This window comes from Ceratotherium simum, chromosome 8 (genome assembly GCF_057802395.1).
Source record: "Ceratotherium simum simum isolate JZ-2026a chromosome 8, ASM5780239v1, whole genome shotgun sequence".
NCBI lineage: Eukaryota > Metazoa > Chordata > Mammalia > Perissodactyla > Rhinocerotidae > Ceratotherium > Ceratotherium simum.
In genome coordinates this window covers 81,892,474-81,964,562 of record NC_141907.1, presented here as the reverse complement: position 1 = coordinate 81,964,562, position 72,089 = coordinate 81,892,474, and the positions used below count along the sequence as shown (strand labels likewise).

At 36.8% G+C, this 72,089-nt stretch overlaps 1 protein-coding gene across 2 annotated transcripts; it reads left to right on the top strand.

Moving 5' to 3' along the window:
* Window positions 1-18,408: 18,408 nt before the first annotated feature.
* EIF4E (eukaryotic translation initiation factor 4E) lies at window positions 18,409-58,329 on the top strand. 2 transcript variants are annotated; one of them, XM_004430985.3, is made up of 7 exons: window positions 18,409-18,463; window positions 42,684-42,790; window positions 50,151-50,246; window positions 53,069-53,132; window positions 53,836-53,949; window positions 55,171-55,310; window positions 57,230-58,329. In XM_004430985.3, the coding sequence occupies exons 1-7, from the start codon at window positions 18,446-18,448 to the stop codon at window positions 57,342-57,344; spliced, it is 654 nt and encodes a 217-aa protein (XP_004431042.1). In that variant the 5' UTR covers window positions 18,409-18,445; the 3' UTR covers window positions 57,345-58,329. The 2 variants fall into 2 exon arrangements, with proteins under 2 accessions (XP_004431042.1, XP_087290752.1); XM_087434626.1 differs by lacking the exon at window positions 18,409-18,463 and adding an exon at window positions 19,197-19,444.
* The last annotated feature ends 13,760 nt before the right edge of the window (window positions 58,330-72,089 follow it).

The following is a 72,089-nucleotide window of genomic DNA, read 5'->3' as shown; positions in this document are numbered from 1 at the left end:
AGATTTACATGTAAAACACAAAAACTACACAAAAGAGAGATTTTTTAAAAAATACACTCAGAGTAGGATAGAGCTTCATACGTATGAAATAAACCCAGAAGCCATAAAAGATAAGACTGATAAAATGAATCACATAAAGATTTTTAAAACTTCTTGAATAGAAAAACCATCAAAACTTAAGAAAAATGACAAACTATAAACAGGGAAAAAATATTTGCAATCCATGTCACAAAGGGAAATTTTCCTTAATACATAACTTCTAAAGTCAATAATAAAATGACCTAACAACCCAACAGAAAAATGGGCAAAGATATGAATACATTTCATAAAACTAGAATTTACACATAGTTCTTAAATATAGGAAGAAGCATTCAACTTCCTTCATTAGAAGAGCTATACAAACTAAAACATAACAATACCATATTTCATGAAATTACTAAAGCACAGAAAAGTTTGATAACTTACTTTATTCATGATGGTATAAAGCAGTGGGCACTATCATATGTTGCTAATGAGTGTTATTTAGTTTATCTGCTGCCCAGGACATTTTAAAACATCTATCAAAATCATGTATGCACATACACTTTACCTAACATTTCCTCCTTTGAAATTTATTTCATACACATACTCATACATGAAATGACTTATGTATATGGATGTTTGTTGAATCATTCTTTGCATCAGAAAAATGTTTTTCAAAAAACATGTAAAAGCCTCCAGGATACTGGTTAAATAAATTATGCTTCACCTATAAAATGGAATAATTTTCAGTCAAGGAAAAGAATAAAGCAGTTCTGTATATAATTATATGGAGGCATCTCCTACAAATATTATGTGAAAAAAGTATGTATATATGTATATAGATGTGTACATTCAAAAATATACACACACCCCAATGGAAGTATACTGCATATACTGCTGTTTATGATATACTACACATACACGTATGCAGTAGTCCAGAGATAAGATTGCTGTAGGTGCACAAGGGGAAATCACCAGCTCAGTACTTAAGGATGCAAGTTTCTTGCATTTCTCTACATTTCTCCAATTCTCCCTCCATATTGGCTTTATTCTAAAGCTTGTTCCCTTACGGGGAACACGAGATAGCTGCAGCAGTTTAAGTACTTATATGCAGACACAACTTCCAGCAAGAAAAAGACTGTCTCTTTTCCAAAGAAAAAGACTGTCTCTTTTTGGGTTCACTTCGCTAGGAGTGAGGAAATCTTCCTAGAAGCCCTCTAGTGGACATCTCCTTAATGGCACATTGGCCAAGTTCAGGAGATCTGTTCAGTTCTAAACCTACCACTTGAAAAAGTAATAGAATTACTATAACTAGCTGAGATCAGTGGTTCTGAACCTGGCGTGATTTTGCCTCCAGGGGGCATTTGGCAATATCTGGAAACTTTCTGGTCACAACTTGGGGGAAGGGTGCTGCCGACATCTAGTGGGTAGATACTGCTAAATATCCTACAACACACTGAATAGCCCCCTACAACCAAGAGATATCTGACCCCAAATGTCAACAGCGTGGAGACTTACTGACAGACTAATCATTTGGGGAGGGACCAGTGTTGGGGAGTCATCTACCATGACCACTACAGCAACCTTGACTTGCAGAAGGTTAAGTTTGTGAGCACATCCTTTCAGTTATGCCTCCTCTGCTAACTTCCCACCCTGGGTCATGTGCCTCCACTTGTGGCTGGAGTAAGGGGATCTATGAGAGGGTCTCCAGGAGGACCACATGGTTAGAGTCGGAGAGGAACAGCTCACCAAAAGAAGAGAACTGCTATTATCAGAAGAAGGAGAAAGCTGAGCTGTAGATCTAAAGATGTCCACTACTCTATCATAGTGAGAATGAAGAGGAGAGGAAATATTTGAGAATATTAAAAGAATTGTTAATTCCTGATAATTTACTAGAAATAGAGGATGAGAGAGAGAGACAGTCATTGGAGGGATGATGACAGGATTTGTAGAAAAACAGTGACTGGAAGATGATTTTATCACTGACCAGGATAAAGAATTTAGGAAAAGAAACATGTTTGGTGAGGCAGAAGGGAGATTAGTACTGTTCTGGACTCCACTTACCTTCATCAGCATTTGTCTGGAAGCAATCATCAGGATTAATTTTATAGGGCTGTTTTTGAGTTTTATAACCAATTCAATATTGACATGTCACCAACTTTGTTAGTCTGATATAGGGAGATTCTTGGTCCACAGGTCAGCTACCATATTCGTGTTCCAGGGCCCTGAACATTCAGGCAACACAGCCCAATTTATCTTTCTGAACTTTCCTTTTAAAGATGACAAGGAGACCACCACCAACCCCCTCTCCTTTGTTAAAGCACAATTGTTGTTCGGGCAAATATATTGCAACCATTTAGTTTTCAGTTTCTTGGTTAAAATCACAATCCAGGGGGCTGGCCCCACGAGTAAGTGGTTAAAGCTCCGTGTGCTCTGCTTTGGGGGCCCAGGTTTGCAGGTTCAGATCCCGGGTGCAGACCTACACCACTCGTCAAGCCATGCTGTGATGGTAACCCACATACAAAATACAGGAAGATTGGCACAGATGTTAACACAGGGCTAATCTTCCTCAAGCAAAAAAGGAGGAAGACTGGCAACAGATGTTAGCTCAGGGGGAATCTTTCTCAGCAAAAAAAAAAAAATCACAATCCAATTGTGCATCCCTAAATTTACACCGTCATCTTTACTGAATTTTGTTAATTTCTATTCATTATTGGGAGAGTATGCTCTGTTTGGGCATTTCCCTCTGAATTATTAAAAAGCTAGAAACTTACTCAGTCCAATGAGGCCTGTTCTAATTCCAAACTGCTGAGCTGCAGGAGAATTAGGAAAGTGGACCAGTTCACTGACAGCCCTAGCTTGGGGTTATGATTTATCTACTGGTACAACGGTGATAGCCATGCTGGTCCAAATGGGGCACAGGTCACTATAGGTTTGGGCCCCCAAAGCTGTAGGATTTTAACTTATATTTGGGAACACACCCTCCAAGACAAGTAAGATGTGAGGCGGGGAGGGGAAAAGCTTCCTTGTGAGCCACGTGCTATGCCACATAGGGCTTGGTCCCTATTCCCAGATGCCCTCTTTCTTCATGGCTAATCTCTGATGCCTTTGGTGTCCTTTACTGCCAGAGGGCATCAATTGGGACCATCTCAATCTATTAAATGGATTGTAATAAATTGGAATATCAGAAGAGAAGAGGTCAAGGTCGGGGTTCCTTTCCAGCCTAAAGGCTTCTTGCTTTCTATGAAAATTTGCATATCAAGAGGCATTAGGAAGGGGAGCCTTTGTCGAGCCACAAAATAAAGGATAAGGGGTGCCTGTGTTCTTACATTTACATGACTAAAAGCAGCCAATTCAGTGATTCTTCTCAGAAAAAAGATCTGCTCTAAAGTGAAATTCTGTCTCCACTTAGAGTAGCAGCTGGCAATTTTTTTTTTTTTTTAAAGATTTTATTTATTTTATTTTTTCCCCCCAAAGCCCCAGTGGATAGTTGTGTGTCGTAGCTGCACATCCTTCTAGTTGCTGTATGTGGGACTCGGCCTCAGGATGAACGGAGAAGTGGTGCCTCGATGCGCACCCGGGATCCGAACCCAGGCCGCCAGCATCGCAGCGCGTGCACTTAACCGCCAAGCCACAGGGCCGGCCCCTGGCAATTTTTAAATTTGTTAAAACTAATGGTCAAGTTCTACCTAACCAGGCAACACATTACACTTCCTCATTCCATTCTCACTGGGGAAGCGTTCTCCTCAGTTTGTATCATGCCTTGCTTTTAGCTCCTTGAACCACCTAAATTTATCCCCTGTCCCATTTTTGTAAATATTTTTAAAAATTATTGGTTACAGGTATATCTCAACAACCTAGGTCGTAGAAATATTTGAACTATCCCCAGCCCACTTCCTCTGGCCTCTGATTCCTCTAATCACTTATTTTTCGTTCTTATCTATCTAGACTCCAATGCGCTTTGTGACCTCGGATCAGTACCTTACCAATTTCATCAGCTTGGATGTTATTTCTCTTGCAGATACTCTTCTCCCAGAGAGTAGAAGAGCTGTTCTTCATGTCAAATCTGCAGAATCAGTGACTGTTACATTCTATAGATTCTGGTGTGCTTTCCATCACACACGACACATCTGCTAGTTTCCCAGTATATAATATTCCCCTATTACTATTGCTTAAAAGACTTTTAAGGGATCTTGGACCTTCTATCTTTGTTTGCTATTTCTTCACTAGCTTTGATATACTACAAATGTACATATATTCACAACAATTTCAAACACTATAGAAGTGTGAAAAGTGAAAGCCTCCCATGACCTCTTCCCCTGCACACTTCCCAGAGAAAACCATTGCTAATACATTGATATGTATTCTTCTGGATATTTTCATATTATTGTTCTTTCAAAATATGCTTTAGCTTTTACTCTATTGTTGTTAGAGTTTGAATTCATCTTATAATGTCTAGGTTGGTTGATCTGGTTAATTACTCATCTGTGGATGATCTTAAGCTCTTGTGTTGGTTTTTCTTCTATACTAAACACTCCTTTTTTGGCAGCACACCACTCTTTCCCCCTTACTCTAACCTGCTCTTCCCTCCCCTCCAACTCTCTGACTCACACAGAAGCTATTACTTGTTACAAATGCCACCCCTCCCCCAGGCAGAGTTGACTGGTCCAAGAGTGAGCATATAACCCAAATTAGGCCAATCATAACACTCTAGCCCTGCTGGACTTCATTGATTGGCCCAGAAGTGGGCACTTATTTAGAAGTCTTCTGTCCCTGGGATTACCCGAACACAGGACCACAGGAGTCAGTACCATTGTGGTGTCAAAGCCTGTGTAGGATGTCAGGGAGGTTTAGAGTTTGTGGCAGCCATGTCTCCTACAATTTGCAGAAAGCCAGTTTGCAGTGAGAGAGAATGAAGACACATGCATAGCGCAAATAAGAGACAGAGGAAGTTTTAATGTCATTCATGTTTCCTGTTCCTGAGCCCTACTTGTGTTCTTGTCTTTTCCAAGTTCTTCTAATTAAAAGAGATTCACAAGTAATTCCCCTCTTTTTGCCTATGCTAGTTCTCTAAATAACATATTCTCTTTAGTTTAAGGAGACTTCCATTTCATTCCCCCATCTCTGAAGCATTACTTTGTTTAGGTGCTAACAAAACATTTTGGGGTATGTCATTAAGGTTATACATGCTGTTCTGAAACTTGATTTTCACTCATAGGATCCTCAAAAGTTGTAAATACAGGATGCTGTTTCTTCAGGAAATACCCATGTAGTATAAGCTGGATCAGACTACCAACACTTTTTCTTTGTTACCAGTGCATGGATGATAACATGCAGCGAGCAGATTCACAATCAAGATCATATCACGTTCTTTGGGCGAGAAATCACCAAGACTGATTTAAGTAAGAGTCATGCAAATGTATTCCCTCTTCTTATACAACAGTAATTTTCATACCTTAAAGCACATTTTTCATCAGTTATATTCACAATCTCTTGATGAATTACGTGTCATATTAATTACTAATATTCAAACTAGTAATTCCATTTGGCAGGTTCTGACAAAGTTCCTTAACATTAATTTCTTGAAAATTTTCTTGAAGCTGGCAAACCGCAATAATTTTAAATCAGAAAAGATTACTGACTGTTATAAGTTACATATAACCAACAATATACAAAAAGATTTTTAAAGGTTCAGTTTTTAGGAAGGATGCTTTAGGGCTATGGGGGAGAGTTGGAGAGAAGTGTGATCTAGGAGGAATACAAAAGGGGTTGCAACAATATCTGCAACATTATTTAAAAAATAAAACATATGGTTAACATTGGAGAAGGCTGGGTGAGTTAAGAGTCCAACTCTACTTTAAGCTGGTGAGACCCAGATATTATTTTTAGATGGCTATTCTAATGTCACTATGATGATTAATTTTATGTCAACTTGACCAGGCTAAGGGCTACCCAGATAGCTGGTAAAACATTATCTCTGGGTGTGTCTGTGAGGGTGTTTCTGGAAGAGATTCACATTTGAATGGTAGACTGAGTAAGATCACCCTCACCAATGTTGGTGGGCGTCATCCAATCCCTTGAAGGTCTGAATGGAACAAAAAGGCAGAGGAAGGGTGAATTCGCTCTCCACTTGTACTGGGACATCCATCTTATCCTACGTTTGGACATCAGTGTTCCTGGTTCTCTGGCCTTTGGACTAGAACCAGCACTTACACCATCAGCCTCCCAATTCTCAGGCCTTTGGACTCGGACTGGAACTTACACCACTGCCTTTCCTGGTTCTCCAGCTTGCAGACTACAGATTGTGGGTCCTCTTGGCCTCCATAATTGCATAAGCCAATTCCTATAAGTCATATGTATAGGATATATATATGTTCTATAATAGTATATTATTATTATATATTATATGTATCTCCTATTGGTTCTGTTTCTCTGGAGAACTCTGACTAATACAGTCACATAATGTCACTTAGTGGGAAGGTCTTGCCCTAGCAGCCAGGGGCTAGAATTTGGTGGTAGAGACTGGAGACTATAGAGTCATTTTGTCTGAATGCTGAATTTTTACCTGTTCTCAATCTAACCAAAAATAGCAGGGACATTACACAATAACATAAAGTACAATTTCAGGATTTTAGCAATTCCAATACAGAAATGAGTAAGCTATCCATCTAAGTATACTAACATTCAGTCATATTCTTTAACTGTATTATCCTAAATAGCAATAATAATCCTTTAGGTCAGGACATATGAATTCTTCATATAGCAATTTAGAAAAAAATATGGAAACTACAGCTTAAGTTGACAGATCTGTCACACTGCAACTTAGTATTTTTCATTCTTTGATTTATATATTCAGCTTAGTATATGTACTCAAGGTTTTACGACAAATTATGCTATTATATATTTTCCAATTTAATTATAAATTATATTTTAATCATAAAGTTCTCCAGGTCAATTCAAATGCTGTACATATTTTTAAAAATATTTCTTTTAAAACGTACTAAATATAAGTGTTCTTCTACACCTATATATCAAATCACAATATTGAAAACTTTAAGCTATTATCTAATGTATACGAATTGTTGCTGGTTGGGCTCCCTGGGAAGTAGACTCTGACACTGAGCTTGGGGCAACTAGCCGTTCATTGAAGGGGAATCTCAGTGGCTCGCCAGAGTGTTCACAGCAGTTTACCCTTGTGCGGCTCAGATCTACTTCTTCACATACATTCTGGAACACCTCTTCCTGGATCCCAGCAGGGGATCCCCTGTTTACTCGGGGAAATTTAGAAGTGTAAGATGAGTAGGAGGAATTTGAGCCACCAGCACAGCAGCTGATGTCAGGGTTGCGGCTGAGCCTGATCATCTCCCTCCTCCACTGTCCACTCAAGATTCTCCTCCCCCTCAGAGACCACCTCTGCTGGTCTTCATAGTTTGTCCATGGTTTGGCCCAGATCCTTATCCTAGGAGTCTGATTCCCAGGGTGCCATGCCCCCTTTTGGCCAGAGTCTCTGTACTTGTCCATTTGCCATCAAAATTGGGCAAGGAAGTAACAGGAGGCACCCAAGTGGACCTCCTGGGCACCAAGCAGATCCTCCCTGCCCCCGCTGCTTAACAGCAGTCCTACCTCTTCCTGATCACCAGAGTCAATCACTTTCGAGAGGTTGATGACTCCTCCTCTCGTCTGCTAAGGTGAAATTTGCCAGTGGCAGTAGCTAGATCAGCCGCGGTAAGTGAAGTTCGCCTTTTTGAGTCCATGCACAGCCTCCATTCCCTGCCGCCATGGGTGTTCTATTCATGCATCCATCGTGCAAGCACTGAGGTGGCTGATGACAAAGGCTGGCTAACATCAAGTGGCCAAGTCATTTTGTTTTCTTGCTTGTTTAGTGTCTCTTCCATGGTGGATGCTCCCTGGTGAACATCAACATGTGATACAAAAAGCCTCATACTTTGTGTCCACTTTCATATGTTTATCCATGTAACTCATCAGTGTTTTTAAGGCCACACTCATGTGCGGCTGTAGTGACACTTCTATTTTCAGTTGTCTCCCACATATTGAGTTGACCCAGCCATGATTTAAGCTTGAGCTTTTCCTCTGTCTTCAGCTCATCATGAGGAATTCCCCATATAGCAAGTTGAAGGAGAGCTGCTGATGCGACTCATTTGTGCCCTCTGGTCCTGCTTATGCTGGATCCCAGATGTACCACTTTCATCTCATAATGAATTGTTGCTAGGCTGCCTAAACCTGTGACTTGGTGGAATAGGTCTGATACCCAGTTCATCATGGGTAGTTGCAACCATATGGTCACTTGGTGTCCCATGGTCAAGTACTTCTCTTCTACCAGGGTCTAATAGCAAGCCAGAAATTGTTTTTCAAAAGGAGTAAAATTCTCTGCCTTGGTGGTACTGCCTTGCTCTAGAACCCCAGAGGCCTGCATTGTGATTATTCCACTAGGGCTTGCCAAAAATTCCACATGGCATCTTTTCGTACCATTGATACCTCTAATGTTATAGGTCTTCTGCCTCGTATGTGTCATAAGGTCCAAGAGGCAGGACTGTATGCACCATAGTCTGGTCCTGCTTCAAAGCACTTTCTTCTCTGGGCTCTACTCAAAGCCTTTCTTATCACTTGATCTCAAATGTAGAATATGCTGCCTCTAGAAGCTGAAGAGGTATATCTGATATTGTGCTTCCTTTTTCATTGTGGGAGGTGTGAGATGCAATAATTGGTCCTTTAGTTTGGATGGGATATCCTGGCATGCTCCTGAGAATTGGACCTCTAAAAATTGTATTGACATGCAGACTCCTGAATCTTAGTAGGGTTTATCTTTCACCGCATCCTGCACATATGTCCTACTAATGTCTTCAATGTGCTAGGCCATTTTTGCTCATCACGATTAGCATGATGTCATTGATATAGTGGGTCAATATCATGCTTGCAGGATGTCCAGACATTCAAAACCTCATTGGCTTATATTATGACAGAAGCATATAATATACTACATTATAACATAGCCTTAGGGCAAAATTATAAACGTATACAGTCCTGTCCATGTAAATGCAAAGTCTTTCTAATCCTCATTTTGGACAGGGATGGAAAAGTAATTTCACCAAATTAATGGACATATACCATATACTGAGGCCATGTTAATCTGCTATAGCAAAGATACTATGTCTGGTACAGCAGCAGCAATTGGGGCTCTGCTTGGTTGAGTTTCAATAGTCTGTCCTTTTTTTTTTTTTTTTGGATCCATCTAGTTTTTGCATGGTCAATTAACTCAAGATATGATGGAGACTGCCATCCCTGTATCCCTTTGAGTTTTAAGAGTGGTACTAATTATCACCATCCTGCCCAGGATGCTTTTGGCTTATTATCGTAACTGGAGTGGAAGGGGAGTTTCAGAGGTTTTTCCCTTGGCCTTCCCCACTAGGATAGCTGTTTTCCCAAGCGCCAAGGTTCCAGCTACCAAGTACACATGTCTATTCTGATTACATCTTTGGGGACTGGTAAAATAACCACTGGGTGGGTTTATGGATACAGTGGACTCACTGTTAGCCTGACCAAGATTCCATTTATTGCCTGAACCCCATATGCCCTCATTCTAAGACAGGAGCAAGGACAATGCTTCAGGGCTCTGGGTATCAATACAAAGTCAAATCCGAATCCAACAATATTAGAAATATTTGAGTATTTCCCTTTCCAAAGTGTACAATTACCCAGCCATATATCCATTTGCTGAAGGACTGAGGAAATCATTTTCCAATTACTGGCCATGGTTCCTTTCTCCTGGGCACCCAACTCCTTCAGTCAATGGATTTTGGGTTGGAAAACTGGCTCAGGTCGAGGAATTCACCAAAAGATTGTGACGTTTTATTAGTTCAACTGCCTTTGGCCTCCTTATTGTCAATCACTGATTTTTTGATGATACAAATCAAATAGTATCCTTGTGGCCTGCCCATCTATTTTGCACCTAGACACTCCATGTCCTATTAACTATTTCCATAACTCTGAAGAACAGGCCCCATTGGCTGCTACACACTTTTCAATTATCACAAATATTCTTGTCAATCCTTACTGATTCAAAGATTAACGACTAGAGAATCTAGATGAAGAGTTTAACAAGTGGGTGTCTACTGCACTGTTAGAACAGTTTGTAGATTTAAAAATTTCCAAATAAAAAGTATGGGAACAAAGGTAAAGGCTATGAATAAATAAATATTGAAATTAGCGATAAAAATCATTAACAATATATTGTTTTTAACACCCAATGCTAGTAAGTTTGTTGTGAGTTCTTATGGTGACACAACACTTTTGGAGAACAATATGAATTCCTATATGTATAAAGAGTCAAAATTCTGTTTATATCCTATAAACCATTTAATTCCATTGCTGAAAATTTATCCTGAAGGAATCATCTGAAATATGAAAACAAATTTCTCATGAGTGCATTCATTGGAGCATTCTTCATAACAGGAAAAACAGGAAATAACCTGAATGTGTAACTGCAGGGAATTGGGTAAGAGAATTGTAATATACCTACTCAGCAGAATATTCTGAAGCCACTTATGTTTCCAATGTTGATGTGATGCACTAGGAAGGACACAATATTACTTATGTAATATTTCTGCCAAAAGCGCACAAATCCAAAAGTGTTGTATCAACATGACAAGGTCACAGTAACTTTATCAGCATTGAGTGTTAAACTGTCATAAGGAAACAATCAGATAAAGCAAATGAAAGGCTATTCTTCAAAACAACTGTCCTTTACTCCTCAGAGCGTCAGTGTCTCAAAAGACAAAGACAAACTGAGGAACTGTTCCAGATTAAAGGAAAAGGAAGAGATGTGACAAATAACGTGATGCATGATCTCGGACTGGAAAAAAATTCTATGAAAGTAATTGCTGGAACAATTAGCAACATTTGAATATTGATTGTATTTTAGATAAAACTATTGAATCAATATTACATTTCCTGATTTCATTAATTGTAGTATGGCTCTCTAAGAAAGTGTCTTTACACTTAGAAGGAACATGCTGAAGGTATTTAGAGATCTTACGTCTGCAACTTGCTCTCAAATGGCTCAGAAATGATGAGAGAAAGACTGAGAGAGACAAGGTAACATGGTAACAACTGGCGAATTTAGAAGCATTCGTGGGAGTTACTAGTGCAACTATTCTATAATAATTTTTCAAAATAAAATGTTTAAAAATTGTTATCTAGTCTATAACCAATGTTCAAAATATTTGCAATAAGATATGTGAAAAAATGCAAAATTCAAAGTTGTATGTGCCCTATAACTGTAAAAGCATTAAATGTTGGCATGTGGATATATGAGGGTAGTAGGAGGGATTTTCCTTTCTTTAAAAAAAACATTTTCTTTAATGTTGTTTGTTATGTTGTGTTTAAAATGAAACCATTACATAAGATTAAATACATTTAAAAAATCAAATCACCAAGAGGAAGAACTATAAGAAATAACAATAAGAGTAATAAAATAATTTTTAAAATTCCAATTCTGCTCCAAGGTCCCTTAATCATTTTGAAAAACAAAAGTTTATAGATTCAAACCAATTTAAGCTGCTGTCTCATCCCCAAAGTGAAATCTTATATTGAAGTCCACCTCCAAGTTAAAAAGCAAACAAATGAAACAAATTCTCTGGGTTTACGTGTGATTTTTTTTTCTTTTTTTTTAGAGCTAAGCGCCAGGCTTTTAAATAGTCTTATCTTCTATCTGATATCTGATTTAATGTCCCAAACCAACAACATAATTCGAAGTTTCTTTATGAATACTTTAAATACCTTTACCCCACAGGTAGGTTCAGAAAATAGCATGAATTTCCTATATATAAAATTTTCCTTTTCATCTTTTTTTTTTAAAAGCAGCTTTATTGTGGTATAGTTGACATACAATGTGACATTCCTTTTTAAGACAAAAATAAACAAAAATTATTAGCTAAAATATTTAAATGCTTTCCCTCAAATATTTTCAGTCAACTACTGTTGATTGCTTTGCCTTTCAAGTATTAATTACAGTTAGCTAATCTTTTTCTGTTTTGTAATTAACAAAACAATAATTTCCCCTTGGTTTTTCTTTTTGTGTGTGTGTGTGTGTGTCTGTGTGTGTGTGTGTGTGTGTGAGTGTGAGGAAGATTAGCCCTGAGCTAACATCCGTGCTAATCCTCCTCTTTTTGCTGAGGAAGACCGGCTCTGAGCTAACATCTATTGCCAATCCTCCTCCTTTTTTTTTGTTACCCCAAAGCCCCAATAGATAGTTGTATGTCATAGTTGCACATCCTTCTAGTTGCTGTATGTGGGACGCGGCCTCAGCATGGCCGGAGAAGCGGTGCGTCGGTGCCGCCAGTAGCAGAGCGCGTGCACTTAACTGCTAAGCCACGGGGCTGGTCCTCCCCTTTGTTTTTCTATTTTAACAATAACTGCTGATATTTTCTTATATATTTTGAGAAATCTCTTTCAGAATGTAAAAATTAAGCTCTAGTAAAGAGATAAGATCCTGTTTACTCATCTTGCCATCTTATTTTATTTTAAATGAAATAGTTATCACATTTAACTCTCATCTAAATAAATACTCTCAACTTTCAGGGGGGAAAAGCATATAAGAATATAAAAGCATGTGAGAACTTTTAAGCAAGGTCAGATTTTTTTTTTAAGGTGCCACTTCCATAAACTGCCTTCCATAAACTGCCTGGCAATTAAACTAACAGTTTGTTTCATAAGTGTGCCCAGCATGGCATTTTGTCATTTCTCAAAAGTCAGTTTTTACAGGATAAATACAACCAGTCTGCTAATAAGCATATCTAGATCAAACACTTTCCCCCCTCTTAAAACCTGATAACCTCAGGTACTGATATGATAGAGTACGGACCCTTGTGTCCTAACTTTCCATTTCAGAGCTCTGAATGCTGTTGCTCAATTTGTACTAAATGCATCCATAGAGCTGACTAAAGTTTTCCCCAAATAGCAAATCTTTAATAGTGATTTCTCACTTTTTTCAAAAGATATAAATGGCTCTCTTGGAGTATTATTACCAATATTTTATTATTTATTTTTATAAAACAATAATCTTGCTTTTCCATTAGCTACTTGAAATACATAGGGTCATATCTGATCATTTTTAGCACATCTCATGTTTTTAAGCAATGTCCTGAATGAGGACTGGTGTCTCTCAAACTCTGAAATTAAAGTAAGAGTTTAGAGGCAGATGAATCACAGGTCTCCAAACACGCAGCTGGAGCAGAAAGGCACATGGCAAATCCTGAGGAAGGCAGATTAGCCACCCAGGCAATTCCTATAGATTGGCATTTCCTAACAGAATCATCACAATCTGAAGTCACAGAGAAAATCCAGTCCACAGGGGTAGCTTTCCCTTAGCCAAGCTCATAGAGCATAATTATAACAAACTAAAAAACTTACTACCATTTAAAAAATGGACTCTGATCAATATAACTATTGTGGTCTGGATACTCATGTTTCCATATCAGCCATACATACAAATCAATATGGGAATATACATATATCATATGGTTGCTTGGTGAACCTGGAATCAAAACAAGGCGAATTCGTTGTACAGCTGGTATACTCAAGAAACCATACCCAAAGAGGGCCAATGGATCAGAGATCCATATTTTTGTGCCAGACCCTGCCCCCAAAACAATGCTAGAGTTAGATCATCAAATGTTGTCATTCTAGATTCCTCTTTTACAGATGGCAAGCCAACCAACTCCCACCCATTTAACATATTTCTTTCTTTAGACAAGTTCAATTCAGGCACTTATCATGAATAGGGCAATGAAAATCCAATTGTGCCTCTCCGGAGTTCCACCCAAATCTCTGATTGAATTTTGGGCGTTTACAATCTTGCAGGTTATTTCTAAAGACTACTGATGTTGTCCCACACATTAAAATTTTTTCCTAATTTCAATTTTAAAAGGTAAATTAAGTTCATCTTGGGAAGAACCTTATTGTTGGTCCAACATACTACTTACACGAATTTTTCACATACTCTTTGCAGATTATTTCTTTCTCATTATTTCAGTGATCTTTCTTATTAGGCAATCCAATTACAATCTAGTCAATATCATATAGTGGTTAAGAGCCCTGAAAACAGAACTGTGTTCTTGGGGACAGTTACTCAACTTCAGTTTCATTATCTACCTCAGAATGTTGAAGACAAAATGAGGTATTATCAATGCATGTAAACTGCTTAACATGGTGTCTGTCATATAGTAAATTTCATATTACTTATATTATTAGTCCTGAGGCTAGATTTTTTGTGTAGTTATTAAAATTAGATTTGGGTTTGTCCCAAATATTTGTTAGCAATCGACCTATCTATCAAGAAGCTAATATTTTATTAGTGGAGACAACCAACAACTAATTAAATAATGTTTAATATAATACTGGGTTTAGAGCTAGGGTTATGCAGTGGTCTGAAGAAAAATAAAGTAGGGTAGGGGTATAAAGAGTAGTGGGCATGCTAATTTTGATAGGGTGGTCAAGGAAGCCTTCCCTCGGGAGATGGCATCGGAACAGAGATCTGAATGAAATGAGGGAAGGAACTCTGCAGCTGTCTCATTCATTAGGTGAATGAGTGCTTGTGATGGGGCTTGTTAGCTGCAACCTTTTGGTTCTTAGTCACACTTCTTTATATGGGTACTGAACTATTTATATTCCTATGACTTAGGACGCCAAGCAGATTTTACAGTCCAGGAAGGAAGTGCCTAGGCTTCCCATGTCCTTTAAATATCCTTCAGCAATTCACATTTCCCATTACTAACTCAACACTTCTTGAATGGTTTGTCAGTTCTATAAATGAACTTAGTATTAGAAGTCCTTTGAACAGAAAAAGGCATTTGGAAGAACCTACGAGAGGAAAGCAGCTATGGTATGGAGGGAAGAATCTTGGAGTCAAGAGACTTGGGTTTGAATTCGAGCTCACCACTGGCTGTGTGGACTCGCATGTGTCCCCTAACTTTACTGAGTCTGTTTCTTTACCTATAAAATGGGCATAATGTATAATTCACATAATTGTTATAAAGGTCAAATGAAGTAATCAATATGAAAAAGACTTGGCATGTTATAGAAAACCAATGTTAGTTGACTTTGAAAGCTTGGACTATCCTTAAAGATAATAGGCTAGGTTGGTTCTCTAATGAAAGAATTGTTAAGCATATTACAGTATACTAAAAAGTAGAAATAAGAAATTTATGTTAATATAATATTACATCATTTATTTCTCACACTAACCAGTTATACAAGATAAGTACTATTATTATGCCCATCTAACTCATGACAAAATGAGGCACAAAGAGACTAAATAATCTGTTTGGTCACACAGTAAGCAGTAGAACTGGGATTATGAACCAAGATAATTTGACATCAGTGCTCACGTTCTTAAATACTAAACTATGCAACTGTAATTGAAAAGATTATTTGTCCTGTTAGAAGTCATCATCTTAGGTCCTTCCTAAAGGAATATCACTGTAGAAAGTCACAATAACAATTTTAAAAAATAGAGCATAAAGTAAAGGATAACCAAGTTTAAAAACAGAGTGAATAGGTTTTAAAAAAAACAATGTTAGTGTTAGTTAGAGGTTGGTTTAGATTATATCTAAATTAATATTCAATATTGCAATATTAAGGATCATTTACTTCATTATGCAATTCATATCTTCTGCCTCAAAACCTACTCATTTTAAGAAAAATGGTCGTTTAGTACTGATACCCAGCAAAACAATGACTTGGGTTATCTAGAAATCCTAAATAAAATTCCAATAAAAAAGAGGTAAATACATGATTAAAAACAACTGATGTGTTCCATCAAATTCTTTAAAGTGTTTTACCGTGAGTTAAATCTATAAAGACTAGTAATATACCAGCTTGATGAATACATTATGTAGAGAAAAGATCATGACTACTTATAGACACTAAATGAAAACCAATTATTCCAGGCTTATACATAATAGTTACCATGATACTATGCTGGGCCATTAGTTATGTATTTACCAGATAACTTGATCTAGTAGAATAGAATTTCAATACTATCTCCCATTTCATATATCTTTTTATTACCCTTTCTTTAAGCATAAGTATGAATACAGTAGTAAGGTAACAAATGTAATTTTTTGTGGATTAATAGAGAAATAAAGTATAAAATTTCTGCTCTGTATATTTCAGATTAGCAAAAACAAAACAACCACATACACACGTAAATAAAAATCTAATCATCAAATCTTTAACACGGTAGACTCTAATGGCAATATTAGGCAAACACACACGAATGTGCCATGCAACGAAGTGTATACAAAATGGAGAGAAATTAAGCTATAAAGAATAGGAGTATATGTAAGTATTGTAGAAGTACTAGGATGATAGACAAAAGTGGGGAGTTTTTTGATCAAGAGAAAAGTTAATAAAATGGAGGTTATCACTAAAAGAAGTTTTGAGAATATCACTGGCTTTCAGTCCTATAAGGGGACTGAAATCTCCTTAATTCTTTGCTCTGTTATCTAGCAGCATCATAAAAATAGCACATGTATGCTCTCTCCTCAAAGAAGATAATCAGATACTACTTCTAACCAACAGAAAATACCACTGAGATCAACTGTAATTACTTTGGATAGTTTAAGTAACAGTCTGCCTAAGTAGAAATCCATTCATCCATTTATTTTTTTTTAATTCCATCTACTTTAAACCTACTAGAGCTAAACTGACTGAAAAGCTTTCATTAATCACCTCTGATATCCAGGTAAACCAAAACATATGAACAGGCAATGGTTTTGAGTTCTCACACAGCCTCAACTATGTGTGAGTCAACTCAAGCCACCATTATGTACTCAACAATAGCGATGACCCAGCTCTAGGCATTGGCAACACTATCAGCAGGCAGGCACAAGCACCCTGCTTATACTGATCTTCTGGTGTTAACATTCTTAAGAAGCATGGCAAATAGGGATGATATGATGTCTTCCTCATGAGAACCTTATAGCAGCATTCTACTAGATTTCTTTTATCTGTACTTGTTGTATTAATAATCAGACTGTGCAGAATAACACTGTCTTGAGAAACGATAGCACACTATCTTAGCGGGAAAGGAAATGTAGGATGCCAATGTGGGGATAAATTTCTAATTGCCAGAGATTGTTGTGAATATAACAATATTTTCGTGAATATTAAAGCCTCTACTGAGGGTAGCTATAAACAAAAAAATTGTCTTGAGATTTTAAAATTGCCATGGTGTACATGATAACGTAAACAAAAGAAAAACTTAAAACATTGTTTAAAAAAATAGCAGGAGAAGCAACTGATCCTAAGGAAGGCACGAGGTTGCTTATTATAAAGCATTTACAGAGTCCGATGCATTTTCAAAGCTGGATACAATCATTACCACAGCACACCCTTGTGAGGTAAGTGTATTATCATCTGTGGTTCATAAATGAAAAAGCCGAGGCACTGAACGATTAAGTCACTCGCCTAAGGAGAATGAGTCAACGTCCAGAGTCATAGTTGACCAGGCCTAACGACTCCTGACGGTCAGCCCAAGGCTTAGTCAGCGGGGCCCGGAGTGGCTTCCCTGGCTGTCACCTGGACCTAGGCTATTTCTGTTCACGTTAAAGCAGAATAGTGCAACCGAGAGGACAGACCTTCCAAATAATTGTTCCTTCCACTCAAGATTTAGCCCTGAGGTCTTACTCTCAGCATTTGGGACTGCAAAAGCTGTCGGGTGCACTCCCCCTCCCCCAGCCTGGGGCAAGTGGGCACGGTGGGCGGTTCCGCCACCCCCTTTCGCAGAGATGGCAACGAGTGACCACGACCGGTAGCGGGCCGGGGACGGGGCAGGGTTGATTCCTTAAACAACGACTCTCCATCGCCGCCTCTTTTTGAAACTAAGAGAAAATGGTGGGAAGTCAAAAGAAAATTAAATAAACACACAACCTGTCCTAGGACCGCAACTAAACAAATGAAGCCTTATTGTGCGTGCTGAGCCTTCCGGGGAAGATGGGAGGACAGGGCGACAAAGGGCACAATAGGCATGCCTGGCAGTAAGTGCGACAGCACCTGCCCAGGTGGGAGAGCAGAGGACTGAAAACTACCCTCCAGCACGCGAGCTTCGCCGCGCCGAGAACCGCGCACCCTACCCATCGACCACGTGACCACGCCTTTTTTTTTTAAACTTCTTTGCCCTGAAGAGAAAAAAAAAAAAAAGAGAGCGAGAGGGAGGGAGAAGAGAGACTCCACTTCCCAGAAGCCCCTGGTCATTCACGCAGCCGCAGTCTTGCGCAGGCGCCGCCAGGGCCAAACGGACACGTCCGTCACGTGGACAGTAGCCGGCCAATCCGGTTTGAATCTCATTTTTTCCTCTCACCCCCCCCCCCCTCCAGGAGCGGTTGTGCGATCAGATCGATCTAAGATGGCGACTGTGGAACCGGTGAGTATTGCCTTTGGCCCCCACCCCCACGGGTCCCCGCGCTCCGGCCCCCTTCGGACTAGGGGACCCCGCGGGACGGCGTTCCTGGCGCGCACGCTACCCCTTGCCGCCCCCTCCCCCTCTTCTTGGGCCTGACATCCCCGCGGGCCCCGGGGGGCGCCCCGGAGGCTGGCGGCGCGGCGTGGAGCGCACACGTTCTGGTGGGGGCTGAGAGCTGGGGGAGAGGCGTGGGGGAGGGGCGGCGCCCCCTGCCGCGCCGCGGGTGTCGACCAGGGTGCAGGGAGACCGTGGCCCCGGGCTGGGTGTGTGGGGATTGTGCCTTCGGGACAGGAAGGCGCGGGGTCGGCCCCGAGCGGGCGCCGGGATCCGCAGGGAGGGCGGGTGGCGAGCCGGCCTGGAAGGAGATCGAGGAGGGAGCCCCGGGGCAGCCTATCCCTCCCTCCCTCCTGAGCTCCCGCCCGGGGGTTCGGGTGCGGGCGCGCGCGGGTCTTCACCGACCAGCGTGCCGGGGAGCCGGTGGGCGCGCGTGGCCGGAGGGTGGGTTGGGCGGGAGCGGCGCCGCGGCACGCGCGGAGAGCGTCGACCTCGCCGAGGGGCGCCGAGGGGCGAGCGCATGGTACTCCAGCGCCCGGGAGTGGCCGGTGCTGGCGGCCGGGGAGGCGAGGGCGGTTTGGGGTGGGGAGGAGAGCCGCGTGTCGCGCGGTAAAGCTTTCTGAGTAGGATGAAGGGTGGTGGTGAGAAGGGGGATCACATTGTCCTCGCCCCTCCATGCTCGAGCCTGGGCTGTCATGGAGGAGGGAAGGGGAGGAGCGAGGCCTACTGAGCGCTGCCGCGGGTCTGGTTGCCGGCCGGACCTGCTGCGTTTCACACGCGCCTCTTCCATTCATTCATGCTTTCCGCGCAGTGCGCACGCCTCAGAGAAGCGAATGGGTCTACATCCAGCTGTTCTTCCGAGTCCTTGTCGTCTGGAAGACTTCTAAGGCACGGTTTATTGGAATCAAGAACTTAACTTTTTAAAATTAAGCTTCCCTTTGAATGTTTTCTCTTTATCTGTTCTACCCACTTTCCTCTCTATTTAGGCACCATCTTAAACTTGGTTGAAGCAAGCTGATCCCGGAGCAGAAAATTGGTAGTTAACCCGAAGGAGAGAGAGTATCTTGGTCATAGTTTGAGTTTGCCAGCATTAGCACTGACGCTGAAACTTCTAGGCCTATGTTGCCGTTTTAGGAATGTCACATCTGAGTGACATTGTTTTAGAGACATAATGGGCTATGTTAATAACCAGAAAACCTTTGACACTCTGGAACCAGTTCTAGACCTTGGTTGCCAGATATTTTTGTGTATCTGTAGTGGTACTTTGTGATTTTGATAATGGCTTACCAATTTGCTTTGACTTTTTTTTTTTTTAATAACTGTTTCAAAAACTAGTCATGGAGAGGCCTACAGAATACAAAAAGGCTTCTTTTTCATTACATTAATGTGAACTATCCTTACCTTGTTGCCCGGATTTAAGGCAGTTTTTCTACTTGATTACTTGTTCTTTAATTGGTACCAGTTTTTATTTATGTTCCTAGAAATCAGGTTGACTGCAAAACTGTCTCAAGTAGTTGATACAATTAACTGACTTTAGAACATTAATGCTACATAGCTAAAGACGTAGGATAAATATGTAAACTTTTAATTTAAATCCCTTTTAGGGTGTTGTCCACTTCTGACTGGATCTGCTCTGCTATTCACTTGTACCAGTGTCACTAAAAAGCATTACAGCTGGTAATAGGGGCAAGACATACCTCAAAACATAAAACAGTAAAGTATTCTGTGAAGTTTCAGTAACATTTAGGTCCTTTGGATTTTGCAAAGTTATGCAGTTTTGTTTCAACAGCAGAGAACTACAAAGTGTTGAAGGATTAGTTTGAGTTAGTAAATATAGCCCCTGATATATTTAGGACGTTGAACCAAGCGTTCTTTAGAAATACAAAGTTATACAAGATGTGATTCTATACCTTATTCAATGTAAACTGTTAAAGAGCTTAGTTGCCAGTGATGTGGTCAGTGATACAGTATAGAATTTGTTCTAGTGCTGACCCAGAGATTTGGATACTGCATTTAGGTTTGGGGAGTAGGGAACTTAAAAACCTAAAGTGTGTGAAAATGGAAAGCCAGGTTAAACTATAGTAGTTTGAGGATGTATGTAAAATAATATTGAAGTGTTCATTTTTAGTGAAAATGCACATTTTTAGTACTTTTAATGCACGCTTGTCCACAAGTTAGTAATTTAGATTCTTTTTGACAATTTTAAATAGTGGGAATTTTTTTTTAAGCAGTTGATTAGTATTGGTTACAATTGAGGTATCCCTGCTGAAGCCTACAGAAAGCATATTTGTTTATTGCTATTTCAGCTCGCTTGTGAGTTTCCTTATTGCTTTTCTGCTAGGCATAATCATAAGTACTTAAAGAGCCATGGGTTTTTCCTGCTTGTCCCACTTTTCATAAGCGTTTGGGGGAATTTTTATCTATGGAAGTTATATAAAACATCAGTCATTTTCAATTTGATATTATCGTGTGGGTTTTCTCAAGTGTATGTGTATGAGTTCAGTGACATTAAGATATGGCTTACAAATAGTAAATTTGTTGAGAAGTTTGACAGGGCAAATTAAAGGAAGCATTTTACCTCTTTACAGGTAATATGGCAAAATTTTGAACATTGGGATAAACGATACTCTCCTGTTACTGTCTTGGCATTTGAATTGTGGCTAAGTCAAAATTAGACTTAATATTAGTTGGTGAAGAGGGCAAGGCAGTTTCCCGAGGCGGTCTTGCCTCAGTGGGTCTTGTTTCTTTGTAGCTTTATCTTTATTCTACATTCTTCATTGTTGGGCTGTTTTTTTTGACTTGTAGTTCTTTTCAAGGTAAGAGATTAATTTTGGTTTCTTTAGTTAAACTGAAGGTATATAATGTTACTTATTTTCACATTGTATCTCTTGAATTTTTTTATAAATTAAAAATTAATTTCATAAGTGGAATCAACTTGGATGGTCAGCTGATCTAATGTTTCCTTTTTTATCCTTTAGAAACATGCTTTGTATTGCAGAGTTTATTTATTAAAAGTGAATAAGGCTTAAATACCTATTGACAAATATGTTGTTATATAATTCAGTGTTTTTTGTTGACCAAAAATTGATTAACAAGCAGATCTTGCAAGTTAATATGTGTGTTTTTGCTTTAATGAAAGAACCCAGTATATCAAACTTTGTTCATAAACCAAATAAATTCAGGTCTGGTATTTATATTCAAATTTCACTTAATTTTATGCTTTGAATTAATATTATGCATAATTATTTGACTTAGAGAAATTCAACTTAGAAACAGACACAGTTTACACACCGAAGTTCCAGAGAATAAAATGCAAAATGAATTATGTAAGCTTAAGCCAATTTGGATAGAAAATTTTAGGCAAAGAAATTTTTATAAAATATTCTGTTCAATTTATATCAAGTTAAGAATATAGTAAAAGTAACAATAGTCATGGATATAACAAGGAACCTGTGAAATAATTGCTCTAGCAATAGTAATTTCTACTTTCCCTTGCCTTCTAATATTGGAAATTTCCTTGCTCTTCTGGTACCTGTGAACTGCTCCATTTTTGTCATAGAGACATTTTTGAGATGTGGACATGAGCATGGCTTATATTCTAATTTGAATATCTGTGTCACCTTGAAGACTGAAATTTCTAAGTCTGGCTGAAAAAAGGAAATTAAGAAGATAGCTTACAGTGATTTTGATTTTCAAATGCAGTATTCAGAGATGACAGTTTGTCAGTTATGAAGAACTAGATAAAGTTAATCCTCCATGAATATATTGCACGCAGGTGTATCCATGCACACATATTCAGCTTTTCCTCTCTTTGCTAGGAAATTCACATACCTGCCTTGTGATTATCAATCCTTGGCCATTAGCAAAAAATACAAAGCTTATGATCCACAACCCACAGATACTCTTCTCACTGCTATCCTTACCTTAAAAATCACTAGTGTTCTTTTAGAAGTTCCTATTTGTGTCTGGAGAAAAAAGAAAAAATCACTTTGTCTCTTAGTTACTGAATAGTCATTTCTAGTCACTTCTAGAACCTGAGAATGTGGTCAGAAAAATAAGTTTTTTTCCCAGTTGGAACTTTTGATACATTATTCCATAGAAAGGGAAGCTGTAGTTTAGTCACACTGTGTTCAGTAAGTTTCTGTGGAATTATGACAAATCTAACCAGCATTGGATTTCCAGGGATACAGATTGAGAGTTCTAAGCAACTGACTTAATAAAAATGACCTTTTAAACACAAACTGTTTGTAACAGCAATTTTTAATGTAGGCAGATCTTTATTTCTTAATAATAGCTAACATATAGTACTTATTGTATGTGGGGCACCACTCTAAGTGCTTTACATATATTCATTTAATCCTTACTGCAGCCCTATGAGGTGGGTTTTATTCTTGTTTCACAGATGAGGAAACCAAGGCACAGAGAGATTAAGTAACTTTGTGTGACTAGTTTGCCCAAGATCTCACAGCTAGTAAGTGGTGGGGTGGAGTTCAAGCTAAAGGAGCCAAGTTCCAGAGTATGTGTTCTTAACCATGACATTGTCTTTCCAGTCGGCATGTAATGTGCTTTCTTTGTGTGACTTGGGAAGACTAATTTGATAAACTTAATAGATATTTTGCTACAGCTATAAAAGAAAATATGTGGCCATTTGTTTTTAGGCTCTGTTGTACTACAGTGTTTGATAACCAAAGTACAGAATCATAAGAAAAGATCACCTTAGTGTCTGAATCTGAGGACTAGACAAGTGGTTATGTTGGTCGTATTTTAGCAACTGGTCCAGAACTTTGTGGGCAGATTTCTAAAGAAAGTAAATGGTCACTTCCCTTCTCCCCCTTCTCATTTGATTTCTAGACCTCGTCAATTCGAACAATTTGCCACTTAAAATATTTTCTAGTAAAAACAGTGTAGTAAATTTTAAAAAATTGGCAAATATGGGATATACTCTCAACTACCTTTGTACTTTTAGTAATTTTGGTAAAAGGTCTGGCAAAGAGTTAAACAGTTGTTTTGAAGAAGTTTCAGTTACAATATGTTGCTAGCCTTAATTGCTAAATTGTTTGGGGAAAGTAGCAATAAGACGCAAGATATCTCTGAAACTCCTGGCTTTATAGTAATCCTAAAAGCTAAAATGTACATTTGCATGTTTTTAGTTGTATATTTTAAACTTGTTACTACAAAATGCTGTGCAGAATTATTATAATCTTTCTGTGCTCTGCTTATTACAGTGACAGTCAATAAGATTTTAATATTTATGTGAACTAATATTAGTATTGCTATAAAAAATTCTTGTGGGGTTTTACATGGTCATCTTAGGGCAACAGCCTATGCTGCCACAAAGTCTGATAATAACTTCAAGTATTAATTAAGGCAAAAATTTGATATTTTAATCAAAAGATAAAATTTACATCTTTTTCTTGTAGGGTTTTTTTCCCCTAGTCTTCAGTATTTTGGGATAAATATTTTTTATAGGTGATAAATTCATATGTCAAGTGATTTTTTAAATTTCTACCAACTAGTAGTTATGTAGTTTCTAAGTGAGAGAGCTAGAACTCAAACCCAGGTCCTGGCCTCAAGTTTTATTACTATTCTGTTCAAAAAAAGAAACTAAAATTCAATCCAAACTAAAAAGTCCAACTCTTTACTTTGAGTAAAACTCCTACCTTAAGGATAAAATTGATGCATAGGTCATCATTATACACAAATAAATATAAAATCGTATTTCTGAAAGGATGTACTAGATGATTTATGGGTGGTGTGGCATGGTGGGATTAGGAGTGATGCATTTTTTTATTCATTTGAACTTTTGCACTTAGTTTTTTGTATAATGTTTAGGATTGTGAAATGTCTTTTGGATTTTGGTTTATAGATAATGGTATTTAACTTTTATTTATTTTTTGTAACTTTTTCTTGAATTAGTAATCCATGCTTATGGTCCAAAATTCAAATGGATCCCTTTATTAATCTGGTGAAGCATATGGCTCCATTCTCAGAATAATGCTTTTAAATGCATTAAATAAAATATTTAGGATTACAGAGGAAATCAATTATATTGAAATACAGTAAGGATTAAGTGAGTTAACAGGAAACATTAGGAATGCTGCCTGGCACAGGCTAAGTCCTATCTTATTAGTGTGAAAAACCTGTCTTCTCCTGATGCCTAGTTCCTTTCTCCAAAGCATCCACTATTAACCAGGTTTTGAGGATTCTTTTGGGAAACGGCTGTCCAAAAGAACTTTCTGTGATGATGGAAATGTTCTATATTTGTACTGTCCAATATGGTAGCCACTACATACATGGCTTTTGAACACTTGAAATGTCACTAGTCCAACCAAGGAAATGAATTTTAGACTCTATTTAACTTTAATTAATTTAAGTAATTTTAATTCTTCGAAATTTAATTCCATATGAGCCAGTGGCTACCCAAATTGGACAGTATAGCTCTAGAATCTAGACATGTTCTGGTGTATGTGGACACATATATGTCTATTGTATATGGCTTAACTCTGTAAGGTACAACTGGAAATGACCAGTTTGGTTGGATAAGTTATTGTTTAATTTTATCCAAGGAAAACTTGTCTCTATATTTTAAACTTTCAAAGATAATTATTTGATCTTGTATGGAATTAAAATTGTCCTATGGCCTTTTTCTGCTGTTTAAAAAAAGTGTGTGTGTGAATAGGCAGTACTTTACGTTGTTCAAAACTCAAAGTTTGTACAGAAGGGTCAGTGAAGTCTCCTCAAGCTGATCCCATCCAGGTGGAGAATCTCTAGAGGCAATCAACATTGTCAGTTTGTATCTTTCCATAGCAGTTCGTGTATATACAATCAAATATGATGTATATTCTTTTTAAAAAATAAATGGTAGCCAACTATATAAACTGTATACACTATTCTGGCACATTATGTTTTTCACTTTGTAATATGTCTTTTAGAGCATTGCATATCAACACATAAAGCTTTCACTTTTTTTTCTGATGGTATATATTATGTGGTTTGGTTTTAAACATAATTGTTTCTATGTTGATCAATATTTAGGTTATTTCCAGCCATTTGCTAGTTCAGTACTGTGATGAATAACCTTTTATGTGTATCATTTCACACATGAGGTAGTGTGGTAGATGTAAGTGTTTTGGCAACACACTGAAAATTTAAAAACTCTGCTGGTCAGATAAAACACTTCTGTGACAATAGTTGGCCATCAGGCCACAATTTTTTTTTTTTTTTTTTTTAGAACTCCCCCTTTTCTAATTGTGAAATGTTTATGTATAGAAAAAATATAAAATACATATGTGCATAAGCTTTAGGGTAATAAACTGAAGACCCATGTACCCATCACTTAAGACATCATCCATACCTCAGCTTCATACTCCATTATCTCATTTGTATTTCTTTGGCCCTTCCCGCATCCACAGTACTGACTTTTGTGTTAATTATTCCCTTGATTTTATTTTTACAGTCTAATTATCTTTAATCTCCAGTGTGTGTATCTTTCAGCGATGTATTTTAGTTTTGAAAAACTAATAACTTAGATGATGTGTAAGGAAAGGACAGTATTGCTAGATGACGGTTCGTTCGTTCCATAAGCTGAAAACAGTTTCTGGGTTATAGTTTGACTTCAGCTTCCTAGAATTTCTACTAGAGCCTCTCTTGGGGAAACCAGTGGGCAAGATCATGAACCTGTTTTGGGAAACATAGGACTTTGTGGTTGTTTTCTGGTGGGGCTGTGGTGTGGGCCAGGCAAAGGACCTTCAGTTAGGAGAGTGGTCTGTGGGAGTGATCTTGTTTTAAGTGTAGGTTAAAGCTGAACTTTTCTGGTGTGAAATTCTTAGCTGTTCAGGGAGCAAGGCACAAAAGAGAGAAAAGGAGCTTTGTTAACACATGATTAAGCTGAGTTAAATATAGATGAAAGTCTGGGCCAGACACACCATGGCAATCAGTGTGTTTTTAAGAAAGGGTAGAGTAACAGGCACCTTGGTCATAACAGCCATTGAATGAATGTAGCCTGAATCACGTTGCCCAATCTGCACTGTAGCTCTCATTTCTGGTGCACATCTGTCTCTCTTGGACCTCCTTTTACTATGCTCCTGATTCTCTCTCATCTGACTTCTGTGCTCCTCTCTTCTTCTGCTGTGTCCTTTGTCTTCCTCTTACTTGGTTTCTTGTTTCACTTTGATGGATCACATCTCCAGTAGTTTTTTTGAGAAAACGTACATGAGAGTTGAAGATTTTTCAGACCTTGCATATTAAACAATATCATATCTGTTGTTTGGCTGGGTGTAGAATTCTTCAGAATTTTGAAGTCATTGTTCCATGGTCATCTTGTGTTGTAGTTGTTGATAAGTCAGAAATTATTCTGATCGCTGGTCCTTCTTCCTTTTTTTTTTGCTGAGGAAGACTGGCTCTGAGCTAACAGGTACTGTCAATCCTCCTCCTTTTTTTCCTCAAAGCCAAGTAGATAGTTGTACGTCATAGTTGCACATCCTTCTAGTTGCTGTATGTGGGACGCGGCCTCAGCATGGCCGGAGAAGCGGCGCGTCAGTGCATGCCCAGGATCCGAACCCGTGCCCCCAGTAGCGGAGCGTGTGCTCTTAACAGCTAAGCCACGGGGCCGGCCCTTCCTTTTTTTTTTAATGTGACCAGTTCACCTCCCATTCCCCAGAAATTTGTGACTCTTCCTTGTCCCAATTTCACAATGATATGCTTTAGTATGAGCATTTTCATCCATTGTGCTGGGTAATCATTGGACTTTTTTAATATGGCAACTCATCTCCATCACTTCTGACAGATTAATTTGTGATTTTTGTCCTCTTTTTTCTCTTTGAAACAGTTATTCAGATATTGGATTTCCTGGACCGGTTCTCTAACTTTTTTTTTTTTAATTTAAATCTTACTCTCATTTTCTGTCTTTTTTTGCTTTATTTTCTTGGAAATTTTATTTTCTTGGAAATTTCATTTCATTTTCCAACCTTTTTTGTTTCATAATTTTAGTTTCCAGATGTTCTCTCTCTCTCTTTGGTCTTCTGAGTGTTCACCTTTATAGCTTCCTGTAATTGTTGTATGCATGCAAAATCTTAACGTATCCTTTTGAGGATATATATATAGGTACATATTTTTAAAGGAATTTTCTTTTCGCTGCCTGTCTGGTTCCTGCAAGTTGCTTAGTTTCTTTTTCTTTTTGAACTCATATGGCAGCAATCCTAGTGACTTGGAGAGGGGCAGGGCAGTGAGGGATTGAAGGATCCAGTTATTTCCCAAACAGCTTTCACTAAATTCTCTTTAATTTACCCCCTTCCTTCACTTCCAGTTCTAAAGTTGCTGCCAGCTTCTGAGACTTGAGGATCTAGCTGTATACGTTGATCAGTTACCCCTTGTCCATCTACATTCCAGCTCTTTCTTTTTTTTCCTTCTCTCTCCATTGTTGTGGGCTTTTTTTTTTTTTTTTTAACCCTCTTTACTATAGTTTTAGTGGGATTTTGAGAGGGAACAAAATTAGAAGCATTCATTTATTCAAACTTATGAGTGCCTGTCATGTGCCAGACACTCTTAAGTGTTTAACCCAGCTCTCCGTTGACCTTAAAGTTACTAAATTACTGAATAGGAAAGAAATAAAGAAATAACACTTACATGACATCTTATAAAAGTAACTTATTGTTGCATTCTGATTATAGAATACAGTGTTACAGTTTTTCTATAACTAGGCAAAAAGTGCCAGCAATAATAAACCAGTAAGTGATTTGCAGCATTCATGTACTTAGTGCCAGTGCCTTCAAGTGCCCAGGAATCATAAACCTAATACATAATTTGCAGGATTTGTAAATAAAAGCTATACAACTCTACTGAGGAAATACAATGGAGGACTTTAATAAATGAAGAATCATAATTTGCTTTTGAAGAAGATTTAATACTGGAAAGATGTTAATTTTTCCTGAATTTAATACCTAAATTCAGTGTAAACAATCAAAATGCTAAAATCTTTGCAGATGGGGTGGGGAACTATGCTTTATGCTAGGGTCCACAAACTGGCCTTAGGGCTGCTTTTGTGTGGCTGCTAGCCAAGAATGGTTTTTATTTTGTTTTATTTTATATTGCAAAGGATTGTAAAACAAAACAAAGGATAAGTGATAGAAAGCTCACCAGCTGAAAATATTTACTCTCTGGCCCTTTGTAGGAAAAGTTTGCAAGCTTCTGCTTTACAAAATCGTTGTGAATTTTATTTGAAACAATAAACAAATGAGAATCAGCAGTAAATTTTTGAAAAGGGAAATGGGGAACTTGCCCTACAATGAGAAAAAACATTGAACAAAGGTAACTTGTAAAAATGTGATATTGGTGCTGGTGGGGACTGATTCAAGTTTATATTTGGGCTTCAGTATAATTTGGCTATAATAAATTTAGAATATTTAGGTCAGTATGAAGAAAATAAAAATCATCTGTAATCCCAACAACTAAGTGTTCTCTGATAATATTTTGGTTTACTTGTTTGTGGATTCTTTTTTCTCACCATATTCCTCTTTGTGCCTTTTTCTTTTCAATAGACTTTATTTTTTAGAGCTGTTTTTGGTTCACAACAAGATTAAGAGAAAGGTAGAGAGCGTCCTGGTATACCTTCTGCCCCTACATGCACAGCTTCCCGCACTATCAACATCTCACACCAGAGTGGTATATTTGTTACACTGCATGAACCTACCTTATTGACACATCATTATCACCCCAAGTCTGTAGTTTATATTAGGGTTCACTCTGGTGTTGTATGTTCTGTGTGTTTGGACAAATGCATAATGATATGTATTTACCATTATAGTATCATACAGAGTAGTTTCACTGCTGAAAAATCCTCTGTTCTCTGCCTGTTTATCCCTCCCTCCTAACCCCTGGCAACCACTGATCTTTTCACTGCCTCCATAGTTTTGCCTTTTCCAGAATGTCGTAAAGTTGGAGTCATAAACAGTATGTAGCCTGTTCAGATTGGCTTCTTTTACTTAGTAATACACATGTAAGCTTCCTTCATGTCTTTTCATGGCTGGATAGCTCATTTCTTTTTAGTGCAGAATAATATTCCATTGTCTGGATGTATGACAGTTTATTTAGGACTTCTTAAATTAAAAATAAAGTGCCCTCCTCACCCAAAAGTAAAGTGCTCATTGTTTATACAGTTCTATAATCTATTTTTTCTCAGATTTACATTAGCATTTTAAAATAATTTTCCTAACATCACTTTTAGTGCCTCCAACATGAATGCCATAATTTATCTGTTGCCTTTTGGTTGTATCTTTTGAGATAGATAGATAGATAGATAGATAGATAGATAGATAGATAGATAGATAGATAAGATAGCTAGATAGATAGATAGTCACCACTTCTTTTTACTAGTATAAAATTTATAACACTGTTACTGTCCTGGCAATTTCACTGAAGAAATCTTTTAGAAGTGTAATTAATGGGTTAAAAAATATAAATCTTTTTATATTTGGAAACATGATAGTTTATTAACTTAAACTCAGTGAGTGGAAGGATATAACCTACTCTAAACCTGGGGACATTTGAAACAGTGACTATACCTGATTTTCTAATTTTTTAAAGAAATATAGGTTTATTTATTTTGAAAGATTTAAAAACTTGGAGTATAAAAGGACAAATATAATCCTTATTAAAATTATAGTTTACATAGAAATTTTAACCTTAAAGTTTTAACATTATAGAACTTTTAAAAAACTACCCCTTGGAATTTAGAAAGAATTCAGCTGCCTGTTTGTTCAACTGTGACATGTAAAGATTAATTTCTTAAACTAACATTTAATCAGTATCGTTAAATTTTAGTTATGCTTTTTGAAGTTTTAAAAGGAGTAAACTTAAAAAGAAGCAGCAGTGGGGCCGGCCCCGTGGCTTAGTGGTTAAGTGCACACTCTACTGCTGGCGGCCCGGGTTCGGGTCCCAGGCGTGCACCGACGCACCGCTTCTCCGGCCATGCTGAGGCCGCGTCCCACATACGGCAACTAGGGGGATGTGCAACTATGACATACAACTATCTACTGGGGCTTTGGGGGAAAAAAAAAGAAGGAGGATTGGCAATAGATGTTAGCTCAGAGCCAGTCTTCCTCAGCAAAAAGAGGAGGATTAGCATGGATGTTAGCTCAGGGCTGATCTTCCTCACAAAAAACAAAAAAAAAGCAGCAGTTAAATTCTTCAAAATGTTTGCCTTTCAAATTGTAATTATAAAGCTTTAAAGAATAATTGAAATAAAAATTGCCATGTTCCTGGAACCAGTATAATTTTGTGTGGTATAAATGCTTGTCCTAATGTCATTGTAGTATTATTGATATATTTTTGAAGCACTTTTTACTAAAATGTTCAACTTATATAAGTCTTTACATTGGTTTTTTTCTTTTTTTGTGTGAGGAAGATTAACCCTGAGCTAACATCTATTTCTAATCCTCCTCTTTTTGTTGAGGAAGATTGGCCCTGAGCTAACATCTATACCCATCTTCCTCTATTTTATGTGGGATGCCTGCCACAGCATGGCTTGATACGCAGTGTGTAGGTCCACACCTGGGATCTGAACCCGTGAACCCTGGGTTGCCAAAGTGAGTGTGCAGACTTAACCACTACACTACCAGGCCAGCCCCCTCCATTGTCATTTTTAAGTATGAGTCTTCTGGTGGCCTTTGGTTTAAGTAGTATTGACATTTAAATTTTATTGTTAGTCTTGTTATCATTCTAGATTACTCATGTTTGTTATTTCTTTTTTTTTTTAATAAGAGAAAATCAAAGTTTAATAACCTGTATACATGGGAGAGACCCAGGAAAACTGAATAACATGCCAAAATGGCAGAAGCCACACCTTGAATACCATCTTGAGCTAAAGACGAAAGAGAATGTTGAGGATCTGTTAGTTATTTCATTTGTGTGTGTGTGTGTGTGTGTGTGTGTGTGTGTGTGTGTGAGAGTGAGAGAGAGGAAGATCAGCCCTAAGCTAACATCCATGCCAGTCCTCCTCTTTTTGCTGAGGAAGACCGGCCCTGAGCTAACATCTATTGCCAGTCCTCCTCCTTTTTCTCCCCAAAGCCCCAGTAGATAGTTGTATGTCATAGTTGCACATCCTTCTAGTTGCTGTATGTGGGACGCGGCCTCAGCATGGCCTGACGAGCGGTGCATCCGTGCGCGCCTGGGATCCGAACCCAGGCCGCCAGTAGCGGAGTGCGCACACTTAACTGCTAAGCCAAGGGTCTGGCCCCAGTTATTTCTTATGTCTCTATCATCACACTTTCCTTTCTGAATTTGTAATCTTGTCCTAAGCTACATATGATGTGCAGTAATGTGTTTGACATAATTTAGTGCTACCTGAAGAATTAGTTTATTTTAAATGTAATAAGATGCCTACAATTCTTTCTAGTAGTTAAGAGGTAAGGATATGTGCATCCAAGTTTTAAAATTGTATTCTAGAAGATCAGAAATTCAGGTGTGGCCTGTTTGTAGAGATTTTTTTATTTTAGTAAAATGTGGTTAAGTATAGCTTGCTGTCTATGCAGAAACATCCATTTTTAGCTGTAGCGCAGCCAACTTAACTCTGTTCACTTAAGAGTCTAGTGCTAGTCATTATAGTCAAGTAATTAGGTTGTTATTTAAATAGATTTTACAGCTGTTAAATCTTGCGATATTTTTAGACACATCACAATTTGTACAGATCATCACAGCTCTTCCCCTCTATACTTCAGCTTCCAGTATTTTTTGTTTAGATGTCATTTTACATTAGTTGAAAAGAATATTAAAGAGGGCTGTCTTTTGAATCAAAATTGATGTATGGGGTCTCACAGTCCTTTATATGAAAAAAAAATTCTCCATTTGAGCAGTGCTTTAAACTTAAAAGGTTTGTATTTTGCTAAATCTCTATATGTTGTTTTTCTACTTCAACTTTTTAGCTTAGGGCGTAAAGGTCACCATTTTGATTCTTTATTTAAACAGCCCAAGAATAAGACCTGCGAAATCCACAGCCACACTTTACTGATGAGTGGTACCAGATTAGCATAGTGTAGTTGATTAACTACACTAATTTATATATGGGACAGTGCTGGGGGAAATGCATCTTTTGCTAAAAAGGGGCCTGGAAACTGAATGCTTGGATACTATAAGAAAGAGTAAAGTATCATGAAGTCTGTTTACATATCTTACTTGTATTAAATAATTTTATCCTTGGGGTGGGTTAGTTATTTGTATCCATAAAAGAGAGGCTTTTATTTATACTTACCTGTATTTGACCACATAGGCACTTAGTATGCTGTCTTACATAATAATATAAACTCACTATAATTAATCATTGGCATTAACTTGCTTTTTTCCCTGGTAGTGGAATTTTGTGTGTGTGTTGATGGAGGGTAAGGTGTACCATTCATGCCTTTTTTCTAGTTTATTGGCAGTGGCATACACTTGCAAGATAGTGAAGGTGTTGAGCCTGAGGCCGTGGTGGAAGGCATAGTTCATACTGTAGGGTTACGCTGCCTGGAAAGAGTACCTTGATAACCATATATAATTTATTATCCAACTCTGGGCACTTTGGAGAGTGAACAGGGGTTCTGGTAATAATAATGATACTGAAACAACAAACAGGTAAACTGGGACATATGGTATCCCTAGCCATGAACCCTGGCAGTCCTGGATGTAAATTTAGAATACAGTTAGGGCATGTTAACTTGCCAAGGCTTAAATTTGAAGAGCTGAGAGAATAGTAGTTTCACAGTATTGTGAAGATTGGATGTATTGAGATAGTATGTAATATATTGAGATAATATATATAAAAATATGTAGCACATTGCTTGGTAGTAGCTGCTTAATGTTACCCATCAAGTAAAAACTCACTAGGGATGAAGTGTGAATTTTTAAATGTTACCACTTTAAAAATCATAAAGTGTCATCCTTTTCTATTATAACTTTACTTACCCATCTCCTCATTATTTCATATCTTTAATGTATGTAGTGCCTTCAGTTTACTGAAATGTTGGGTTAGAAACTTGTAGAGACAGTTGCAGCTGTCTGCCATAATAGCATTAACATTTCTATTAAGGCCACAAATGATCTTTCCAATTCACCTAAAAAAAGTAGTGAAGCAAGGAAGGGAGACTATAAGGAAGTGCTACTGGAGATGGGTTACCAATAATATTATTATTATCCATGATTTGGTGTTGTGGCATTGAACTTGCTTCAAATTACACAACTGTGAATGGCAGAGCTGGGATTCTGACCTGGATAACATGGCTCCAGAGTGTATGATCTGAAACCAGTGCTGCTTGTACTCTAGTAGAAAACCAATTTGTTTTTTGTTTTGGTTTTAAACAATTTCCAATCTAATGTTTTCATAAAATGATAAAAATAGGATAAAGAAAGATGAAAGAATGCATATAGAATATAAGCCTGAATTTGATGTTATTAGTTTCAGTAGACATAAAAATAATGTCAAATTGCTATAAAATTTTCTGAATGTTAACTTTCCATCTCTGTACTTGGCTGTAGTCTGTAACGAGCAGAAGTCTGTGTAGCACACTTTGAGTTACTGCTTCAAACTGTTATTAGTGCGGGGGGGAACTGTTGATTTTTGCATGCTCCAAATTAAGTCTCAGGTGATGTCCTAACCTGGAAAAAAAACTGAAAGTTCTTAGGATTAAATATTTGTTCAGTGAAGTAACAGAGGACACAAATTGGGCGTCCTTAGAGGAAGGCTCATTATTATTTCTAGAAGAGAGAGTTAGTAAATGTGTTTGTGTTGAAGGTTGCTGAGAAATGTTGAATGTTCGTGACCACAGAAGAGCACAGTGTAGATGTGAACATGGCAGGAAGAGAGACTCTAAACTGCAGGGTAGAGAAAACGCCACAGAAATGAATGCTGGATCTGGGAAATATCTAGCTTTTATAGTATTAGTAGGATTGTCCCACAAGGTTGATATTATGCCTGACGTGCTGATTTTTGTAGAACGTAGTAAAAAGCTACCTGAGATTCTTTGCAGCTAATGGTTAGACTTGTCCCACCCTTGCTCGACTTTTTTTCTTCCCCTTCAACTTTCTTCTGTTGCTACAACAGGTGCTGAGCCCTGGGATCACTAAATTATCATGCTGTACATTTTTACTTGAATCTCATAAACTCAGCAAATCCAAAGCCAGGTTTAATATTTTCACTTATGGTTTGTCTTTTCTGTTCCCTTGTTGGTCGTCTGTATTTAGTCACTTGAACCTGTCAGTTGATGGCTGGCACTGCTCACAAGATGAAAGGCACACTTTCACAGCCTGACCTTGGAGGCCTTTCGCAGTCTCACTCTTGCCTACCGTTCTAGCTCTGCCTTTGGTTTCATGACCCCTCTTCCAGTCTCACTGGTTCCTTACCATCTTCTAAATAAACACTGCATCATCTCTTCGCTTTGCACTCTCCATTCTACCCACCTGAAATGTGTTACACATGGTTTTTCAAGTGCAGGTTGTCTTTTAGGTTAAAAACATATCTGATTACTTTGAGAAATCAAAGAAGATGTAAAGAAATGAAAAGACATTCCATGCTCATGGATTGAAAGAATAAACATAGTTAAAATGTCCATATTACCTAAAGCAATCTACAGACTGAGTGCAATCCCAGTCAGAATCCTAATGACATTCTTCATGGAAATAGAACAAAGAATCCTCAAATTTATGTGAAACAACAAAAGACTCTGAATAGCCAAAGCAGTCCTGAGAAAAAAGAACAAAGCTGGAGGCATCACACTCCCTGACTTCAAAATATGGTACAAAGCTATAGTAGTCAAACAGCATGGTACTGGCACAAAAACAGGCACACAGATGAACGGAGCAGAATTGAAAGCCCAGAAACCACACCTCTGTGGACAGCTGATCAACCGCACAGGAGCCAAGAACATACAATGGAGAAAGGAAAGTCTCTTCAATAAATGGTGCTGGAAAAACTAGACAGCCACATGCAAAAGAATGATAGTAGACCATTATCTCACCCCATAACCAAAAATTAACTCGAAATGGATTAAAGACTTGAATGTACGACCTGAAACCATAAAACTCCTAGAAGAAAATATAGGCAGTACACTCTTTGACATCGATCTTAGCAGTATCTTTTCCAATACCTTGTCTACTCAGGCAAGGGAAACAAAAGAAAAAACGGACAAATGAGATTATATCAAACTAAAAAGCTTCTACAAGGCGAAAGAAACCATGAACAAAATGAAAAGACAACCCACCAAGTGGGAGAAAATATTTGCAAATCGTGTATCCAACAAGGGGTTAATTTCCAAAATATATAAAGAACTCATACAACCCAATCAAAAAATGGGCAGAGGAAATGACCATTTTTCCAAATAAGATATACAGATGGCCAACAGGCACATGAAAAGAAGTTCAACAATGTAAGGCAAAACTGCAATGAGATACCACCTTGCACCCGTCAGAATGGCTATAATTACCTAGACAAGAAACAACAAATGTTGGAGAGGATGTGGAGAGAAGGAAACCTTCATAACACTGCTGGTGGGAATGCAAACTGGTGCAGCCTCTATGGAAAACAGTATGATGATTTCTCAAAAAATTAAAAATAGAAATACCATATGATCCAGCTATCCCACTACTGGGTATTTATCCAAAGAACTTGAAATCAACAATTCAAAGAGATTTATGCACCCCTATGTTCATTGCAGCATTATTGACAATAGCAAGAGAAGCAACCCAAGTGTGCTTCAGCGGATGAATGGATAAAGAAACTGTGGTATATGTATACAATGGAATACTACTCAGCCATAAAAAAGACAAAATCGTGCCATTTGTGACAACATGGATGGACCTTGAGGGTATTATGCTAAGCGAAATAAGTCAGACAGAGAAGGACAAATGCTGTATAATTTCACTCGTATGTGGAAGATAAACAAACATATGGATAAGGAGAACAGATTAATGGTTACCAGAGGGGAAGGGGATGGGGGGAGGGCGAAAGGGGTAAAGGGGCACCATATGTATGGTGACAGATAAAAGCTAGACTTTGTGGTGAACTTGATGCAGTCTGTACATAAACTGATACATACTAACGTATGCCTGAAATTTACGCAACTTTAAAAGCCAATATGACCTCAATAAAATAATTTTCTATATTTTTTATTTTTTTCATGAGGAGGATCAGCCCTGAGCTAACATCCATGCCAATCTTCCTCTTTTTCTTTCTCTCTCTCTCCCTCTCTCTCTCTCTCTCTCTCTCTCTCTCTCTCTGCTGAGGAAGACTGGCCCTGGGCTAACATCTGTGCCCATCTTCCTCCACTTTATGTGGGATGCCGCCTCAGCATGGCCTGATAAGTGGTGCATCAGTGCACGCCTGGGATCCGAACCCAGGCCACCAGTGGCAGAGCACTTAACCGCTACGCCACGGGGCCGGCCCCAATAAAATAATTTTTTAAAATGTATCTCATTACTTTGGCATTAGCCATAATCTGTTAAATTAGCCTTTCTTGTTTTGTTTGGGTAATTTTTAAACTTAGAAATATTGGTAAAACATGGATATTTAAGATGAAATTTACTTATGGGGGAGACTGCATAGCTGAGAGAGTAGGTAGAGGGATGTTGTGGGACTTTGCAGTAAAGAATTTTGTTTTTAAACTGAATGTAAATTTAAAACTATTTTACTGTCTGCTGTATAGAAAACAACCATAAAAATGACAGTTTTGGAAAATATTTTTTTTGGTTCCCATACAGATCATAGGATAATCTTATTTCCTTTACTTGCTGCTTTGATGGTCTTATACAATTTTAAAATATCTGATTGAATCAAACATCTGATGAAAACATCTGTTATGGGGTTTTCAGAAAATTTTTCTCCAAATTCTATGAAGTTGGTGCTATAAGTATCACATAGTCTTCCTGTACCTATTTCATAGTGATCGTAAGTCTCAGATACCTCAGTAGTTAATAGCCTTACAAAGAATAATGAGGAGATACAATTTCAAAATACGTTATTTTTAAATTCAATTTATATTAAAAGTACTTAGCAGATTAAGACAAATAATGAATTATTTAGAGATTTATTATAGTTAATTGAGGTTTATGCTTAACTGAGGAGTGACCTGGAGGCATTTTTAATATGATTCTTTTAAAAATAAAATATATTTTTTTGTTCTGATTTGGCATATGCCCATAATTTTAAATCATTGTTTGATCAAAGAATTTAATACAGCATGGCCATCATTCTGGACATCATTTCTCACTGTATTTGTTGCCATAGATTGAAAAGGTATAGGAATTGGACTTTCCCCATAGAATGGACCACCCCCATAGAATTAGCCTGAATGTTTTAAATAACATCCTACATAGATAATTATTTTTTTGTTTTATCTAAGTTGAAAATAAGAAAGTGTCTTGATTATTTGAATCTCCGTTGAGAGGCTTTATAACAACAAATAAAATAAGTTGAAAGAAATTAACAAAATGATTTTATAATGAGGCATGTCTCAACAGTCTCAAGTTTTTTTTTTTTTCTTTAGCAATAATTTACAGCATAATTGCAAAATCAAAAAGCTTACAGGGTGAATGGTTGATAGCAGGCTTTTCAGTTTAAATTTCTGTTGATTAAGAGATATTGAGATAAGTAGATGGTCATAGCAAAATATGACCTAAATGAGAAAATTTGTGCTGAGCAAATATGCCCCTTTATTATGGTTTTTAATATTAATGTTTTCATAAGTAATTTCCATCATGAAGTGATTTCTAAGTCTTAGTTGATTTGGTTTCTACCATGTGAATGAGTATTTTCATAGAGTATTTGAGTATTTTGTATTCTATCTTGGAAACAATTGGCTATTAAAACAATTTTTGCTTTGTTAAGAAGGCTTGATTAGCCATCTGTATTTCTTTGGAAAAATGCCTGTTCAGACCCCTATGTTCATTGCAGCATTATTTACAATAGCCAAGACATGGAAACAACCTAAGTGCCCATCGACAGAAGAATGCATAAAGATGTGGTGTGTGTATATATACAATATACAATATATACACACACACAGTATACTATATATAGTGGAATACTATACAGTGGAATACTACTCAGCCATAAAAAGATGAAATCTTAACCATTTATGACAACATGGTTCGACCTTAGTTAATATTGCCTCTTCATCTTTAGTTTTCAGTAGTTTGAGTGTGTTGTGCCCAGGTGTAGTTTTGTTTGTATATATTTATACTGCTTGGAATTCCTGAATCCATGACTTGAGTTTCTGATGAGATTTGGAAGTTTTGGTCATTATTTCTTTCTGTATTGCTTTTGTCCCATTCTCTCCCATCTTGTCTTAAACTTTTTAACCATCTTCCACATGTTTCTTACCATCTATTTTCCCTCCTTGAATATATATATATATATATATATTTTTTTTTTTTTTGGTGAGGAAGATCAGCCCTGAGCTAACATCTGCCAATCCTCCTCTTTTTTTGCTGAGGAAGACTGGCCCTGTGCTAACATCCGTGCCCATCTTCCTCTGCTTTATTTTATTTTATTTTATTTATTTATTTTTTTAAGATTTTATTTATTTTATTTTTTGCCCCCAAAGCCCCAGCAGATAGTTGTATGTCATAGCTGCACACCCTTCTAGTTGCTGTATGTGGGACTCGGCCCCAGGATGGACAGAGAAGTGGTGCCTCAATGCGCACCCGGGATCTGAACCCAGGCCACCAGCATCGCAGCGTGCGCACTTAACCACCAAGCAACAGGGCCGGCCCTTCCTCTGCTTTATATTGGGACGCTGCCACAGCATGGCCTGACAAGCAGTGCGTCAGTGTGCGCCCGGGATCTGAACCCGGGCCGCCAGCAGCGGAGCGCGTGCACTTCACCGCTACGCCGTGGGGCAGCCCCCCCACTTGAATATTTTGTATTGACTTGTCTTTGGGTTCACTAATCCTACATTCTGCTGAGGTCACTCCGTTGTTAATCTCTCTCTTTTTTTTTTTTATATAATTTTATTTATTTATTTATTTTTTCCCCCAAAAGCCCCAGTAGATAGTTGTATGTCATAGCTGCACATCCTTCTAGTTGCTGTATGTGGGACGCGGCCCCAGCATGGCCGGAGAAGCGGTGCGTTGGTGCACGCCCGGGATCCGAACCTGGGCCACCAGCAGCGGAGCGCGCGCACTTAACCGCTAAGCCACGGGGCCGGCCCGACAATTTAATCTCTTGATCATTAGTCACTTTAAAAAATTCTTGGCATGTCTAGTAATGTTTGCTTTTTTGTTAGGTATTGTAGATAATATTCATAGAGGCTCAGGATTATATTATCTTCCTCTGAAGAGTGCAGAGTTTGGTTCTTGGAGGCAGTTAATTTATAGATAGATCACCTTGATCCTGTCAAGGACTGGTTTTAGGATTTGTTAGGCAGATGTATTTCACCTAATTCCTAGGGCATGGCCTTTCTAGAATTTCATCTGAAAGCTGAGGATTTTCATGCACCCATTCTGGCTGGATCTCAACTTAGTCTTCATAATGGTGTTCAACCTCAGAAGTCTTGACTCAGCTTTTCTCTGCTAGGCCACCCAGAGTTGCCACTCCGAACATCCCAGTTTAGGAGTCAGCCCAGGATCTGTGAGGGATTTTTACATAGATTTTTGAGGCTCACTCCTGCGGCTCACTTTTCTTTGGAACCCTGTCCCCCAAAGCCCACCTGCCTTGGCAAGCCCTAACTATTCCCTGTTTTCTCTGTCCAGTGAGACTGCTTCTGTCTGGAGATCGTCATTAATTTTAAGCTAGTGGGATAAGGAATGACGTTTGGTAGTTATCATCTGTTTGAAGATTTAAATTGACTGGGATGAGGAAATTCTGGTAAAAATGGTGATTTTAAGGCATTGACTACTGTATGTGAATTTTAGGGTGTGAACTACTTCTATAAACATTTGAATTTATTCAATTAAGTAATCAAGCTAATAAGTTCCAATTGGACTTAGTGCTGTGATCATGGGCGTTACAGTTATGAGCAAAATCAAGATATAGCCCCCACTATGAGTAACTTTATAGGCTAATAGAAAGTAGTTCCTGGGCATGTCATGTTGATAAGAAAAATGTATTTTGTAAAATGAGCACTTATCACTTATCTGCTCTGAGATCTTCTAGATCATACGTCTGTGATTTACATAATGCAAACTTATATCTCTGTGATTTTGTAGGTTCAGTTTAAATCTGATACCCAAACTCTTGTTGCAGTGCCCTTTTTTTGTTATCAGCTTTGGTTTCAGCTTTTGGTGCCTTTCCTTGGCTATCTGTTTTGTTGATACTGATTTATAGTAGGGTGAAGAGCTGCATGGAGTAATGAGAACAGTGATTACCCCCCCGTCTCCCTTTTTTTCTGACATTTTTATTTATTTATTTATTTATTTTTTGTGAGGAAGACCAGCCCTGAGCTAACATCTGATACCAATCCTCTTTTTTTTTTTTTTGGCTGAGGAAGACTGGCCCTGGGCTAACATCCATGCCCATCTTCCTCTACTTTATATGGGACGCCACCACAGCATGGCTTAACAAGCGATGCATTGGTGCACACCCGGGATCCGAACCGGTGAACCTCGGGCCGCTGCAGCGGAGCGCGCACACTTAATCGCTTGCGCCACTGGGCCGGCCCCATTCTGACATTTTTAAAGATGACAATATTATGTCTAACCTAGAAGAAGATTTTAAGTTCAAGACAATATCCAGCTTTTTTGCTTAGGGCCAGTTGAAAATGACAAAAGTTGCTGAACTTTTAAGTTACCGTATGTAATAAGAGTATGACATGAAGACAAAGACCTGTATACTGTTTTTTCTGTGTGTGTGTAAGGAAGATCAGCCCTGAGCTAACATCCATGCTAATCATCTTTTTGCTGAGGAAGACCGGCCCTGAGCTAACGTCTATTGCCAATCCTCCTCCTTTTTTTTTCCCCCCCAAAACCCCAGTAGATAGTTGTATGTCAATAGTTGCACACCCTTCTAGTTGCTGTATGTGGGACGCGGCCTCAGCATGGCCGGAGAAGTGGTGCGTCAGTGCGCCCCCGGCATTCAAACCCGGGTCGCCAGTAGCGCAGCGTGCACACTTAACCACTAAGCCACGGAGCTGGCCCAAGACCTGTATACTATTGACTTGATCACTTTATAAAGCTTTTTTTTGTCGTCATAGTATAGTTATTACACTCGCCAATCTTTAGTTGTGCTCCCCCCCCCAGTACCATACACAATACTTTAGTATGACGGTATGTTAAGAAAGAGACTGATTTTTCCAGCTTTGTTTCACATCTCTACAATCTTTCTGATATTAAAATGTGTAAGTAAAAGATAAATATATATGATATTATTGTTATATTTTTAAATTTAAGAAACTGCTCTCTTTTTTTTTTTTACACTTTTATAAATTTAATAGCTACTTAATAGAAGACAGTTGGATTTCCACATCTGCTTCTACAGTCAATCTATTACAATATATTGTGTTTTGTTTATTTTATTGAGGTCATATTTACTTTTGTGTAAGTTTCAGGTATACGTTATTATATTTCAGTTTCTGTATAGATGGCATCGTGTTCACCACCAATAGTCCAGTTTTTATCCATCACCATACACATATGCCCCTTCACCCCTTTCGCCCTCCCTCCACCCCCTTCCCCTCTGGTAACCATTAATCTGTTCTCCTTATCCATGTGTTTATCTTCCACGTATAAGTGAAATCATACGGTGTTTGTCTTTCCCTGTCTGACTTATTTCGCTTAGTGTAATACCCTCAAGGTCCATCCATGTTGTGGCAAATGGCATGATTTTGTCTTTTTTTTTTATGGCTGAGGAGTATTCCATATATATATACACGTCTTCTTTATCCATTCATCCTTGATGGGCACTTGGGTTGCTTGTCTAGCTATTGTCAATAAAGCTGCAGTGCACATAGGCGTGCGTAAATCTTTTTGTGTTGTTGAAGAAACACTTTGCTCTTAATGGAGAGTTTGTGCTTCTCTTAGAGGTTGGTCTGTGGTCTATTTTATGAAATGCTTCTGCTATAATTCCTTTTTCTTAAAAAGATAATATCAGCAATGTTGGTTCAAGTTTTTTTAGAGTATTGCTGTCATAGATGTGTTAAGAAATTTTAAATAGTATTTTATTATTTCCCACTAGGAAACCACCCCTACTCCTAATCCCCCACCTACAGAAGAAGAGAAAACAGAATCTAATCAGGAGGTTGCTAACCCAGAACACTATATTAAACATCCTTTACAAAACAGGTAAGCTTTCTGACACATAGGTTTTCTGACTTAGGCAACAGGGTAAATGGCGAATAGGGCAGGTTTGCATGGAAAGGTTAGATGAGTCTTTTTAGATATATTAGGTTGAGGATTCCATTTTTACTTGGATGACCATGTCCATCAAGAAGTTTTATGTGTGAGTCTTGAGCTCAGAAAGGAGAACTGGTTGAGAGATTGGCTTGAAATTGATCAGTAATTGGTAATTGGTGGTAACTGAAATCACAGTAGTAAATGAATTCTTTTAAGAAGTGAACTTGACTCAGGACCAGAGGCTTGGGATACCAGTGTATAGGGGATTTTTTTGAGGGAGAGTGCCTACGAAAGGTACAGACGTATAAACTATATAAACTGAGACAAAGTGGTGGTCATGGAAAACTGGCAGATGGTTTGTATTAAAGACAAGGTGGTCAACAGCGTATCTGCTACAGAAAGGTCAAATATCCATTCAGTTGAACAAGAAAAAGTCTCAAAAAGACAAACGGTAAGAAAGTCCTTGCTAACATAGGAGAAATGCAGAAGTAGAGTAGAGTGCAGAAGATGGAAAAAGATTCAGTAATTTGAAGAGTGAATGTATAGAGCAAGAATAGGCAATTTGAAGTTGGGCTGTGAAGAAGAAAAGAGAGAGAGCTTAGGAGGTGTGGAGTCTGGAGGTTGGTTGGTTTGTATTTAAGACAAGGTAGGAGAGGAAAAGAGAAGGGGTTAAGATGAGTTAAGTTTTCCTAGTTAGAGTGTAGTGGTTGAGTAGTAGTTCATTAAATGGTTTTTCCCAGCTTCACCCTATCCCTTCCCCGTATGTTTGTGTTTTTACTTAATTGTCTATTTTATGTAATGAAAATTAACATGAATTGATTGAGAGCTGATGGTGGGAAGAAAATGGCAGCTCAGAAACATTGTAAGAATCTGGAAGAAAGTAAATTGGAATTAACTTCTGAGGATATTTAAGTATTTCAATTCCTTTCATTTGTCCATCCCTCCCCACCCTCGACCTTTTACTCCATTTACTTTAAAGATCCCACAAGCCTGTCTATAATTTAGTTTCATTTATCTGAAAAATATATTTTTCCCTTTGTGGCCTGAATATTTTTTTATCGTTTCTTCATTATCATGGTAGACCTACTGAAATAAAAGTCCTAACATGTTTTATGTAGTGTTTTCATAGGAGAACTGTGGTTCCACATATCCTCCAGTGAGGAACAAATCAGTTTTTTAGATAATGGGGATTGTCAGCTAGTGAGTGAGATATCAAAAGTCGAATAGTCCATAAAGGATAAAATCTTTCCTCAGAAAAGCATTGTACCAAAGGTATTAAGTTGAATAATTGATTAGCAACAATTTCATATAGTTCTACTTAACAAACAGTAGCACCAAAACCCGTAGAGTATTTTTTCATCTTTTCAGTGATATCTTATAAAAAGCTAACTCTGTATGCCTTCTAGCTGTCTGTGAACACAGTTCTTGGTGTTGCTATTATTGTGGGGAGAAGTAATCAAAGCATATGTCCCTCCCAGCTTGAATGAAATCTGAGAGATTCCTGAAAAGTGTCCTCATCAGTAAACAGACTGATTAAATCCTAAAAAGGAATCTCTGAGGATTTCAATTTCTCTATAAATTCTACTTCTTGTGTAAAATAATAAATATCATTTAGAAAATATTCTAACATGCTTTATGGTTCACATTTTGGTAGTTTCCTTATTATTATACTTTTCATAAATATTGCAGAATTTACTTTCTTAACAAAGAACCTATAATAACTATAAGAAAGATGAAATTAGCAGGGCACAAGTCTATAAAGTAGAAGTTCTCTGCTTTCCTCCTCATTTTACTTTTCTCTGCTCCATGGAGTAATCAGTGTTAAATTTGGTTTGTATTATTCCAGAACTTTTCAATGTGCATATATATACTTTTTTTTAATACAAGTGGCCATACTATTGACTTGTTTGTATGTGAGATTTTGCCTCATTATTTTAAACTACTGCCTTATATTAAATGAATATATAGTCATTTTATATAGTATTTTCTATAGTGTTGTATCAGGCTTACATTAATGGATATACAGATTTTTTTTCTATTTACAAACAGTGCTGTAGTGTATGCCTCCTTGTATGTTTTTGTGTACTATGTGAATATATTTATAGGGTAAAATTTTAGATTTCCTAGGCTAAAGGCTACCTTTTAATAACCTTTATAGGTACTGCCAAATTATCCTTCATCACCTTAGACTCTTAACCATTTAAGAGTTCCTAGTTTCTACATCCTTGGCAACTGGTACCATCACTCTTTTTAATTATTGCCGGTTGGATTGGTCCTAGTCTGATTTGTGAAAACAATGTCTTATCGTTTTAAATTTGCATTTCTTTTATTGAAGTTTCAAAACAATTTCCTATAGTATTGATCATTTATGTTTTTATCTGTGGACGGTCTGTTCAGTTCTTTTTTCTATTTTTTGCTTTTGGGTTATCTTTTCAAGTTTATTTCCAAGCATTGTATATTAGGGATGCTAGCCCATTCAAGAGGGGGGTTAAGTAGAAAATGAGTTATCCAAATCATTTGTCTTTTAACATTGTATGTGGAATTAAAATTATATGTATTTTTAGAGGTTTTTGATTTTCTTATATTTGAATATCACCTTTCCTCCATGGCTTCTGGGTTTCATGTCAGTCTTTGGAAAACTTTACCCACACAATTATCCTCTTTAATAGCTGCGTAGTAGTCTGTTGTATGGATGTATTTTATTTTATTTTATTTTATTTTATTTTATTTTATTTATTTATTCATTTATTTTTTGTGAGGAAGATCAGCCCTGAGCTAACATCCGTGCCCATCTTCTTATACTTTATATGGGACGCCACCACAGCATGGCTTGACAAGCGGCACGTCGGTGCATGCCTGGGATCCTAACCGGCGAATCCCGGGCCGCCGAAGCAGAGTGCATGCACCTAACTGCTGCGCCACCAGGCTGGCCCCTATTTTATTCTGTTTAAATCAGCAGTTCTCAAACTTTTGGTCTCACGATGCCTTTACACTCTTAAAAATTATTGAGGACTCCCACAGAGCTTTGGTTATGTAGATTTTTATCCCTTTCCGAAATTAGAAAATAAACCTGAGAAAATATAAAATTATATTTACATTTAAAAAAATCCATTTCATGTTAACATAAATATTTTTTATGAAAAAAATGTTATTCAAAATAAAAAATATATAGTGGGAAGAATAGCATTTTTGCATTTTTGTAAATCTCTGTAAGTGCTTGACTTAATAGAAGTCAGCTGGATTTTCTTTCTTTTTTTTTTTTTTGAGGAGGCTCAGCCCTGAGCTAACATTCATGCTAATCCTCCTCTTTTTGCTGAGGAAGACCGGCTCTGAGCTAACATCTATTGCCAATCCTCCTCAATTGTTTTTTTTTTTTTTTTGCCCCCCAAAGCCACAGCAGATAGTTCTATGCCATAGCTGCACATCCTTCTAGTTGCTGTATGTGGGACGCGGCCTCAGCATGGCTGGAGAAGCAGTGTGTCAGTGCGCGCCCGGGATCCAAACCCGGGCCGCCAGTAACACAGCACGCACACTTAACCACTAAGCCACGGGGCCGGCTCTGCATTTTCATAGATGCTTCTGCATTTGGTCTGTGGAGATAAGTTGTTTCAGAGAAAATATAGGAAGAAAATATCACCTCAGATAGGTACATGGTTGGAAAAGGGAAGAGAATTTTTAATAGCCTTTTAAAATAATTTACAGATATGCTTCTTTGATACTAGGTTTCCTATAGGTTAGTTGCAATGTGGAATCTGAAACCATATCCAAGAACCTTTCCTACCCTGTACATTAAAATCCCTTGTCTGTTTGCATTTGGAATGGATCTTTTACCCATGCGTGATTTTGCAACACTACTGGTCATTTGGAAAATATTGGTTCAGTGAGTTATACATATCTTCCATATATTGGCACTTTTCGTTATACAGTATCAAAACAATAATATTTATTAATATCACTGCTAAACTCATCAGAAATGTCTTTATGTTTTAATAAGTTGTCACACTCACAGTGGCACATGCAGGCTTTCCAAAATTCTGATTTTCTCCTGAAAGCTCAAATTTTAAGCAACAGGCTCACTCTGTTCATTTTTTCAAGAAATAACCATGGTTTATCAGCTATTCTTTTTTTTTTTAATTTATTTATTATTTATTTATTTATTTATTTTTTCTCCCAAAGCCCCAGTAGATAGTTGTATGTCATAGTTGCACAGCCTTCTAGTTGCTGTATGTGGGATGCGGCCTCAGCATGGCCAGAGAAGCGGTGCGTCGGTGCGCGCCCGGGATCCGAACCCAGGCCGCCAGCAGCGGAGTGCGCACACTCAGCCGCCAAGCCATGGGCCAGCCCCATCAGCTATTCTTTAAAGTAAAAATGATGTTCCAAGAAAAATGTGGCTACTTCACCTCACAATTCTGTTGTCTAAGCATTGTATTTTGGTATACAGTAGAAGTGTTTTTTGTGCAAAATATGAAAAAGACATACACAGATTGAAACTTAATGAAACCAGTAATTTTTACTGCCTTATCAATTGCATTCTTAACTGAACTGATATTGTTGCTACTGTCAGAATTGGTGATAATAAAGGATAGATTGACTACTGAGTACATTTTGGGGCCACTGTATGATTCTTGCTAAGGCATCAGCACATTTACCCACCATTGCTTTTGCACCATTCGTGCAAATGTCAACACAGTGAAAAATAAAGTAATTTCTTAGTATTATTATGAAAATAGTTTCTACTCATCAGAGCTCCTCAGACGGTCTCAGGGTTCCCTAGGTTCTGCAAACCACACTTGGAGAACTGCGATTTAAATAATCTCGTCAATAGGCACTTAAGATGTTTCCAAATTTTCCAAAATTAGAAACATTCTTATACAAACATTTTTTGCCTAGTCATCCAGTTATTTTCTTAGGATAAATCTTTATATGTTTAATGGCTGAATGCAGTAAAAAAGAAAGACTTAATTAATTTTATTATTATTTTTTTAATTGAGGTATAATTGACATAACATTATATTAGTTTCAGGTATACAATATAATGATTTGATATTTGTATATATTGCAAAATGATCACCGCAATGTCTAGCTAGTTAACATCCGTCACCATGCGTAGTTACCAAAATTTTTTCACTTGTAGTGAGAATTTTAAGATCTACTCTCTTAACACCTTTCAAATATGCAATATAGTATTATTAACTACAGTCACCATGCTGTACATTAGTTATTTATTTTATAACTGTGAGTTTGGAAATTTGTACCTTTTGATCCCCTTCATGCATTTCAGGCACATACCCCCCACCCCGCCCCTCCACCTCTGGCAACCGCCAGTCTGTTCTGTGAGCTCATTTTTTTAAGAATCTACATATAAGTGGGATCATACAGTGTTTGCCTTTCTCTGACTTATTTCACTAAGCATAATGCCCTCAAAGTCATTCACGTTGTTGCAAATGGCAAGATTTCCTTCTTGGTGGCTGAATAATCCATTGTGTGTGTGTATAGACACACACCCACACACTACATTTTCTTTATCCATTCATCCTTTGAGGGACGCTTAGGTTGTTTCCATATCTTGGCTATTGTAAATAATGCTACAGTGAACATGAGGGTGTATATATCTTTTTGAGTTAGTGTTTTCATTTTCTTTGGATAAATACACAGAAGTGGAATTGCTGGATCATATGGTAGTTCTATTTTTAATTTTTCAAAGGACTGAATTTTAAAGATTTTATTTATTTATTTTTCCCCCAAAGCCCCAGTACATAGTTGTCTGTCATAGCTGCGCATCCTTCTAGTTGCTGTATGTGGGACGCGGCCTCAGCATGGCCGGAGGAGCGGTGCCTAGGTGCGCACCCGGGATCCGAACCCGAGCCGCCGGCAGCGGAGCGCACGCACTTAACCGCTAAGCCACGGGGCCGGCCCCTCAAAGGACTGAATTTTAGAAATCCGGAGTACAGTACTTGACTTTGTGTGTATGTGTTTAATAGCTTTCTGCCTTTGCTTTTTTTTTTTTGCTCTTGGGTTGGCAAATAACAGATTATCAAGTGGGTATTGAAATGCATCTCATTTTTATGTCTGAGCTTATCAAATATTAATCATAGAGTTAGGAAAATATGTCATTTGGAAACCTGTCTTCAGATGACATTTTTATCAATGAGTAAATGAAATTTCCATTTGAGTTACCTTTGGTATAGTGATTCAGAGACTATAATTCTACTAAAGATGAATCATCTTGGGATGGTAACATTGAAGTCTAACTTTGATGTGACATGAGTTTATCTTCAAGGTATTAGAGTAAAGCTTTTTTAACAGAAGTATATACAGATATATAGAAACTGGTATACATTATTTCAGAACATATATATGGTATCATTACTCAATGAATCCTTTTATTTTGTTATTTTCTCATTTGTGTGTTTGAGTAAATAGAGAATCACATTTCATAGTTTCCTCCCTTCCTAGCACTCCCATTTCTCCCTCTTGGCTAATGCTTGTTTGTTTCTTTGAAAATTCAGCTTCCCTATTCCCCACTTTCCTTTCTGGTTAAGTGCTTCTGCTCTGTTTTTCTTAAGTAACGGTGTTTGACTATCTCTATCATAGCACTTAGCACACTGTAATTGTCTGTGTACTACATTTCTGTGAATTTCCTTGAGGGATGAGCCTCAGTGGGTCTCTAAGTATAGCAGAGAATCTGTTATGTAGTAGACAGAAAATAACATACTTTCTAAATGAAAGAAATAGAGAAGACTACTCGTTATTTGCCACTGTAATAACAGCTACCGTTTTGAAATTTTTATTTATTTTTAATTTTGGTAAAATACACGTGACATAAAGTTTACCATCTTAACCATTTTTAAGTGTACAGTTCAGTAGTGTTAAGTACATCCACATTGTTGTGCAACCAGTCTCCAGCAGAACTCTTTTCATCTTGTAAAACTAAAACTCTATACCCATCAAACAACAACTCCCATTCCCTTTCCCTCTAGCCTCTGGTAACCACTGTTCTACTTTCTGTCTTATGTATTTGATTACTCTAGGTACCTCATGCAATGAAATCATAGAGTATTTGTCTTTTTTGGCTTATTTCCCTTAACATAATGTCCTCGCAGTTCATCCATGTTGTAGCAAGTGTCAGAATTTCCTTCCTTTTTAAGGCTGATAAATATTCCATTGTATGTTTATATCACGTTTTGTTTATCCATTCCTCTTTCAATGGACACTTGGTATGCTTCCCCTTTTTCGCTATTGTGAATAATACTGCTATGAACATGAATGTAAAACTGCCATTTTTTTGACACTGAATTTTTATTTTTAGATGGGCACTCTGGTTTTTTAAAAATGATAAAAGCAAAACTTGGCAAGCAAACCTTCGGCTGATTTCTAAGTTTGATACTGTTGAAGACTTTTGGGCGTAAGTAACCATTCATTTTAGGGTGTTTGTTTTAGTAGTTGTATAATTTTTCATTTTAAGTCACATCACAAAATGAAGAGGAAAGTGAAACAGTTAATAAATATTCATCTATGGAACTACCTTTTTGTCCATCTCCTCACAACTGTTTGAATTGGTGATTATTCCTTATCAGTTTTAGAAAGCTTCACTCTTGTCATCCTTTAGCCCTGCATATTCTCTGTTCCTTGTCCTGAGATATCCTTCGCTTGAGAATCCTTTATTGCCCCTAGAACTTTTGACAACTTGTTGGAACTTGTTCCCTTTCTGGTGCCTCGATATATTTGTCCCAGGCTTCAGTATTCCAGAGCTTTGTTAGGTCCCTGTTTCTACAAATTCTTATCATTGTAGCATCTGGGATTTCCTGTGATAGGGATTCTGAGATTTCAGAAGCTGAAGTGCTCCAAATTCAGGGTTTGTCCAAGAAGGACAGTATCTGTGATGATAGTTTTTAATTTCATTATACTTTCTGATCAACTTCAAGAAGAATAATTGAAATATCTTTTTGAGATTTTGTTTCAGATTTAGCAAAAAGTTAAGATTTGGGGGTCAAAAACCTTTGCATGACTTGAAAATAAAATTTAAAATTGTGAAGTCTTTCTCAATTTTTGGAATATTGATTCTCTAAAAAACAAGTTAATTTAGTATGTCATTTACTTGAAAAATATATATGGAGAAACTATTTGAGAACATGAAAGGTAAAACTTGTTAAAACAATTTTAAGAGCTGTAAATTACCTAGCAATTATCTAAATATTCTAATTTTTACATCTAGTATTTTTTTGGATCATAATATATACTGAATCAGTTATGCTGCTCTTATGTTTTAATGTAGCCCCCTGAGTGTATTCTGCCCACACAAAAGAATAGATTGTGGTCAGAAGATTCATACATGTATACTTCCTCCAGAGCAGAAACAGTATTCTTTTGTCTTATTTCCAATGCTTTGCCCATAATAGGCATTCAGGATGAATTTGAATCACTGAAAAAAAAAAAAAAGATAGAATAATTAGGGAAAACTACAAATTGTGAGCTAGCCACTTTGAGTAGTCACTTTTTATTGACAGCAGTTTTTTAGAGTAATAGAACTATACTTAAGCCTCCTAAGTAATTCTTAGGTCTAGTTGTCTAGTTACACTAGGGTTATTCTGTTTTTCCCTTTATCAAAACATGAGTGTTTTTCTTCTTGAGTTGTATTTATTCAGGAGGCCTCTAAAACATACAAAGTCTCCAGTCTCCTGAGGAGGAAGAGGAGCAAGAGTCTTGAACCATTTCCCCTGCTGATTCAAATTTGCATTTATCTAGTTTGTTGGGCTTTCCCCAGTTTACATAACTGTGTTTCCAAGTGGGCCTCTGATTAGAACATGCCCCCACACTCTAGTTATGTGTAAGCAGTGTCATTGCATAGTGGAATTTTATACCATAATTTAGACATGTGAAGGAATCCTTCAGCTTTCTGTAAATATCTAAGTCACTTCTTAATTTCTTTTTTTTTTCTGGCAAATTTAGTGGTAAAGAACCATTGAGTCCTTTTGGATTTATCCAATCTGTCTGTACTGTTAGGATTCTGTTTAAAGGTATCATTACAAATTCTCATTATAAACTTACTGTTGAGACCTTGGAGCACCATAAGGAGAAAGGAAACAACAAAAGAAACATTGCTCTTTTCTACCTTTAATGCCACTGAAGAAGGTCACTTCCACACTATTAATTTTATAAAAGTGATGGTGCTAATTCTGTAGTTACTGTTAGTATCCAGTCCTCTTTTGTTGCCTAGTGGAACCTATCAGTGATAATGTAGCTTAGGAAGAATGACTATTAGGTAGAGTGACTCCACAACTAATAAGCTTTATTCAGTCTTATGCTGTCTCACCCAAATTGGATTTGTATGTTATTCTGTGGAATGTGATCCAAAGGGTGCCAGACTCTTAAAACTCTGGTAGAAGTATTCCTAGACTGGATTAAAATAGCACCGAGAGAATCTGACTAAGGATAATAGCATGACCCATAGTCTGTAGACATAGCTAAGATCACGATTTCTGCATCTAATATTGGAGACAGGCAAAGCATTCCTACTCTGTTGCCAATTTTATAACAATGTTGCTGTAAGAGACCGTCAGGAGATCAAATGATTCTAGTCTTCTACCTTCAGGCGACTGAGTATCTGCGTCATCCCAAATGTTATTCTGTTACATTGATATTTAGGAAATAGCTTAGAAATACAGGTTCCAGGGTCCTGTCCTGTATATAATGGATTAAAATCCCAAAGAGTAGGGCCTGGAACTGTTTTTTTCTTAAAAGCTCGCCAAATAACCATCTGTGGTATTTGGGAACCACTGGTCTATTCTACTCTTGGAGACCTTCAAGGATAATAATGTTGGCTTATTTCAGTCATGCAATCCTGATGGTCAGGAAGTTTGTCTTGCTTTCTCTTGATTTGTCTTTTTGTGGGTTTAAAACTGTTCATTAGCCTCATAAATTCTTTCACCTACTTAAAGTTACCTCATACCTCTATTCTCAGTTTCTTATGCATTGAGTTAACTAATACATCGAAATATATTTTTGTCAGAATAAAATCATTAAAAATATTTTCTTGAAAATCATCAGATGTTGATTTTTGAACTGACCATCCTTAAGATCTGTTTGGTCCATTTCAGAAATTGACTCCAGAGAAATGCATGAACTTTTATCTTGTTTATTTTTATCATATTCTCTAAATGTATATGTAAGCACCTAAACTCTGCATTATATATTCTCTGTTTATAATTGTTCTTTTCTTTTACCTAGCCTGTACAACCATATCCAGTTGTCTAGTAATTTAATGCCTGGCTGTGACTACTCACTTTTTAAGGTATGCTTAATTGGAGATTTCATATGTTTATTATAAGATTGGACCATTCAGGGATTCATTAAGAAGTCTTGCCACAAACTTAGGAATAGTTAATGCTCTGATGCTTGGAGAATAATTAAAGTGGCTTTACTAGGCTTTAGCATAAATATATTTTGCACTATTTTAGTATAAATAATTGAAATTAAGTGAGAGTCCCACTCTCTGGGCACATAATGTGATTGATTTTGAAAAGAGCTTTGATCATCCATCCAGTCTCTTTATATATTTGAGTAGACTGAAGTCCAGAGTTTGTCAGGAGTTCTTAACCTGGGGTGAGTGCATCCTTGAGATATTCATAAATGGATTTTGTCAGATGCTAGGGGGTGGGGCATTCATTAATTCTTTGAAATTGCATAATTTTTGCGTATATTTTCTAGGTATAGAAATGTATGTAGCTTCTCAAAGGTGTCTGTTATTCAGAATGTTTAAGAACCTCCAAATTAATTGAAACCCAAGGTTTGATAGCTAATAAATGCCTCAGAACTCTAATTCTGCAATCCCATGCCTCTAGCTTTAAATCTTGTATGCTTTTTTCTCACTACATCAATAACAGTTTTATGGAGAATAAAGTAAAAAGTTGACAAGGTTGTTGCTTGCTGTTTCTAGTGATCTCTTACGTTAAAGTAACAATATTGTCTAATATTTGTGTCTTCTAACCTCGTAGGATGGTATTGAGCCTATGTGGGAAGATGAGAAAAACAAAAGAGGAGGACGATGGCTAATTACATTGAACAAACAGCAGAGACGAAGTGACCTGGATCGCTTTTGGCTAGAGACGGTAAGGTTTTAAAGTTATAACGCAGTTTTGGAATACTAAAACTTAATTTACATTACATTTCCTTAATTGAAGAAGAGATATGGATGCCCAATCTAGAAAATCTAGGCCAGCAATTAATTTTGCTCCATCATGTGAATCCTGTATATTTTACATACTAGTACAGTGAAACCCCCTACTATGTTACAAATCAAATATAAAGTGATTGGCAGTTGACTCTCACCTCCCACAATAAGCTCATCCTGGTCATTTTATTAACTTCAAAGTTATAGAACTTCACATTTTTTGTGATGTGTTTACAACCCTCTTAGAGTATTGCTTTGTGTACTAAACTTTTTAGATTAATGAAATTGTAGCTTGATATCATTCAGCTTGTATGTTATGATGTAACCTGAAACTTTTGGCTTAAGGCATATATTAAATATGAGATAATAGGCATTTTCTATAGTGAGAGTTTCTAAACTTAAAGCTTTAAGGAGCAGGAATCATAGTCTCTTTTGTATCCCTAGCACTTGGCACAATGTCTTGTTTATAGTTAGCACTTATTAAATTAAGCAATCAATAAATATTTGAATGAATGATTTTTTTTTTTTTTAAAGAAGAGACTTAATTTTGCTTTTGGCCGAGATTATCGGTAAATACCATTTTAGAATTCCACATTAGAAAGCCATTTCAGTTTTGCAAGATGACAGAAGTTCTGGAGATGGACAACGTTGTGAATATACTTAATGCCACTGAACTGTACACTTAAAAATGGTTAAAATGGTAAATTTTATGTATATTTACTATTTTAAGAAAAACGTTAGAAAGTGTTCATGAAAAACAGCAAGAACAAGAGGCAATTAGTGTAACTATGAACAACTATTTCAGTTATCCATTAATGTTTGTTTGCTTGGCAAGTATAAGCAGCAGCAGAGCAAATGAATATTAATGAAATAATTCACATTTTATATGTGCTCTGACATCAATTGCCCAATTTGCTAAAAAAAGTTAAAACAATTGTTATGTTCTTGATATTAAACAAGGAAACAAACAAATGAATTTTTAAAAACTCAGGACAAAGAACTATATGCATAAATATAATTTAGACATTCAGAAAGTCACCCTTGATTTAAATACTTATTTTTCAGTTTTGTATATATACAAATATATGAGAGAGAGTTGCTGTTTAATAAGCTGTTTATAATCTATTGAATGTAATTTGAGATTGGATTTTTTTTAAAGCTGCTGTGCCTTATTGGAGAATCTTTTGATGACTACAGTGATGATGTATGTGGAGCTGTTGTTAATGTTAGAGCTAAAGGTGATAAGATAGCAATATGGACTACTGAATGTGAAAATAGAGATGCTGTTACACATATAGGGTAAGTTTTGTTGTTTGCAGTACTTTTAAAATATTAAGATAACTAAAAGCAGAAGTACTGTTATTTATAGCTTTAGAAATACTGGGATTTGTAAATCATTATTTTCCTTGTATTGTTTTCATGAACACTTTTATAATCTTGAACTGCTCTATTGGTCTTCAGTGTGCCTTGTACGTGTTTTTTTTATTTCTGTAAAATTTCTTTTTCCTAGTAATGAAGTATATAATCACTAGAGCACTCCATTTTGGCATATAGCATTTTATTCATTTATCAAATGAGAAAAGTCTTTTTTCCTTCTTTAAAATCATTGTGCTAATGTATAATACTCATGATAATTCAGTGAGTATTGGTAAATAGTATATGTGTATTTTGTGCATGTGTGTACACTGTATGTAAAATTTTCATTGAAATTTAGGTGACAGTGTGTTGGTTTTGTTCATATTTAGAACGCACCTGTAAGTTAAATTTTTTTTGTGTAAATATTCTTTGCAAAAATTCCCTGTTCTTTTAAGAGAAAGGAGTTGATTGTTGATATTTTTAATCTTTCTGTCAGCATCAAAATTTATTGTGTGGGTTTCATATTTCTTAGAAAACAAGTTAAAGAAATTAAATATGAATTTTTTCCTCTGAAAATTTTGTAAATTTTATATTTGTATTTGACTTTAATTTTTCAAGGAGGGACTTTTTTTTTTTTTTTTTTTTACCTTTCCAAGTTGCATGGCTCAGTGCTCTTGCTTTCTGGCATTTTTAATGTTAAGTATAATTGAAGGGAATATATCGTATCATAATAAAGTCTGAGAATGTTATAATTTTAGTTATCGTAAACTTAGTTTTAGATACCTTATTCAAGGGAAGGTAGTGAAATCTTCAGGAGGGTGGAGTATAAATAAAACGGTCCTAGTATCATATTGGACAATTTAGCTCTATGAAAATGTGTCTCCCTTTATTTTTATTTCTGTTTTGGTGCTTATTTTTGAAATTTTGCTGATTTTTTTTTTTTTTTTTAGAATAAAGATCCAGATTCCTAACTTGAGCTTGAGCTGTGATGCTGTCTGTGATCTGTCCCCAGTCTTACCTTGTCAGCCTTATCTCTCATGTTCTCCTTCTTTATGAGCTGCAGCTACACAGCCTTACTTTGGTTCCCTAGCCGTCAGATGTGCTTCATTCTCCTAGCGTTATACTTTGATCTCATGACTTCTAAAGGGGAGATTTCTCTAAGTTCACAGAAGAGATTAGATCCTCCTAGTTGTACAATGTCACAGCCCCTATACTTACCCTCTTTGGCACCCATCACATTTTGTTCTTAAACAGAGTCACATGTTATTTGAAAATCAGGTTGTAGAGTTAGTATATAAGGTAGAAATCATGTATGTTCTAAATTACCCTGAAAATATCATAAATCACCTTCAAAGTGTTTAATTTTTGAGTGTACATGCTTGCCAGTAATAGGTATGGTAAATGTAATTGTGCAGTAACATATGATGTTTATTATGTTTATATGTAAAATATAATTGTAGGATTTTAGGTCACAGAATTAAAATAGACATTTGCATGTAATTGATTTTATGTAAATTAATTATGCATGTGATACAGCTCCACCTCATATGAATTTGTGATTATTTGTTTATAAATAATCAGATACTGTAAACAGTGAGCCCAAGGACTGTCCCTGCTTTATTATCAGTTTATTAGTAATTATCACAGTAGTAGACTTTCACGTATTGGTTAAGTGATTAACCAAGATTGTTGTGAAAATGAAGAGTAAATTTTGCTAAAAGGAAAAGAGAGTGCAATTTTTTCCTATTTCACTCTCTGGTTATTAGTATTTTTTATATAAAGAATAATAATACAGAATTTGGTGTGTCTGTGTGTATGTGACTAAAAATTAATGGCTGTTTTTCTTCTTCTTTTTCTTCTAGGAGGGTATACAAGGAAAGGTTAGGACTTCCTCCAAAGATAGTGATTGGTTATCAGTCCCATGCAGACACAGCTACTAAGAGCGGCTCCACCACTAAAAATAGGTTTGTTGTTTAAGAAGACACCTTCTGAGTATTCTCGTAGGAGACTGCGTCAAGCAATCGAGATTTGGGAGCTGAACCAAAGCCTCTTCAAAGCAGAGTGGACTGCATTTAAATTTGATTTCCATCTAAATGTTGCTAAGATATAAGAGAAGTCTCATTCGCCTTTGTCTTGTACTTCTGTGTTCATTTTTTTTTTTTTTTTTTTTTTTTAAATTTTGGCTAGAATGTCCACTATCCCAATCAAAGAATTACAGTACACATCGTCCCCAGAATCTGTAAATGTGTTCCTGGCCCACTCTGTAATAGCTTAGTAGAATTACCATTACAAACACGTTTTACCCATCCACAATATTAAAGAAAGAACTTGCATTTCTATACCTTACAGGAAAAAAATTCTGTTTATGTTCTATTGTATGCAGGAGCATATTTTGCTGGTTTGAAAGAGTATGATGCATACAGTTTTCTAGCAATTTTCTTTGTTTCTTTTTACAGCATTGTCTTTGCTGTACTCTTGCTGATGGCTGCTAGATTTTAATTTATTTGTTTCCCTACTTGATAACATTAGTGATTCTGATTTCAGTTTTTCATTTGTTTTGCTTTTGTTTTTTTCCTCATGTAACATTGGTGAAGGATCCAGGAATATGACACAAAGGTGGAATAAACATTAATTTTGTGCATTCTTTGGTAATTTTTTTGTTTTTTTGTAACTAGAAAGCTTTGCTACAAATTTATGCATTTCATTCAAATCAGTGATCTATGTTTGTGTGATTTCCTAAACATAATTGTGGATTATAAAAAATGTAACATCATAATTACATTCCTAATTAGAATTAGTATCTCTGTTTTTGTATCTTTATGCTGTATTTTAACACTTTGTATTACTTAGGTTATTTTGCTTTGGTTAAAAAATGGCTCAAGTAGAAAAGCGGTCCCATTCATATTAAGACAGTGTACAAAACTGTAAATAAAATGTGTACAGTGAATTGTCTTTTAGACAACTAGATTTGTCCTTTTATTTCTCCATTTCTATAGAAGGAATTTGTACCTCTTATTGCAAGGCAGCCTCTATTGTGTCTTATCTCATAGTGTCTTCCACGTGAACAGCATAAGTTTGGAGCACTAGTTTAATTATTATGTTTATTATAATTTTTAATAAATTGAATAGGTAGCATCATATATATGGGATTAAATTAATGTGGCTATCTTTGTTTTTTATAAAGTAAGGCACAGTCTTTCAGTATTAGGTAAATAATGTACTCTTAGTATGTTAAAACTCATGAGAGTTGCCATCTTGGTACATCACCATTTGATTGGTGGGAATAGTTGTAAAAACTTGGTTGCTGAATTGAGGTGTCCTTTTGTAAGTGTCAAGTGATAGCATAGGGAAAGAGTTTAGGGTGTGGGACATAGGCATTAAAAATTTTGTTAGTATTGCTGTCTAAATAGAATGGAATAAACAGGTATGAAGACAAATGTTTATATTGGTAAATTGGTGTAGTATGGTTTTAGTAAATTTGAAAACTTGATCTACTCTTTTAGGCTTCATTTGAAAGCAAACTTGAAAACATTTTGTCTATAATACATAATTGTGTATTTCAGATCCAGAGAAATGAAATACGGCTATCATAGACAAGGGTAAGCTGAACTATGGGTAGAATGAAAATCATTAGTTGAGAGGAAAATTTGTCTTTAAATGGTTATTATGAATTAATCATTTAAAACTGATCAGCTTGACAAAAATCCTGTATCAAATAAACATGAAATTAATAGTACTGATTTTATTGAAGAATTTTAAAACAGTTTGAGGAGTACCTCAGGCTGCCATCTGAGTACTTTCAATACCACAAGCACCTCTTGTTCAGTATACCAGAAATACAGAATCTTTTGTGTTTATAATCTCAATATACTGTCCCTAATATCTGCTGTTTAAGCTTGGGTGATTGGTTAAGGTGATTTATTGTCAGTGTTGATATGTGTAGTTGTGAGCACTTCAAGAGCTTGCTTAAAAGTGATGGTGTTGGTAATGGGTGAGTTTGGAGCAGTGTACCTATTAGAAATTAATGCTCTATTTCCTTATTCCTAAAATGTAGTCCATTTTAAGAAGCATTAGCTTTCCAGGGTAGAGGAGGAATAATGCATTAAATATACACAGTTCTAAATTTTTTAAAAAACCTAATTTATAGCATTTAATTATCCTATCGTTACGATTTTAGAATCATAGTCAGTTGTATTTTAAGTCTTTTTCCCAGTGGGTAGGGAGGAATGGTAAATTACTGAGTCACTTTCAGCAAATGCCACTTAAGTATTGCAGTGATTTGCAACTTTTCATAACTTCATTAGCATCTTTTCTAAATATAAGATTAGACTGTATCTGATTTTCTTTTTTTTTATAATTTTATTTATTTATTTTTTCCCCCAAAGCCCCAGTAGATAGTTGTATGTCATAGCTGCACATCCTTCCAGTTGCTGCACATGGGACGTGGCCTCAGCATGGCCGGAGAAGCGGTGCACCGGTGCACGCCTGGGATCCGAACCCGGGCCACCAGCAGCAGAGCGCACGCACCTAACCGCTAAGCCACGGGGCTGGCCTGTGTATGGTTTTCTAACTTACTTTTTTTCCTCCTTGTCCAACAGGATATTATAAGTAAATATATTTTCATAATAGAGAATTAAAATAATGTTTAACAGATGAATAGTAGTTCATTGTAGGGATGTGACATATTTCCTTTAACCAGTTCATTGTTAATAATCGCAATTATGCAGAAGGATTTAAAGCATATTATGTAAGAATTAAATAATTGTAATACTTCTTTAGTACTTACTGTGTGCCAGGCAGTGGTCCAAGCACTTTACATGCACTTTATCCTGCACAATAATCCTTGGACATAGGTGCTGTTATCCCCATTTTATAGATGAATAAACAAGAAGCAGTGAGGATTTTATTAAGTCACTTTACAGCTTGTTAGTCACAAAGTGTGGATTTGAATCCTGGAAATTTGGTTCCAGAGACCCTGTAAGTCACATTATACTCTCAATAGTGTAGAGCCTATCTTGATAGGCTATAGTAAATTGTATCAGACTGTAGTCAGTTTCTAGGCCAGGCATATAAACATTTCCTTTTACTTCCTTTGGTAATGAAAGTTACAATAGATGGAGAGCCCCGCTAGGCTCATTCTGTTAGCAATCAACTAAACTAATCGTTTGGAGGATTTTGAGAACATAGAGACAAACGTACAGGAGTTTATAGATGTATAAGTTAAATGAATATTTTCTATACCATTTCAAGTGTCTATCTCCTGTTATCTTCTAAGGTAAATGGCAAAATAATGCAAAAATTTCAACTTCATAGGAATCAAAATTCTTAAATGCTGAAGTTTGCATTTAAAAGGATGATTTTAATTTACTAAGGCAGTGTGATAATGCATTGTTTTACATTTTAAAATTAAAATAAGTTAATGACAAGACTGTGCTACTTTTTATCTCTAATTCTTATGGATTGTTTTCATTATTGAGTAGGGGGAAAAAAACCTGAATTTTCTCTCTCAGAGTCAGACTGTCTAGACAAATGCAAGAGATTGACATTAAAAAATCAAAACTCTAGGTCAGTGCTGTCCAGTGTCTCTGGACCATTTTAGAAATTGAGAATGTCAAGAAACTTCTACAGCAATTTGATATTGCTGTGACATTAAAGTATGTGATCGTTTTTTTAGTAATTAATTTTTTAAAATATATTTTACAAAAGTATGTTCTTGACAGTGCAATTTGGGGGTTCAAGCTGGTCCTTCAGCATGTATAGTTTGAGAAACACTACTCCTTAGGTTGTTTTACTCGGTAGTCCAGGCCAGCTCATTTGCCCATCATCTCCTGGTGTCCAAATTTCAGTTCTAATCTGTAAATCTTTCAGTAGTACTTTGTGGTATTCTGCTTACTGTGAATTCCAAAGTAGACATTAGGCAGCCTTCCCTAGCACCTTGGGTAGTTTAGACTTGAATAGTATTGTGATGATTTCTTCCACTGCTAGAAGCAAAAAATGAAATTGTGGGCATGCAGTCACATGTGGCACCGTGTCTTACAATTCAGAGGAACCAATTTGCACGTTTTAATCCTGCCCCTTTTTCTTTTACTCCAGAACTTGTAATTCCTCATAGTTTTGCACTGAAATTATGTCCCTACCTTTCCTCCAAAAAATATGTATTGAATACCACTATTTACTATGATGTAGGTGCTGGGCATACAGCAGCAAACAAAATGGACTGGCCCCTGCTCTAAACTTTTAAAAGCAGACATATATTCAAAATAAGTCGCTCCATAAGGTTCTACAAATAGTTTTTGTTACTGAAATAGAACTCCTAGGATTTCTATTACTGGGGATTAGTAGTCTAAGGTAAATATAAAATGAGGTGGTTTGCTCTAAAGACCCTTCCAGCTCTGAGTCTAAACAGATTATACTATAGGACTGGACCAAACGCTCACATGCAGATTATGGCTTTTGCAAGACTTAATTTTTACTTTATATTACTGAACTCTTATCATTGTCCAAGTAAAGTTTTGTGGCTCTTTTTTGGTTATGTGATTGAACTTTTAAAAAGTTTCACCATTTAACATACTATTTGAGTGTGTTGAAGCATTTTAAATGTGATTGTGTCTTCATTGGTCTGGTTTTATAGATAGCAGTCCTGTGTCTAGCCACCTTCCCAAAATACTAAACATGTTTTTTTCCTAAGTTGGACCGAACATAACGCATACTTTATTTTTGCTACAGAAGGGTAGAGGTGAAAATTTCCTGTCTTCTTCAGTCCCACTCTTCTTTTTCAAGGTACTACTCAAGTTTCTTGTAAATGTCTATAAATTTTCTCTGCATACACCAGATATGTGTGTAGCTTTTTTCTTCAAACACGAATCATTTTGCTAGTGTTGTTTTCTCATTTAATAATCTTGGACATTTTTACATGTCAGCACATGTAAAACTTTTTTTTTTATCAGTTGTGTAGTGATCCACTATATGAATGAATGGCTTATTGGAGGACTGCCTATCTCCTTTCTTCCTTGTAATTTTTGCCTTTACAGTCCCCCAGTGTAAGTTGTAATCTTATCTTTGTACACTGTAGTTTTTTGGTATGTGTAAAGGAAACAGTTTGCTTTTCTTTAGCAGTACTAAGTGGCACTTAACTCTCTACCACTTGCAGACCCAGGCCATTCTAATCCACATAAGTAAATCAGCATCACTTTTGTAATTGTGTTCTACAGTGCTGCTTTGTAAGTTTTACAGTTTTGTCCTTGTAATGTTTTTCTGATTGGTTTTTAATTGCTTTATTTTCTTCGAATGAGCCAACATTGTCATAAATACAATTAAAATAGTTTGTTTGCTAGATGTACTTTTCCCAAAGACTAGCAATAAGCTAGTAATTACTTCTATTTTAGATCTGTAAACATTGAAAAAGCTTGAATCAAACACATTGATATTGGGCCTAGTTTTGTTTTTAAGCCTTGTAATGAATTTAACTTCACAATTTTTGAAATGAGAGCATTTCCCAAATAATCTTTGTATTGTCATAACTAGTTTCCCATGGCATTTGTTTTGTTTTTAAAGATATTATTTTTTGCTTTATTTTTGTCTTCAGCCTTGACTCAATTTTGAGTGAATGGTTTATGTGTGATGCCTGACATTTTGTTTTGTTGTAAGATACTCTGTAAGATATGTAACGTGTAAGATTTGTCCCAACTTAACCCTGCTTTGCATTGTCTTGTTACATCACAGTGTTAATTAAGTGTATCATATACGCATTTGGGGCATTTTCTGTGTTCTAGCACTGCCTTTTAGATAATAACCGTGGTTAAATACTGCAGTGTCCACTTCTTCCAGCATAAGGAGTTTGTAATTAAGCCAGAATGGTATTTAAGGGAATCATAAGTTCCTATTTCACACACTTTTTCTCCTTTGAGGAAACCACTAATTATTTGTCTCCTTTTCATGGTTTTTTTTTTTAAGTGCTGCTCTTTATAAGGGTTTTGTCTTTAAATGTTCATATCTTTTTCTACTATTCTTAGGTTGTCCATCCTGTCACTGTGTCACGGTAACTTCCAAATCTTTGTCCTTAGCCTTAACCTTCCTTTGTGCTTAGATCCATGTTTCTCCCTGCCCTTTGGACCTCTATGTCAGGCGTCAGCAAACTACAGCTCATAGGCCATATTTGGCTGGCATTCTGTTTTGTAAATAAAGTTTTATTAAAACATGGCCTCACCCATTTGTTTACATGTCTATAGCTTTTTTTGTGCTACAGTGACAGAGTTGGCTAGTTGTGATAGAGACTGGCCTGCAAAGCCTAAGATATTTACTATCTGGCCCTTTATAGAAAGAGTTTGCTGACCTGTACTTGTTTTGTAGTGATCGTGGTGTTGGCAAAAACCAAATATTTTATCCTCTTTCCATTTCGTTTGTACTTCCAGCAAACCCCTAACCCCATTCCCACCCGATGGCTTTATCATTGTTAGAAACTGAGTGATTTGCATCATTATTTACTTCCTCTCACCTTCCACTTAGACAGTGTCTCTGAGTCCACTGCAGTTTCTCCTGGTTGTCCCTATTACTGTCTGGGTTCTTGTGCTGAAAAATATCCCAATTGACCTTCCTACTTTTTGCCCATGCCCTCAAATGTTCATTGTTTATCTGCATGTTAAGACTTCTTTCACTGCTATTTAGAAAGCAGCCAAGGTAACCAGAATTATCTCACACTGGAAAATACTGGAGCTTAAGTACTTGTGATCAAAGTGATAGAAAGTTTTAATGGTGTTTTAATGATAAAAATTATTGCAAAGTGGTTTCTGAATTATCCAACAAAGCTTGCAGTCACTCTGTTGGACCATCTTACTAGTATATTTCCTCTGTTAACTAAAGCAGCATGTGGTATGCATTTATATGTTCCTTGTTTTATTATAGGAAGTAAAAAAAGAGAAGGGAAATGTAAGAAAAGTTTAAGCCAGAAGTAAGATTACCATGCAAAATGCATTCCGTAAAGCCAATCTAGTGACCAAATGAAAGAGAAAAGCAAGTCATTCAAAGACGCTAATGTCATTCTTGGTCAACTGCCATTTGTGGGCCACAGTTTTTGCTGTAAGTAATCTAGCAGGTTATGCTAAAGGAAGACAGGATCCAGTAGGTACTCCACAGTAAGATTAAAGAAAAAACAGCCATCTGCTCCAGAAAAGCACACGTGCCTTGGAGTCAGACAGCCTGAGTTCAAATTCTATTTCTGCCATCTATTAGATGTATAAACTTAGTCAAGTTAGTTGAGCTCTCTAAGTCAGTTTTCTTATTTGTGAAACAAGGAGTGATACCTATATCAGAGGGCGGTTGTGAGACTGAAATGAGGTCATGTGTGTAGAGTATAGTGCAGTGCCTGGTACGTAGGAAATGTGTGATGATTGTTAGCCTTCTTCTTGGGGTCTTTGTACAAGAACACCTGTACTGTTCGTAACGCAATGACTGACATTCTGTAGTAATTTTTTGTGTGTGTGAGGAAGATCTGCCCTGAGCTAACATCTGCCAATCCTCCTCTTTTTGCTGAGGAAGACCTGCCCTGGGCTAACATCCGTGCCCATCTTCCTCCACTTTATATGGGACGCCGCCACAGTATGGCCTGATAAGCGGTGGGTCAGTGCGCGCCCGGGATCCGAACCGGCGAACCCCGGGCCGCCGCAGTGGAGCGTGCGCACTTAACCGCTTGCGCCACCGGGCGGGCCCATGTAGTAATTTTTTTATGGGATTTCTTTTAAATAGCCCATCAGTGTAGGCTGATGAAGTGATGCAAATTGCAATTCCATAAATGTAATTGGGTGGAGGGCTCAACCACAGTTTGAGATCCAAGTTTATAATCCAGCTCATTGCATACAGTCTCAGAGTATAATGTAATGGTTCTTAATCTAACAGTTTTTGATGGAACAAAGTTATGTGTGATTCCCTGGGGTGGCTATACATATATATCAAATTGTATGTACTATTTGGGAGTTCTGTTGATCTGGAGCCACTCCGAGGATTCCTTGGTCTGAGTGTCCTTGTATTCTCAAATTAAGGGCCCTTGATCTAGGGGGATGGTAATGGGTGCATAAATCCTTAAATCAGTGATTCTTAAATCTGTCAGACAGCACTCCGTATGTAAAAGCAAATGTATCATCGCACACTCTTATTGTCCTGAAGTGAAATTCATGGTTACCTACTTTTTTAAGAAAAAAAATCGATAAATTCTCTAGAGAATAATAGAGATAATAATAGAAGAATAAGAGAGGGGAAATTAGAGGGAAATAGTTTTTAGTAAAGTTATTTTAGCCAAAGCATAGCTGCATAATGAAGTAGTCTGATGATTGAACCTATACCTAGTAGCAGTGTGAATGTGACAACTCAACATCTAAGCTATTAAGTTACTCTGAAATGATGAACAATACTTAGTAAAGTTCTGGACAAAAAGTGTATCTTAATTTACATGTGGTATTTCTGGAATATTCAGAGTATATTAAATTTATGCAAAAATTACTTGGTATTAGATAATGTTAGATTCAAAATTTCAATATTAGTCTGCATGAATTGCATGAGTGGCGGGATATTTGACTGTCGTTTGGGATATCTGCTCTTAGGTGTGTAGATGTGTATTGCTCCTCCCTAATAATGCCAGAAGTACTCCACCTGTAATTGTTATAACCAAAGTATCCCATAAATTTCCGCTGGTATGGTAGTACTCAGTGGTACTGTGCCCATTGAGAACCGATCCTTTAGATCAGTGCTTTTCAAATTTCACTGGGCAGATGAATCAGCTGGTCATTCTGATTCATTATGCCTGGAGTCAAGCCTGTGATTGTGCATTTCTAAGAAGCTTCCAAGTGATTCAGGTGATTATTGTGATCCATGGACCACACTTTAAGGCATAATGCTCTATATCTGCATTGTCTGAAATGGTAGCTCAGATATCAGACATTTCTATCATTATAGAAAGTTCTGTTAGGCAGCTGTGCTGTGTACATAGTTTCTCCAGTGAGCTTTTAATAAGTTTCAAATAGCAGTTTTACTTTTGGACAAATATCTGGAGAACTAGTTGTGTGTGCGATCATGTGCTTTAGGGGCAGAGTTCAGAATAAGGTTGCCATTCTTTTTGTGAAAGTTGAGTTTGGTAACCAAGACATGTACCTGAATGGAATGTCACCAAATCTTCAGAGATGGGTCTAGGTTCTACTGAAAGAGTTCTAAAGCATAAAACAGCATTTTTCAAAATATTTTTTACTGCCGCCTACAATAAAAATATTTTCTGTTGTGGTTCAGTTTATATGTGTATATGTATGTATATATATGTTACACAAAACAAAAAGTTTCACTTTAAGGTGTATTCAACTTTACCATAGGGAATGCACTCAGATTTTTCTGTGCTAGTCTGTTTCTTTTTTATGCTGGTCTCGATCCTCTTCATCTAGTCTTTTACAATCTGCACTATGAAAAAAATAAAAAGTATCCTCAGTAATGCGAGCCAGTTAAAATTATAAAACATTTTATACCAGTTGGCCACATTGGCCATAAAGAAGTCTCTCTAAAGCCTCCGTTGTTTACACTTGGTTAATTTAACTTTTAATTAAACTCTAACGTAAATACAAAACGTATTCCAAGACAAGCGAATGAGTTATTTTGCCATGTGGCACTGTTAACTCTTAGTCAGTTGAATAGTTAAGACATTGCCAAAAGTGATACTGCTGGTTTTAGATAGGTACTCTGTGGAATATGATTTTTTTTTTTTTTTTTGCATTCTGTTTGTTTATTTAGCCAGACTTCAAGTGCAGTGATTGTGTTAGGAATGTTTTTTTGGGGGGGGAGACAGGGGGAGTAATAATTACATTGCACGACTAGCTGCCTATTTAAAGTCAAACAACTCACTACAATACACCTATATCATCTGTGATGACATGAATACTTATCTTTGTATAGCAAAAGAGCCTACATTCATCTTATCCAAGTGTGGTATCAACTTAGTAAGTTGCAAATTAAAAAGGATGCAGAGGGAATACACACATTAATTTTTTATCCCACTGGAATTCCGATCTATTAAAGATATTTCTTAATACTCAATTGCCCACAAGTAGAGAAGAGCAGGCTCAGGATTTAGCCACTCAGCAAGTCTTTATTGAGCACCTATTGTGTGCTGGCCATTGCTAAGTGTTGAATAGATACTAGAGAACAAAAGAGACATGGTTCCACCCTCATGGTGATTATAGTCTAAGTTTATATAATGTAAATGTATGAAAATGCATTTATTAAGTGGTTACTATATGCCAGGCTAGTTTATACTAATAAAGCAGAACAAAAATCTCACCTAATCAAGCTTTTGTTCTAAAAGATTTGTAGATATGATCATTTTCCCCTTGCATTTCTAAGAGTTTTTGCTTTATACAATTCAGCACAAAGTTATTTGATGCTAAAAGTTGACAATTCTCATGGTTATTTGTATGCTTTGTCACACAGAAAAATGGCTAACATTTCTCCATTGCAGTAGAAGGCACTGATGTGGCCTGCCTTGAGCCTTGCCCTCTAGGAACTGCTGCTTCTCCCCGCTCCCTCAAGTCTTCGCGGCTGTAGTGTAGGTTAGAATCTTCAATGGGCAGGTTTCTCTCCAGACCAATCACTGGAGTTATCTATGTGTGAACTCCAGATAAGTATTTTTTTAACTTTTTATTTTGACATAATTTCAAAGTTACAGAAGAGTTGTAAGAATAATACAAATTACCATATACCCTTCACCAAGATTCATTAAATGTTAGCATTTTACCATATTTATTCTAAATTTGTTTCTGAACCATTTGAGAATAAGCTGACATCTCTTTTGCCCTAAATACTTCAGTATGTGTTTCCTAAAATAGTGTTTCCTAAAAGCCAGGACATTCTCTTGCATAACCATAATACAACGATCAAAATCAGGAAATTAGCATTAATAGATTAGAATAATCTATAGATCTTACTCAGATTTTAACATCTGTCTCAATAATTTCCTTGATAGCCAATGAAAACCTCCGTTTATATGTTGCGTTCAGTTGTCACATCTCTTTAGTCTCTAATCTGGAACAAGTCCTCAGGCCTTTTTGTTTAATGACGTTAACGTTTTGGAAGAGTACATGCCAGTTATTTTGTAGAATATTTCTCAATTTGGGTTTGAATAATGTTTCCTCATGATGAGAATCAGGTTATGAACTTCTGGCAAGTATACAGTAGAAGTCATGTGTTTTTCTCGGGGCTTCATACTGGGGAGCACATGATAGCAATTTGTTCCATTACTGGGGATGTTAACTTTGATGGCTCAGTTAAGGTGATGTCTGGGTTTCTCCATTACAAAGTTACTAATTTTCCCTCTGTAGTTAATAAGTATCTTGTAGCAGAACTTCCGGTTTCTCCACAAATTTTACCCACAAAGTCTTAGTACCTATTGATGGTCTCACCTTCAATTATGTGATTGCCAAATGGTGATTTTTCTACTTCCATCACCCTTCTGTATTTATTAGTTGGCTTCCTACTGTAAGAAAGAGCTTTCTCTTATTTATTTAAATTATTTATTTCAGTGCTGACTCATGGTTTCTATTTTATTCAATTGGTAATCCTTTACTGTCGTTGTCTTGATGCCCGTATTGACCCAGATTTGGCCAGTGGGAGCTCCTTGTCCTTTTGACATGTTCATATCATTCTTTGAATGGACTTTACTTTTGGATACAAAAGGATGTCCCAGGCTTATGTAGATTCATCTAGTACTTTCTCAACTTCAGCCCTGAAATTGGTGATTTCTCCATGGAGCCCTGATTCCTTTAGTGGAGAAAGGAATTGAGCAAACAAGATCTGGGCAGTTGGTATACTTATTGCTACCAGGTGTCATTGCTTATACGTTCTCAAGCAGACAGAGGTAGGAAATAGAAGTATGTATGTATACATACTCACACACATCTCTATTTCTATAATCCTTTATACATGTACACATACCTTAAATCCATGAGTTCACACTGATATCTCTAATTCCAACCCAACATCACAGGGGTCTTTCTACTCTCTCTTTCTACATGTGTAATTCTTTTCTGTGTACAGTGAAAAGCAGGATATCATTCACAATGTATTTACTTATTTGTTCAATCCTAGAATAAACAGAAAATAGTTTCACAATTGCTAGCCTATGCCTTTGTGAAGAAGAAACCTAAGAATTCAAGATATGTTTACAGTTCACTTCATCTTTAGATTTAGGGCATTTAGTTCAAATACTGTGTTCAAAACTTCAGTTCTTCCTCCCACCCATCCCTTCCTTCAGTGTCGCTAGGTTTTCATTTGAAACATTATTTTGTTCATTTGTTTCCATTTTTATCCAATTTTAGGTCCCCTGTCCCCATTGCTTCTTATTCCTCTCCTCCCTTCCCCTTTCTTTTCTTTTCCCTTTCCTGTTTTTCTCTTTTACCCTCCCTTCTGTTCTTCCTTTCCCTTTTCTCTTTCCCTCCTTTCTCCTCCCTCTCTTTTCCCCTCCCCCTTCTTACCTTTCTTCTTCCTTGCATGTGTAAAACATTAACATGGTTCCAAAAGTCAGAATGGTTTATAAAGTTTAGAAAAATGACATCATCCCCTCCACCATAATTCTTTCTGTCCTTTCTACCCCATTCCAACCTACCTCCTGTAGGTAACTAAACTCATGCACCTCGGGATTATCTTTCCTTTAGTTCGTTTTGCACAGAGGAGTAGATAACGTGTATTTTATTTCCCCTTCTTTCTAACACAAAGAGTAACATGCTATAGATACCTTTTGCACTTTGCTTATTTCACCTGACAAGTATCCTGGAAATTGGTCCACATCATTTCCTAGAGATTCTTATTTACAGTTACAGGGTACTCCATTGTTCCAAAGTTTATTCAACCAATCTCCTGTGTATGACCATATGCATTCCAATACATGCAATTACAAGCAATGCTGCAATGAATAATCTTGTGCAATTAAATTTTCATGTATCTTTGGCTTTAACTCCTAGAAATGGGGTTGTTTGGTTAAAAGGTAAGTGTATATGTAGTTTTATTAGTCTTTTCCTTAAGATTTGCATCAATGTGCATTTCTACCAACAAAGTATGTTTTTAATATTTTTAATATTTGCCAGTGGAAAGAAGAAAATGGTATTTTGGTAGACTTTTAATGTTCTCTTATTTTGAGTGATGTTGAATATATTTTAAGTGCTGGGTGTGTGTGTGTGTGTGTGTGTACGTGTGTGTGCGTGCACACGCACAACCCAGAATCAATAAGGAGAGTGTGAGAACTGGTGTATTTGAGTTCCTAGTTCCAGTGGTTCCTGAAGCTCATATATTTGCCTACTCTTCCTATTTTTTTGTTCAATGGTTTCTGCATTCTGTGAGCAAATGAATCTCTCCCCTTTTTATACTTGTTAGTTGAATTTTAGTTGCTACCAGAATAGTGTGAAAAAAATAACCATTTTATTCTTTTCTACTATAATTTTTCATATCCTCTGGAGGAGTACTCTTCTCCTGTTGGTCAGTTTTCCTGTTTTTTCATTTTATTTCTGATAGTATCTTTGATGTGCCCACTTACAAAAATTACTTGGTGAATTGCAATTTAAGTGTGCTTTTCTGGCATTTCTCACATTTTCTGTTGCTGGGCTTTCCTCATGCCATCTAAGCTTTCCACTCCCTTTGCCTGTGACAGCCCTCACTCTAGTTCTTGCACCACTTGTAAAGAAGGACATGCATTTTAGGGTGCACGTGTATTGTTGCTGGTGCTCCCTGAGATCTGCCACCGCTGGGCCGTCTCTGTTCCTTTCTTCTGCACAGTCTCAGGTGCTTTGGGCAGTACTTATCTATGTATTAGTGTCTGTGCATTATACTTTTCCTGTGTTTCATTGAGAAAGGTCACAAGGTTTCCCTTCTTCCTATAGGTTTGTTGTTTTTGTCCAGTTTCCAGGAGGAGAAGGGGAAAGATGCTGATTGGCACAGCTATTTCACATCAGAAGTCCTTATTCCTTTTCATTGTTATTTCGTTACGATTATGGGAAGGAAAGGAGGTACATTTATCCTCAGTCTATTGTTTTCAATTGGATACCAGATTTTGGTCATTTTTAGTCTTTTCTGAGATCATCTGTCTTAAATACGGAAGATTAATTGTTATAACATATCTTTGATGATAGTCATCTTAGTTTTTTTTAATGCTTGATTGCTACTTTTTTTTTTAGTGTTTTGTTTTAAACTATTTTCTTTGCTTTTGTTTTTCTAAAATGTGTATTTTATTTTTGATTCTTGGAGTATTTTAAGTTTTCAAAGCATTCTTTAACTTGTGTTCTTTGTCAGTGTTAGCCATTTCATGACATATAATATTTTTAGCCCCTGTTGTTTGAGAAATGTTTCAACTCTTACAATTCTCAGTCTTTTTTAAAGGCTAGATTATTTTTAGTACTTTTTTTTTTTTTTACAATGTTTTCTCATTGAGTAGTAATTTTGACAATTTGCACTGCATTTTATCATCACATTTACGGCATTTAAATTTACTTCTTTTTTGTCTTATTTACTGCCTGACCCTGAAGTCATCGTTTTTTAAAATAATGAAATCAGCTTTATTATTTTGGTCTGACTATATAAGTGATATTTGCTCATTAAAATTTCAAACAATTTATAAAAGTATGAGGACTACTGTTAATATTTTGGTGGTCAAATTTTCATGCATTCATAATATCCACATAAACACAGGGCCAGTTAAGATGTTGGGCT

Excerpts from the sequence above, each read along its gene's own strand:
- EIF4E (XM_087434626.1), top strand. The coding sequence starts at position 19,232 with ATGCTCGAGCCTGGGCTGTCATGGAGGAGGGAAGGGGAGGAGCGAGGC. Across the intron at positions 42,791-50,150 it reads AAACATCCTTTACAAAACAG|ATGGGCACTCTGGTTTTTTA; the intron begins GTAAGCTTTCTG and ends TTTTATTTTTAG. Across the intron at positions 55,311-57,229 it reads GATGCTGTTACACATATAGG|GAGGGTATACAAGGAAAGGT; the intron begins GTAAGTTTTGTT and ends TTTTTCTTCTAG.